Here is a 51,700-nt window from a genome sequence, read left to right as displayed (position 1 = left end):
AGAAGTTAGGTCTGGCCTAAGAGGAGGGGATTACACAATAGTATGAGTGTGGTCCCAGCTCATTAGGGGCCATCTTAGAGGTCACCTCCCACACTTGTGGTATTTTTGATCACTTGGTTAAGACAGTATCTGAACTATTTTCCCTTTTGTAATAAGTAAATACTTTTGGAAGAGATTCTTTTGAGTCTGTGCAAATATCCTTCTACTTAAACTTTCACCCCCAAATTTTAACATCTATTAGGACATCTTGCCTACACCAATTATTACTATGGTGATATAAGGATTAGTGATTTTTTTTTTAAAGCATTGGTGAGTTCTTATTTTCCTCTTTCCTTCTACAATTAATTGAAATCCTTTTGTAATGAAGGGTTGTCCCTTCTTCCCCACTCATTTACACTTTCAGCTATTTATTTCTATGAGCATGGGGTTGAGGATATTTATTTCATTCTTTGGGTCATAGTCCAATATTATTCTTTGGTTGTTTAAGTTTTTCTACATTTGGCCACTGAGAGCTTTTTCACAGGTTGGCCTCTGTGCTCTCTCAACATGCTTCTATCTTTTTTGAGTACTTTTTATCTCAAGATGCTCCACCCTGAGCTTGAATTTTCCCTGCTCTAGCTCAGGAATCAATCACTTCTCCCAGAAACCCTGGTTCCTTTTATTGGAGAATATTGTTTAGAAACTAAGATCTGGGGGTTCCTTGAAGGTCCAGTGGTAAAGAATCCACCTGCCAGTGCAGAAGACATGGGCTTGATCCCTGGCCCAGTAGCAACTAAGCCTGTGTACCTCACCTACTGAGCCTGTGTCTAGAGCCCAGGAGCTGCAACTACTGAAGCCTGTGTCCTGGAGCCTGTGCTCTGCAACAAGAGAAACCACTGCAGTGAGAAATGGGTGCACTGCAATGAAAAGTAGCCCCCCTCACCACAACTAGAGAAAAGCCTGAGCAGCAGTGAAGACCCAGCACAGCCAAAAATAAATGAAAAGTGAAATTATATATATAAAGAAACCAAGATCTGGAACTAGATACTGGGGTATCACTGCTTCTGGTCCCTCTAAATGGATAAACAAGGAAATGTATGTACATATGCACATATCTGTATTTCTATGTATGTCTGTAATGTTTTAAATGAAAATCATGAGTTCATACTGATGCTTCCAACTCTCATCAGTCCCATGGGGTTCTATTCACCCTCTTTCACAGTAACTTCTTTCTCCAGCAGCAAGACACCTGGCTATAATTATCTGCAATATATGTATCCAACTCTGTGTGTGTACACATGTATATTAGTAAGACTGGTTTGGAAATTGCAAAATCATTCTGCTATGAGGAACATATTTACCAACTATAGTACAATGTTTGTGTGTAATTCTTTTCGTCTTTGGCCTTATAGTATCAAATCAAAATACATTTTAGAAAATTATTTAGATCAGCTCCTTTCTTCCCCACCTCCTTCAGTGGGGTCTTGTAATTCACTTATACATATGGATCTGTTTGACTGGCTGCATTTGATCTTTCTATATCCTGGTTGACAAATGCAGAGTCCTGCATTCACCACCATAATTCCAGATATGGCAATTCCATCACCACAAAAATCCCTCCTGCATACTGCCCTTTTATGTAAAAAAAGGCCAAAAAAAAAAAAAAAATTCAATAAAAATACCAATTAAAAAGAATGAGACAAAAAAATCATTAATATAGAAAAATAAAAAGCATAAAAAAACTACTGAATGGAAAACAAATATTACAGAATGTATAATTTTTCCAATTGTATTTCAGAAAATTTCTGGATTCACTCAAATGTTAATTATTGCCACTGTCATTAGGGATGTTATAAAAGTAAGAAACTTAATTTTTTGCAAATGTGTGGATTTTTTTTACAAGCAGATTTTAGCATAGTAATTAAAAAAAATTAAATTGGGGACTTCCTGGGGGTCCAGTGGCTAAGACTCCATGCTCCCAATGCATGGGGACCTGGTTCAACCCCTGGTCAGGGAACCAGATCCCACATGCCACAACTAAGGATTTACATGACACGTGCTGCCAAGTAAACAACTAAAAATAAATATTAATTAAAACAATTTTTTAATGGAAGTTTACAGAAATACACTGAAAAAGGCTTCACCTCAGGACAGAGAATGAGGCCAGGAGGGTGGTCTTACTTTTAGCTTGTACTTTTCTATGCTGAATTTGAAAACAAGGACTCTAGCATGTCAAGGCTGTCATGAAATTTAAAAAAGAATTGGGGGGAGGGGGTTTATTTTCTAAGCAGACAGATAAGGAGGAGACTGAGCTAAAAGAGCAGGGGTACCAGAAGACAGATAGTTCTGATTTGTCAGGAGGAAGGGGAATCCTAGGGACAGTAGGGAAGTCAAGAGGGCAGGTAAAAAGGAGGCCAGCGGAGACCAAGGAGAGACCAGCTTTAGTGGACTATAGACCAGCATCCCAGGCAGTCTGCAAGACTGCGTCCCAAGAAGCTTGATGGCAAAAAGAAAGCATAGGGCTGGGGGGGGAGGGGAGGAGCAGTGGGCTAGACTTGAACATAGTTATGTCCTGAGGAAGGACCTACCAGGTCAATACACAGGGGAGAAGGGTTGGAGCAAGGTTCTAGGTGAAACTTTCAAAAGCAGCTCCAGAATGTGGCTCTGGGTGAGGACAAGGTCAAGGCTGACCTCAGGAGCTGTGGCCAAGGGAACAGAAATGGAGTATTTGATGTCCTGTCTACTCATACCTGAAGGAAGAAGGCCAGAGATGGATATAGCACCAGACATCCTGCTGTTTTAACTGCATTATCTCATTATTTCATGGAGATGTGGGTGTCATCATGGTGCCCCTTTTTAGAGGAAGAAACAGAGGATTGGCAAGGGCTGAATAGCCTAGGTCACACTGTTTTACTCTGTCCACTAGCATTTCACAGGTGCCAAGAACTGTGGCTGCTTAATCATGCTTATCTCATCTCTACTTCACAACATACCAATGAAGTAAACACAATCAGTTCCAGATTGGATAAGGAAATGAAGATTAAGGGAGATTAAGTAACTACCCAGGGTCACAGTTGGTGGTAGGGCTGGGGTTTCACCCCCAGTCCGTGTGAATCTAAACCTGTATTCCTAACTATTATTAATTCTACTAAGGTCCTTGCCCAGAGGATCCTTGGTCTATTGATGACAATAATCCCAGGATCTTTTGACCTTCAAAAAAGTGTTAGTCACTCAGTTGTGTCCAACTATTTGTGACCCCATGGACTGTGTAGCCTGGCTGGCTCCTCTGTTCATGGAATTCTCCAGGCAAGAATACAGGAGTGGATTGCCATTCTCTTCTCCAGGGGATCAAACCCAGGTCTCCGGCATTGCAGGCATATTCTTTACTGTCTGAGCCACCAGGGAGGCCCAGAGACACATGGCTAGCCCCAGAGCTCTCTTCCACTCAGGTTCCCAGTCTACTGGCTCCCTCCTTGATCCAATCCTGAAGTCTTATTGAGCAGCTGGGTGGGTACTTAGAACAGTGACAACCAGATACCAACCCTCCGCTCAAGATATAACTCTCACTCAAAGATGACAATGAAGCAGCCTCTAAGTTTTTATTAACATGAGTTTCCAAAAACAAGCATCCATATTAGTGTGGGGAGTGAGGGTGGGAAGAGGGGGAAGGGCAGGAAGAAGGAATTCTGCTCTATTGGTAATAAAGCTCCAGGTTCATCCCATCGTGGATTTCATCTGAAGTGAAGGTGTTAAGGAATCCTTACGGTGGGCCCCATCCCCATCCCCATCCCTCACGACTGCAACATCTGGGACTGGATCATTTTGATTTGGAAAGAAACCAAACTTTGTAAAAAGTTCATGTTCCTTCTGCACAACAGACATCCTGGAATCTCGCTCCACCCTGATCTCCTGTCCCCACTCAGGTGGAGCTTAGTAATAAATATTTTGACCAGAAAATGTCAAAGTCTTACAAGCCAAGTCAAAATATTTAGCCAACCACCCTCCTCCCCCAACAAAATAATTAGATGGCTCCCACTCTCTAAATACTTACCATGTGCCACATTCTAAGTTAAATAGCTTATGGGCATAACCTCATACAGACCTGAGTATTGAACATAGGGAACCAAGTCTGGGTATGTAGATCCTTCCTCAAAAAGTCAAAAAAGGATACAGTCCCCCAGAGACACATGGTCCTTAAAAATCGTGTACCTGTGGGATAAAAACTTTTTAGAAAAAAGTCTAAGGACGCTCTTCACCCCGGAGACCAGCTGAAAAAGTTCTGCCTAAAAAAAGGGCTGACTGCAGCCTTCCCTCAACCAAACCCTTCTGGCCTGCTCCTGTCCAGCCCCTAGTTCTACCCCTGTACTCACCACTTCTTCAATACGATCTTGTTCCAACGGGTGCCAGTTTGGGCTGCGATCAGCTTCTTAAGGTCCCCGATGGTGTCATCCGTACTGGACGCAGAGGAGTTAAGGAAAATGGGAAGAGGACTCTCCCCATTCCCGCCCCAACCCCCAGGTTTAACTTCAATCACCCTAAAACAAAGACTGAGTTGCCTGCCTCATGCCAAGCATCCCCCGGAAGCCACAGCCCCTCGGTCGCCAGTGGATACTTGCACTTAACGCGCACCTTCTTCCCCAGACGGTCGTTGCAAACAACCTCGATCATCCTGGCTGGAGCAACACAAAGCGGGGACTGGGAGGCAACTGAATCGAGACTTCAGGGGTCCCCTAGGTCCCAAGACCCCCGGTTATTGAGACTTAACGTTCACGTCCCCATCACTCCCCGTCCCCATCACTCCCTTATATCGGAGTCTCCCCAGGCCCCTAGTTCCGTGTCCCAGGACTTCGGACCCCAGGGCTACCGCGGACGCCGGGCAGCCGCGCTCCTCCCCTCCAGTAACCCGCCCAGGCCCCGACCAACTCCAGGTAGCCTGAAGACCGAGCCGAGCCTCTCGCAGGCCAGCGGATCCTCGAAGGCCGGGTTCCCTCACCTTTTCCCGACTCCGGACTCCTCTACCTGGCCGTCTCACCTCAAATCGCCTGGAAGCAGGAGACGCCACAACCTCCTCGCACGACTGCTAAACCCAGGCCAGAGTAGACACTAAGAACCTACGCTAAAACAGGAAGCGGAAGTGCGAAACCGGAAGCTCCACCCCTCCCCCAGTGCCTGTCAACACGCCACGGAGTGCTCATCCCAGGGTAGGCTGTGGGCTTGCAGTTCCCAGGAGCGGTTTTGGGCTTCCAAGCCTGGGCAGGGGGACACCTGTGGACGGAGCGTTGGGCCGAGTGAGGGTCCCGGCTGGGGAGAGGAGTGGAGTGTCAGCGGTCTTGGACCGGCGCCCAGCCTTTTGGAGGCCCTTGGTCGAAGGCCCTTCGTTGTGCCGAGACACCGTCTAGTGTGGCATCTGGTGGGGACGCCCAGGCACATCCCGAGGGAACAGGGTTGACCTCCTGTTCCTGAGCCCAACGAAGCCTCTAACAGAAGCTTCAGGGCTACGGGGAGCCTGGATCAAGTCCTGCAGTTGTACTCTCCGCCCCCCTGCCTTCATTCAGGGCTGGACCCCGGAAGCGTTTTGCTCATCCCTCCCCTCTGGCTGTCTCGCCTGTCCCCAGGGACATCTGGGTTTCTGACTACAATCAGTAAGTAAAGGACTCTTCTGATTCTGGCCTGGGTACCAGCACTTACCAGCACTCCAGAATGGAGTTCAGCACTTACCAGAATGCAGCACTGATGAGGAAGCTGGAAACCAGCACGCGTGCAAGAGCTCCCAGGTCTTTGACTTCAAGGAACGTCGCTCCTGCCCTACAGAGGGCACTGTGTACCAGATCCCAACCTTGCTTTTCAGCCCCAGAGCAGCCCCTGGACTGATATGGTTCCCCAGGGCTGGTGGAACAGGGAACACCCCTTCCCAAATCCAACCTGCTTGTAAACTCACTATTGAACTGTTTCTTCTCAGCAGACAGAATTCTAGTTTGACGAGCCTAAAAGGATTCACTCTGAAAAGGGGCCGGCAACCTCTGATTCACCCAATCCACCTTCTCAAAATACAATGCGAGATTCTCGGGCAGAAGACATGAGCTATCTTCCTGGGGAAAGGATGGATGCTCTGCGACCCTGTCGGGGCTGCCCTGACTTAAGGAACTGGCTCAAGAAGGGCCACCTCAAACACTAGACTCAGGGGCCTTCCTGCCTCAGGATTTTTTATTTTTTCTGCCTCAGGGCAGAAATCTGTTATTTCTCCAACCTCTGCAGAATCCCACTGAGTGGGCTTCAGAAGGCAGGGAATCTTAATGGAAAGTTTATTCAGATTGGAGACACAGATCCAGATGATGAATCAAAACCTCAGTCTCATTTCTTAATATTAAGCTGCATGGTCTCAACGGGCTTCCCAGATGGCGCTAGTGGTAAAGAACCCACCTGCCTGGGTCGGGAAGATCCCCTGGAGAAGGAAATAGCAACCCACTCCAGTATTCTTGCTTGGAGAATCCCACGGACAGAGGAGCCTGGTGGGCTACAGTCCATGGAGTTGCAAAGAGTCAGACACGACCGAAGCGACTTAGCACGCACACTTGCACACACATGATTCCAACATTTCCCTCTCTGATTCTCCTTTTCCTCATCCAGAGGAATAGATGGGGCAAGAAGGGAGATGGAATGTAAGGGGTAAGCTTGAAGGGACTGATGTGCCTGGGGAAGTTTAGAAAGAGCACATTTTTGCATTCACATAGAAACACTAGGTCACACCCGGGATTGAGGGTGTTGACCACTAGACAGCAGAATTGCTGAGTCCATATTCCTCTTTTTGGTGCTTTTGGTGTTTTCCCAGTTATCTACAATGGACATATGTTACTCTTGTAATAAGGGGGAAAATAAATTAAAAAAATTTATTGGTTGATTTGGCTGCATTGGGTCCTAGTTGCTGTATGTGGGATCTTTGTTCCCCGACCAGGGATTGAACCCGCATCCCCTGCATTGCAAGGCAGATTCTTAACCATTAGATGTCCAGGGAAGTCCCAGAAGAAATTTTGGTTTTTTTCGCCATACCAAATAGCGTATCCGATCTTAGCATCCTGACCAGGGGCTGAACCCATGCCTGATGCAGTGGAAGAATGAAGTCTTAACTATTGGACCACCAGGGAAGTAAGTGTTATTTAAAAAAAAAAAAAAGTTCTCACTCATTTTTTATGTTTCATTCAAAGGTAGCTAGGCAGTTCCCTGGTGGTCCAGTGGTTAGGACTCTACTCTCTCACTGCCTAGGGCCTGGGTTCTGTCCTTCACTGCAGAACTAAGATCCTGAAAGCCATGCAACACAGAAAAAAAAAAAAAAAAAAAAAAACCTTTCCTCAAAAGTAACCCCACAAATTAAAAAAAAAATTTAAACACAGGATTGTGTTGCTGAGCTTATGAGCTGGGGGAGATTGAAAAGGGGTGAAGAGTACTGCTGAAAGGGGAGGGAAATAAAGCCTGGGATTGTTGGGAGCTTGGGGATATACTGGGGGCCTGCCAGTCCCAGCTGGGCTAAGGCATCCTGAGGAAGTGGAGGGAATGGGCCATGGGAAGTCCCAGGACTAGGCTGCAACTGCTGCAAGGACTCCCTCCTCCAGAGCTGGGTGGGAGATGGAAAGGCCTCAGGAGACCGGACAATTCACATTAGAGCTGCTGCTGCTGCTAAGTCACTTCAGTTGTGTCCGACTCTGTGCGACCCCATAAATGGCAGCCCACCAGGCTCCCCTGTCCCTGGGATTCTCCAGGCAAGAACACTGGAGTGGGTTGCCATTTTCTTCTCCAATGCAGGAAAGTGAAAAGTGAAAGTGAAGTCACTCAGTCGTGTTCAACTCTTAGCGACCCCATGGACTGCAGCCTACCAGGCTTCTCCGTCCATGGGATTTTCCAGGCAAGAGTACTGGATTGGGTTGCCATTTCCTTCTCCAGACTCACATTAGAGACTTCTCTCTATTTCCTGATAAATGTCATTCAGAACTTCTCATGAAGAGACTCAGTACCTGCCCACTGGGGGCCAGGACAGCCCCACTCTCCCATCTGGGCCTCAAAAGGATCTGCTGTCATCTGCTACTGGGAGGAGCTAGGTGCTTCCCAGGAAGGAGAGTTCTGAGTCACAACTCAAGGTGCAAGCTGAGCAGGGCTCCTCTGCCCCTTATTACCTAAATTTCTGACCCAGAGGAAATTCTATGTGGGGGTGCCCATCCTTCCACTCCTGTTCGCTTGATGGGGAGGAGATGGTTCCTAGGAAACCTGTGTAACTGACAGAGGCATTGCCCCTTCATGATGCCATGGGCTTTCTAGAGAGAATCATAGCCAGAGAGCACTGAGATAGAGGCCCACACTCTGGTATCAGAAAAATCTGGGCTTGAGGCCCTCACAAGCAACATGATATTTGCATGATCCCTGGTGGGGGAATTAAGATCCCACATGCACTGTAGAGCTGGCCAAAAGAAAATTTAAAAAAGCAAACTCTTTTAGATGTATGTGTTAAATTTCTGCAACTATCTATCAACTATATCTGAATAAAGCTTAAAAAACCTATATTGCTTTCACTTATCCATAAATAAATACATAAAAAGTAAAACACTGTGGTAGTCACCTATTAAGATGAGGAAACCAGAAACCCCTGGACTACCAGAGTCCAGTGGACCACCATGTCAACCATTGGATGACCAGGGAAGTCCCAGTTTGGCATTTCATACACGATTTCTTCTGTGTGTGCGTGTATTAAAAACATATCTTGCCAGGGGATTCCATGGTGGTCCAGTGGTTAGGACTCAGCATTTTTGCTGCAGTGGTCTGGCTTCAGTCCCTGCTTAGGGAACTAAGATCCCATAAGCTGCACAGCATGGCAAAACAACAAAGCCCCCAACAAACAAACAAAAACCATGTATTACCACTATAGGCTCTTGGGAGTGTGATTTAGTAAAAGCTATTATATATATATATATACACACACACACACACACACACACACACATATATGTAATATATACTTTCTATGTTTCTATTATAAATACAATCTATTTCTATATGATAAATCAAACCAGGAATTGGGTTGATGTGTCAAAGGACATGCCTCATGTGAAGAGTTGTCTCATTGGAAAAGACCCTGATGCTGGGAGGGATTGGGGGCAGGAGGAGAAGGGGACAACAGAGGATGAGATGGCTGGATGGCATCACTGACTCGATGCACATGAGTTTGGGTGAACTCCAGGAGTTGGTTATAGACAGTGAGGCCTGGCGTGCTGCGATTCATGGGGTTGAAAAGAGTCGGACACGACTGAGCGACTGAACTGAACTGAATGTTTTTTAAATGAATTAATTTAGGAAAGTCATCAGCTAAACAGTTATTACAGTGCAGGTCTTATTCTCCAATTATGTAGTTCTTTCCTCAAATAGTATGACAAAATTCAATGAGAATGTAATTTTGAATAGCTTTTGCCAAATCACACTTACAAGAGCCTATAATGGCAATACATGGTTTTTTGTTTGTTTGTTGGGGATTTTGTTGTCTTGCCATGCTGTACAGCTTGTGGGATCTTAGTATATGTTACACATATATGTATATATACTTTGGCCACCTGATGCAAAGAACTGACTCATTGGAAAAGACCCTGATGCTAGGAAAGATTGAAGGCAGGAGGAGAAGGGGACGACAGAGGATGAGATGGTTAGATGGCATCACCAACTCGATGGACATGAGTTTGAGCGAACTCCGGGAGCTGGTGATGAACAGGAAAGCCTGGTGTGCTGCAGTCCATGGGTTCCCAAAGAATCAGACACGACTGAGTGACTGAACTGAACTGAACTAATATATGTATATAAGAGAATGTTTAGCTCCAGTATTGTTTAGCTTACCTGGAAGCAACCTGAATGCTCATCAATACAGGAGTGTTTCAATAAATTTCACTGCCCTTATGACTTGGCAACTTTAAAAATGAGTGTTATATATGTGGAGGAAGTGTCAATTCAGGCTCTGTGGAGAACAATTTGGCGCCATCAGTAAAAGTAAAAAATTCCGTGTCTTTTAACAAGCTATTTCACTTCTACAAATTTATTCTCATGCACAAAAAAGCATTATTAAGTAAAAAAATAGGGACTTCCCTCTCTGCCTAGAGCTCCGCTTTTGGTCCCGCCCTCAATTCCGCCCTTTAGGGCTCGGCATCAGCAGCCCACTCCAGTACTCTTACCTGGAAAATCCCATGGACTGAGAAGCCTGGTAGGCTACTGTCCATGGGGTCGCAAAAAGTCGGACACGACTTCCCTGGTGGCTCAGACGATTAAGCGTCTGTCTACAATGTGGGAGACCCGGGTTCGATCCCTGGGTCGGGAAGATCCCCTGGACAAGGAAATGGCAATCCACTCCATTACTATTGCCTGGAAAATCCCATGGACTGAGAAGCCTGGTAGGCTACAGTCCATGGGGTCGCAAGGAGTCGGACACTACTGAGCAGCTTCACTTCACTTCACTTAATCGCCCAGTCACGCATTAGGAGCTCCGTCCTAATCTCCAGCCACGGCCCCAGTCTCGTTCCCGCCCTTAACCCCGCCTCAGGCCTCAATATCGCCCGAGCCACGCCTTTTGTGTTTGGCCCGCCTCTCCGGCCCCGCCCCCGAGTCTTGTTCCCACCTTAACCCCGCCCTGGACTTCGTTATCGCCTTAGCCACGCCTTCCGGGCTAGGTCCCAGTCCCTAGTCCCATCCTCTGTGCGGAGTTCTGATACCTTGCTGGTCTGGCTGCCAGGTCCAGCCACATCCCCTCAAGAGGAAAGCCGAAACTCCGCCAGCTACCGGAAACTGCGACCACCTCCCTGTCCGCACCCTCTCTTTCCCCCGCTTCTTAGGGCCCGCACAGGGCGAGTCCCCGGGTTCCTTTAGACGGAAGCGGAAGTGCGTGTCAACGGGATCATGGCGACTTTTGCCGACTTGCCCGACTCGGTCCTGCTGGAGATCTTCTCTTATCTCCCGGTCCGGGATCGGATCCGAATCTCCAGGTGCGGCCGCCCCCTGCGGGAGGGAAGGGCCAGGCGGGGGGCGCATCAGGAGATGCACATCTGATCCTCGCGGGGCCGGGGTCGTTCTAACGGCGGGTCCCCTCCTCCAGGGTCTGTCACCACTGGAAGAAGCTGGTGGACGACCGGTGGCTGTGGCGACACGTCGACCTGACGCTCTACACGGTATGCGGGTCTGGCCGGGCAGGCCTGGGCCGAGGTCGGGTTGGTCAGACTTCGAAGACCACGCCTCCAACCCTGTGTTTCGAGCGAGGCTCTCCCGGGTGCGTCCCGCCCGTGTCCCTTACTTGCTCTGCAGTGACCTCCAGGCCTCAGTTTCCCCATCTCCAGAATGGGTATAACCAAGGTCTTGCAGGAAAAGAGCTTATTGATGAGTTTTCATGGAGAAATTTTCTATAGTCGACTTAGTTCTAGAATTAATCTCCTGAGTAGTCAACCAAATCATTTCAACTTTCTCTCACTTGTGCTTTATTTATTTTTCTTTGTTGTTGTTCAGTCGCTAAGTTGCCCGACTCTTTGCAACCCTATGAACTACAGCACACCAAGCTCCCCTGTCCTTCACTGTTTTTCCGGAGTCCGCTCAAATTCATGTCCATTGAGTTAGTGATCCTCTCTAACCATCTCATCCTCTGCTGCCCCCTTCTCCTTTTGCCTTCAATCTTTCCCAGCATCGGGTCTTTTCCAATGAGTTGGCCCTTTGCATTTTTCTTTTTATTATGAACTATTTCAAATAGATATAGAAATGTATAGAGGATATAATATCTGAAACTATGTACTCACACCTAGATTTAATCTTTTTAAACCTTTGGCTTTATTCACTTCAGATCTTGTGAAATACACATACAAATGTTTCTATACGAACATATGCATACAACATTTGCACATATGTTTCTTGCACTTTTGAAACCCTCCTCAGAGATAACCGTGACTATAAAGTGGATTTGTATCCCTTCATGTTTTTATTTACTGCCTATGTATGTGCTTATAAGCAATATACAGTATTGTTAATGTGTTTCTAAAATGGAGATAAAACTACTCTTTAGATAATTAAATGCTATTTTACTTATATTAATATATCCACCCATTAGCAACTTTATTCACACATCACTTTTGAGATTTACTCTAATTAGTACTTGTAAATCTAATTCATTCCTTTTAATTGCTGTTAAATGAATATACCACAGTTTGTTTCTCTATTTTCCTGTTGACAGATGGTTAGATTATTTCCAACTTTCTACTATCACAAACAGCTTTATAAGACCGTGTCTCAAACTTTATTGTGCATATAAATCACCTGTTAGTGTTAGGTTGGTGTTGGTCACTCAGTCGTGTCCAACTTTTTGCAACCCACCAGGCTTCTCTGTCCATGGGATTTCCCAGGCGAGAATACTGGAGTGGGTTGCCATTTCCTCCTCTGGGGGATCTTCCCGACCCATTGCATTGACAGGCGGATTCTTTACCTCCAAGCCACCAGACTATTTTATTACGAAAACTTTCAAACATATATAATAGTTAAAAGAACAGTACAGAGAACACAGAGTTGCCCACCACTAATACTTAATACATTTGTTTTATCATCTCTTCATCCATCCATCCCTCTTTCCATCAAGCTTTTATTTTATTTTTCAAATGTTTATTTATTTTGTTTTCCCGTTTTATTTTTTAAGTATGCTTCAAAATCAGTTGCAGATGAGTCCACTTCTAAAACACTTTAGTACCCATAATAGAGATTAACTAGGACGTTTGTTCTACATTTCTCTTTTTGAGGTTTAACTTTTTAAAATCACACATCATGAATAATTCTTACAAAAATGTGGAAGTAGTATAACTATGTATGGTGATGGATATTAACTAGACTTATTGTAATGATCATGTCATAATACATATAAGTATTGAATCATTATGTTGTATGCCTGAAACTAAGAAGTGTTATATGTTAATTATATCTAAATTAAAACAAAACCAAAAAAAATTGAAATATTGTCACAAATGAAGCAAGAGCCTTTGACAGTCATCCCCTGGTATCTCTACCCTTCCCCAGAATAACCACTATTATGTGTGGAATTTCCTTCTGTAGCATTTTCTATGCTTTTGGACCCTTGGGACTTTATAGGGAAGGAAAGGGCAGTGGTTACAAGAGCAGGATTGGCCTTTGGGGTCAGGCTGTGTTGAATCATAGTTGTACTCTTGCAGCAAGATTCGGCCAATGCATTTTTACAGGTGGGGGGGTGGGGGTGGGGACGGAGACCTGCTTTGCAACCAGGTACTTTGTGAGCGTTCTAGTTCAATGCTTAGCGCTGTATCTGGCAAACAATAGTTACTCTATACAAGTTAACCATTATGGTTGAAATAATTGTACCCATATAAATTATAATATATATATAATAGTCTTCCCAGGTGGGGCTAGTGGTAAAGAATCTGCCTGCCATTGCAGGAGACATAAGAGACGCCAGTTCAATCACTGGGTCAGGAAGATCCCCTGGAGAAGGAAATGGCAACCCACTCCAGCATTCTTGCCTGGAGAATCCCTTGGACTGAGGAGCCTGTTGGGCTACAGTCCATGGGGTCACAAAAGAGTCAGACATGACTTAGCAGCTAAACAACAGAAGTACATAGTATTGTTTCTTTTTTCTTTAACCTTGAAGGTATCATTTTGCCACTCCTTCCTGCATGTCTTGAGGAGTTACCCACAGTTTGAATCTCTGAATCCTCTTTGTTCTTAGTTGCTATCTACATGGCTGTTATCACTGGACATTTTTGCTGTTAAAACCACGATGTCAGAAACCAACGTTTCTGTAAGGTAAATTCCACAAAACAGGTATTACTAGGTTAGGCAGTGTGTTCATTTAAACCAACTAAAGAATTCGTTTAAAAAAACATAAGTGGGGGGGGAGGCGCAGAGATAAATGCACAGGATTGAAAATACACAAAATTATAAACATTGGAAAGTAAGGTCCCTCCCTGCTTCTGTCACCCAAGTCACCTTGTTCTTTCCCAGAAAGGCAGTAGATGTTCCTGTATTTTAAAAAACAAAACAGGTGCCAGTGGGTGTCCATATTTTAAATTTCAGTGAAAATCAGATTGCATTTCAAAGTAGCCAGACCAAGTCCCACCAGCAGGACCCAAGAACTGCTTCTCCACATCCTGGCTAGTGTTTGATATCATGAAACTTAAAGGATTTTCTCATTTGTCTTTTTACAAGTAAAAATGATTCAACTTCTGGCTTTGTGGCCATTTGATATTTTTGCCAACAGTGGCTTCCACTCTTGTGAGTTACCTTTTAGTGGCCGGTGTTTCTAGTGAATCCCTTTCCTCAGCCCAAATTTACAGGTCTGAATTTGATCAGGAAGATTTGATTCCTCTATCAAGAGTAGTTAACAGGGGGGGAGGGATAAATTAGGAGTTTGAGATTAAAATATACATACTACTATATATAAAATAGGTAACCAACAAAGACCTACTGTATAGCACAGTTGGAGCAATACTCAATATCTTGTAATAACCTAAAATGGAATAGAATATAAAATATATATATAGATCCAGCCATATATATATATATTCATCCATATATATACACATATGGGCTTCTCTGGTGGCTCAGGTGGTAAAGAATCTGCCTGAAATTCAGAAGACCTGGGTTTGATCCCTGGGTCAGAAAGGTCTCCTGGAGAAGGGAACGACTACCCGCTTTAGTATTCTTGCCTAGAGAACTCCATGGACAGAGGAGCCTGTGGGTGACCATCCATGGAGTCACAAAGAGTCAGACATGACTGAGTGATTAACTCTTTTACATATATATATATATATATATATATATATATATATATAGCTGTACACCAAAATAGCAATCACTGAATCACTTTGCTCTGCACCAAAACTAATACATTGTAACACACTGTAAATCAACTATATTTCAATGAAAGTGTGAAAAACATGAATTTAGGAATAAAAGGATTAGGGATACCAAGAACCCAACAGAAAAGCAATAGCTGAGAGACAGCAGAATATCGTCTTGCCTGGTCATGGATTTTGCTAATAAAAAAGTCATATTTACCAAAAAAAGTCAACAAATTCTATGGTATACAGTTTCTTTTTTCTGCTTTTTTTTTTTTTTAAGGGTAAACTGTACCTATAATAAAATACATGAAATACTAGTTATTTATAGTTTGTTTTCTACAAGTCTAACTTCCCAGGGTTAAATTTTGCAGCTTTCACTATTACTAAGCTATGATTTTTTGTTTGTTTGTTTGTTTAAATCTAGATCTAATTTACCCTGGGCAGTTTTAACCTTTTTCAGTTTTTATTTTGTGGTGTTCATTCCTATGAAGAGGTGGTCATTAAGAATGGGATAGGCACTTCCTTGGTGGTTCAGTGGTTAAGACTCCAGGCTTCCACTGCAGGAGGCAAGGGTTTGATCCCTGGTTGGTGAACTAAGATCCCACATACCACATGGGATGGCCAAAAAAAGAAAAAGAAAGAGATAAAAATATTGCTGGGTGGATTCACTTTTTAAAAAATCTTAAAAGGTATAAAGTTTTATTAAACCTGGAATCAATAGTATTATTTCATAAATTAGCAGTAAAATTTTCCTAGGGTATATACACAGATTACAGTGATTTTCATTGTGCAAGGAATTGAAAGGTTTAGAAACAGGCTTTTTGTTGTTGTTGTTTCACTTTCTTACTTATTCCAGAAGGTAATGAGACCCACTGTCCTGGTAGAGACAGATATGTTATGATGGTCTCTTATCCACCATTGCTTTTGTTCAAACTTAGAGGTCAAAATGATGGGGTTAAACCATCCTGTTACTCCTAGAAAGGTATCTGGTTGAGTAAGGCTGGTGAGGGAAGGACAGAATTCCCAGGAAGCCTCAGAACCCTAGCTGGGGCTTGTCTGTCTCCAGGCGGGTGGGGTCCCTGGAAGATGCCCCGTATCTCTGGTCCAGACACCCTCCCACCTCTGGCTCTTACAGATGCGGCCCAAAGTCATGTGGCACCTCCTCCGCCGGTACATGGCATCCAGGCTCCATTCCCTACGGATGGGCGGCTACCTGTTCTCAGGCTCCCAGGCTCCCCAGCTGTCCCCTGCCCTGATGAGGGCCCTGGGTCAGAAGTGCCCCAACCTCAAGCGCCTCTGCCTGCATGTGGCCAACCTGAGCATGGTGCCCATCACCAGCCTGCCCTGCACCCTGAGGACCCTGGAGCTGCACAGCTGTGAGATCTCCATGGCCTGGCTCCATAAAGAGCAGGACCCCACGGTGCTGCCCCTGCTCGAATGCATTGTGCTGGACCGCGTTCCTGCCTTCCGCGATGAGCACCTGCAGGGCCTCACACGTTTCCGCGCCCTGCGCTCACTGGTGCTGGGTGGCACCTACCGGGTGACTGAGACCGGGCTGGATATGGGCCTGCAGGAGCTGAACTACCTGCAGAGGCTGGAGGTGCTGGGCTGTACCCTCTCGGCCGACAGCACCCTCCTGGCCATCAGCCGCCACCTCCGAGATGTGCGGAAGATCCGGCTGACCGTTCGGGGCCTCTCAGCCCCTGGCCTGTCTGTCCTGGAGGGCATGCCAGCCCTGGAGAGTCTGTGCCTGCTGGGGCCACTTGTCACCCCGGAAATGCCTTCCCCACAGGAGATCCTCGCCTCCTGCCTCACCATGCCCAAACTCAGGGTCCTTGAGCTGCAGGGGCTGGGCTGGGAGGGTCAGGAAGCAGAGAGGATCCTGTCTAAGGGTCTACCGCACTGTATGGTCATTGTCAGGGCCTTGCCCAAAGAGTCCATGGACTGGTGGATGTGACTGCACCCCCACCCCTGACCCAGGGATCCCCCTCTTAGCTTTCATTAATGAGATCTGGACCCTCTGAGCAGCACCTTGCCAGTAGGCAGGTAATCAGGTTGGAGAGGCCTGAAGGCCACAGGTAGAGAGAACCCAGACCTTGGGGTCTTCAGGTCCTTGGAACCGTAGTTTACCAGCTGTATGGCCTCTGTGACATGAGCCAGCCCCTCGGAGGCCCTATCCTCACATCTGGAGATGAAGAAGACCGCAGCTACCTCATGGTTACGTTACAGAGCCTTAATGTTTACCACCCCGGGGCCCACCAGTGGTCCTCCATGAAGAGCTGTTCTCAGGAACAGGACGATGCGGAAGGGCAGATTAGGACTTAGGGAGACCTGAGGGGCCGAGACCCCTTAGGAAGCCTAGAAAGGCTATCTATGCACGCACACCTGCACACTAACATGTCATTGAAACGCAGACACACCACTGATAACACTGACAGACCTACATGCACACGGGAGATGTGGAAAGGAGGGCAGATACAATTCATGCTTTGATGATCAAAATGTTAATAAAGATCTGAAGCTGTCCTTTCTGTATTTTGTATTCTGAACTTTCCCAACTTTCCATAGTGTAATTTTGCTATTAAAGACAATCTTTTTTTTTTTTTTTTTTTAAAGCGTTTGGTTTATTTATTCAACAAATGTGTCTCAAGCTATTTTACAGGGACTGTTCTAGGCACTGGGACCACAGCAATGAATGAAACACACACAAGGAAGAAGGCAGGGTGATCAACAGGTGAACATACGCATGGAATAGTTTTAGAGACTCTGAGCCAATAAACTAGGGCCATGTGATGGACGCACGTGTGTTTGGTTGGCTGGGCAGGTGGGCTTCTCGGAGGGGAGACCTGGGAGGCAATGAGGAACCAGCCCTGGGGAGCACTAGGAAAGACAGAAAAAGCAAAGACCTAAGATGGAAATAATGAACTTGGCATTTTCTGAGGATGGGAAGAAGGTCCCAGGGGCCAAGGGAACAAGGGGTGAACAATAGTGAAATCAGACAGGATGGAGACGTTGGAAGGGCCTCACAGGTGGCTTTGGTTTCAGGGGTTCCGTAAGGAGAAACTCGTTTTCCTGTTTTTGAGTCTGAACCACTTGAAAGATGCAGGTGGCAGACAGCGATCCTAAGTGCCTACCCTTGAAATGAGGTGTGTGTGTGTTTTTGAAGTAGAGTTGATTTACGATGTTGTGTTCATTCTGCCACACAGCAAAGTGACTCATGACTCACTTATACATATATGTATGCATATCCTTTTTTTTTTTTTTTTTTGCAACACAGCGTGTGTGATCTTAGTTTCCCAACCAGGGATCAAACCTGTGCCCCCTGCAGTGGAAGTGAAAGAAGCTTACAGTGAATAGTGTTGCCAGGTTTGTGGTCCCCAAAGGAGAAGATTTAACTCCAGACCAAAGACAGTCTCAGTTACTCAGAGCTTTGTGTAGATTTTTATTTGAAGTGAAAGTGACAGAGAAAGCTTCTGACATAGACATCAGAAGGGGGCAGAAGAATACCTGGCTTGCTAGTTTCGGCAGGGCATTATATACTCTTCTGCTAGCTAGTTAAATAAAAATAATACCTCAAGGTTTGTAAAAGTTCCACCACCCTTTCCCAAGGCATACATCATGTGATAACTTTGGCACAAGATTAGCCAGGGGGAATGATCCTGGTCAATGTCTCTGGCGGAGATATACTGTTGCTGTGTCATCAGGGCTACAAGTCTTGAGAAACAGTTTCCCAGGCAAGATTTGTTACAATTATAATTATTCATAGCCTCTAAGAAAAGCATATCCATGAGTAAGACACTGTGCAGCCATTAGTTCCAGACCTAAAGAAAGGCCAGTTCTCAGGCAAGATACATTGTTGCACAAGGCTTAAGGAAAGCATGAGCAAGACTATTGGATTCCTCTTTAAAGGGCCCTAAGCTTTAACTCAGAAGCAGGGTGTCTTAACCACTGGACCACCAGGGGAATCCCTATATATTCTTTTTTATATGTTTTTCCATGATGGTTTATCCCAGAATATTGAATATAGTGGACTTCCCAGGCAGCTCAGTGGTAAAGAATCTACCTGCCAATGAAGGAGACATAAGAGACACGGGTTTGATCCCTGGGTCGGGAAGATCCTGTGGAGGAGGGCATGGCAACTCACTCCAGTATTCTTGCCTGGAGAATCCCATGGACAGAGGACGCTGGTGGGTGACAGTCCATAGGGTCACAGAATCGGATATAACTGAAGCAGCTTAGTACACACTGAATATAGTTCCCTGTGCTATCCAGTAGGACCTTGTTGGGTTTTTTGTTTTGTCTTTTCTGGCCACACCTCACAGCTTGTGAGATCATAGTTCTCCGACCAGGGATCAAACCTGTGCCCCCAGCAGTGGAAGGATGGAGTCCTAACCACTGGACCAAGTGAAGTCCTTAGGACTGTGTTGTTTATCCATGAGTGTTACTCCTGATCGGAGCTGGGTAGGAGGGAATGTGTGGCTTTGAAGGCTCACCACCTGCCTGCCAGTTCAGTGTGTCTGCTCTGTGGTGGGCAGAGCCAGGAGAGAGGAAAGGGGGCTGAGCTGGGTACCCTTGGTTCTTTTTTCCAAGTTCACCTATCAGAGAGGACCCAGATGTTTCATTCTTTTCCCACTGGGGCAGCCAATGGAAATTCCTTCCCATCTGATCACATGAAGACCAGGGTGTGACTGCTCCCCTGATGTGGCCATAGTTAGGGTCTACTTGTCCCACACTGGGGACCAAATCTAGCAGCTCCTGCCCAAGGCATCTAGGGGACCAGGTTGATCCAGGCTGGGGCATGGGCCCTGGGGGCATCTCAGGAAGGGAAATGACCAAGGGCTCTGTCACCTTGGTAGAGGGTGTTTGGAGATCTGGTATATACTGTTGGGAGAGGGGGTGTGATGGAGAGATTGACAGAAGCCCTGTCCTGGCCTCTGCTGGTCTCCCTGGAGATGGAGTGTTGTTGTTTAATCACTAAGTTGTGTCTGACTCTGCAACCACATGAACTGGAGCCTGCCAGGCTCCTCTGTTCGAGAGATTTCCCAGGCAAGAATACTGGAGTGTGTTGCCATTTCCTACTGATATTCAACCTGGAACAGCTCCTTTCCTGCCTTTCCAGTGGGAACGGAGCAACAGATATGGAGTTAGAGGCAGTGGTGTACACAGAAATGTTTAATGGCTGGTGTTAGCAGATGGTGGTGGGGGGAGTCCTCATTCATAATGCTTGTAGCATGTGCAGATTTTTGTGGTGTAAAACTCTCTACCATGGCTGGTTTCAAGCTACCAACAGTTTAACAACTTGGCTCAAGAAATTCATGAAAATTTAGCATTCAGCTCCCCTACACTGGCATGAACTGGCTGCAACACACCACTAGTTAGAGGTGTTTTTTCCCCAGACTCACCTGGTGGAGGACTCATTCTATCTTAGTGGTGCCTTCCTCGAGTTTAGCTCTGAAGGTTGGTGGAGTTGTGGGACATCAGACAGAGCTCCTCCCCACTTGGGATCTCTCCATCCTTAACCAGTGCCTTTTCCTAGATAAGGAGCTGGGGGCTTAAGGCTGTCCTCTGTTTTAAAATGTATCTGGGACTTCCTGGGTGGCACAGTGGATAAGAATCCACCTGCCAATGCAGGGGACACAGGTTTGATCCCTGGTCCGGGAGGATTCCTCTTGCCATGGAACAACTACACCTGGGCACCACCACTACTGAGCCTGCGTCCTGCAACTACTGAGGCCTGCATGCCTACAGCCTGTGCTCCAGAGCAAGAGAAGCCATGACAATGAGAAGCCCATGCATCGCAACAAAGAGTAGCCCCCAGTCATCACAGCTAGAGAAAGCCCGAGTGCAGCAACAAAGACCCAGCACAACCAAAAATATATAAATAAAATGTACCTGGACCATGGTGAAGCCTTGGGGCAGGAGTCCTGGTTCTCCCCTCAAGCAATAACATTATCTTTGAGCTGTTTTTTAGATACTGTAAGTCCCTACATATGAATGAGTTTGGTTCTAAGAGCGTGTTCATAAGTCCAATTTGTTAGCCTGCGTATTCAAGTAACACAATCATTGTATAGTACTATACTGTAACAGGTTGATAATAATTTTCACACAAATAATGCATAAAAACAAACACAAAAATATGGAAAACGTTTTAAATCTTATAGTACAGTACCTTGAAGATCCAGTTCAGTTCAGTTCAGTCACTCAATCATGTCCAACTCTTTGCAACCCCATGGACTGTAGCACACCAGGCTTCACTGTCCTTCACCATCTCCTGGAACTTGCTCAAACTCTTGTCCTTTGAGTTGGTGATGCCATCCAACCATCTCATTCTCTGTTGTCCCCTTCTCCTCCTGCCTTCAATCTTTCCCAGCCTCAGGGTCTTTTCCAATGAGTCAGTTCTTCCTATCAGGTGGCCAAAGTATTAGAGCTTCAGCTGCAGCATCAGTTCTTCCAATGAATATTCAGGACTGATTTCCTTTAGGATGGACTGGTTGGATCTCCTTGCAGTCCAAGGAACTCTCAAGAGTCTTCTTCAACACCACAGTTCAAAAGCATCAATTCTTTGGAGCTAAGTTTTCTTTACAGTCCAACTCTCACATCCATACATGATGACTGAAAAAACCATAGCCTTGACTAGATGGACCTTTGTTGGCAAAGTAATGTCTCTGCTATTTATATGCTGTCTAGGTTGGTATAGCTTTTCTTTCAAGGAACAAGCGTCTTTTAATTTCATGACTGCAGTCAACTTCTGCAGTGATTTTGGAGCCCAAGCAAATAAAGTCTGCCACTGTTTCATTGTTTCACCATCTATTTGCCATGAAGTGATGGGACTAGATGCCATGATCTTAGCTTTACGAATGTTGAGTTTTAAACCAGCTTTTTCAGTCTCCTCTTTCACTTTCATCAAGAGCTCTTCAGTTTCTCTTCACTTTCTGCCATAAGAGTGGTGTCATCTGCATATCTGAGGTTATTGATATTTCTCCCTGCAATCTTGATTCCAGCTTGTGCTTCATCCAGCCTGGCATTTTGCATAATGTACTCTGCATGTAAGTTAAATAAGCAGGGTGACAATATACAGCCTTGACACACTCCTTTCCCAATTTGGAACCAGTCCATTGTTTCATGTCTGGTTCTAACTGTTGCCTCTTGAACTGCATACAGATTTCTCAGGAGGCAGGTGAGGCGGTCTGGTATTCCCATCTCTTGAAGAATTTTCTGCAGTTTGCTGTGATCTACACAATCAAAGGCTTTGGTGTAATAAATAAAGCATAAGTAGGTGTTTTTCTGGAATTCTTTTGCTTTTTATATGATCCAATAGATGTCGGCAATTTGATCTCTGGTTCCTCTGCCTTTTCTAAATCCAGCTTGAACATCTGGAAGTTCATGGTTCACGTACTATTTAAACCTCGCTTGGAGAATTTTAAGCATTACTTTGCTAGCATGTGAGATGACTGCAATTGTACTGTAGTTTGAACATTCCTTGGCATTGCCCTTCTTTGGGATTGGAATGAAAACTGACCTTTTCCAGTTCTGTGGCCACTGCTGAGTTTTCCAAATTTCTTGGCATATTGAGTGCAGCACTTTCAAAGCATCATCTTTTAGGATTTGGAATAGCTCAACTGGAATTCCATCACCTCCACTAGCTTTGTTTGTAGTGATGCTTCCTAAGGCCCACTTGACTTCACTTTCCAGGATGTCTGGCTCTAGGTGAGTGGTCACACCATCATGGTTATCTGGGTCATGAAGATCTTTTTTTTTCATAGTTCTTCTGTGTATTCTTGCCACCTCTTCTTAATATCTTCTGCTTCTGTTAGGTCCCTACCATTCTGTCCTTTATTGTGCCCATCTTTGCGTGATATGTTCCCTTGGTATCCCTTATTTTCTTGAAGAGACCTCTAGTCTTTCCCATTCGATTATTTTCCTCTATTTCTTTGCATTGTTCACTGAGGAAGGCTTAGCTCTCCTTGCTATTCTTTGGACCTCTGCATTCAAATGGGTATGTCTTTTCTTTTCTCCTTGGCCTTCTGCTTCTCTTCTTTCCTCGGCTATTTGTAAGGCCTCCTCAGGCAACCATTTTGCCTTTTTGCATTTCTTTTTCTTGGGGATGGTCTTGATCACGGTCTTCTGTACAATGTCACAAACCTCCATCCATAGTTCTTCAGGCACTCAGATCTAATATCTTGAATCTATTTCTCACTTACACTATATAATTGTAAGGGATTTTATTGAGGTTATACCTGAATGGTTTAGTAGTTTTCCCTACTCTCTTAAATTTAAGAAAATTTATTGAAAATTCAGGAGTACAGTACAATGGCTGGCAAACAGGGGCTGGCATCTAGTGAACAGGCAAGAAGAGTTACTGACTGGAGGAGGGGGAGGAGGTAGAAAATGGTTAGAGCTGAAGGATCATCAGCAATAGGAGATGGAGGAAAAGCTGCAGTTCATTAATGCTTGATATTGATGGCATAGGTTCTGATTTTTGGCCAGAACCAGATGTATGTTTGAATCTTCAAAAGTTCTCAACTTGAAGGTTCCTCTGTAGGGGACTTACTGTAATGAACCCCCACCAGATGGGAGAAAGTAACTGTATGCTCTACATAAGGACAGAGAACCCAGAATGGTTGGAACCAGAAAGTTGATGATGTTGACTCCCAGTTACCTCACCACCAACCAATCAGAAGAATGTCCACGAGCTGATCATGCCTTCCTCTTTGAAGCATTACTATAAAAATGCCTCACTACCCCTTCCACATCAGGACACAGAGTTTTAAGGGCATTAGCCTTCTGTGGCCCCCTTTGCCTGGCAAAGCAATAAAGCTACTCTTTTCTACTTCACACCTCCACTAAAAAATACAAATAAAATAAAACAAAATGTACTTGGAGCTTATTGAATCATGTATAGTAAGGTGACAGATGTGGAGACATTGGTAGTATGGCTGTTAGCATAACTGATGCCATCTCGGGCCCTTATAGTTCCTCCTGTCCTGCTGACCCCATGCAGAAATGCACTGTACAGCAAACCACCTGTCTGTCATCAGGGGCTTTGTAGTTAAGAGATACTGTTTAACAGTCATTAGGATTGGTTGGCCTCTATGCTCTGATAGTCCCCAAACAGTGATGAAAACTTTCACTGCTGATGTATTCCCAGTGCCCATGAGACTAGCTACTCATTTATCAATCTTGACTTAGTAATGTACATTCTGTTTCCCAGCACCTTCCCCCAGACCCTGGGTTAACTATAAATTGTCCAAAGGTCCCTCAGGGGTGAGGAGTGAGGCCATGAATGCTTCTCAGTTGTCATACACCTGATCCTACCCTGTAAGCATGTTGTGAGTGTGTTAAGTTGCTTCAGTCGTGTCTGACTCTTTGAGACCCTATGAACCAGAACCTGCCAGGCTCCTCTGTCCATGGGATTTTTCCAGGCATAAATACTGGAGTGGGTTGCCCTGCCCTCTTCCAGGGGATCTTCCTGACCTAGGGATTGAACCTGCATCTCTTACGTCTCTTGCACTGGCAGACAGGTTCTTTACTGCTAGCACCACCTGGGAAACCCATGAGCAAGTTACCCTCTAATAAATCGATCCATTGACTATATGAAGCTGCTTGCCTTGTTTTTCAGTCTCAAGATGGCTTCTCATTTCAATGGTCACTTTTCATTCCCTCCATCCTCCAACAACTGTCTTTTATTTATTTATTTAAAAAATGTTATTTATTCATTTGTTTATTTTTGGCTGTGCTGGGTCTTGGTTGCTGCATGCAGGCATTCTTTAGTTGTGGCTAGCAGAAGGTAGGAGAAGGCAATGGGAAACCACTCCAGTACTCTTGCCTGGAAAATCCCATGGACGGAGGAGCCTGGTACGCTGCAGTCCATGAGGTTGCTAAGAGTCGGACACGACTGAACGACTTCACTTTCACTTTTCACTTTCATGCATTGGAGGAGGAAATGGCAACCCACTCCAGTGTTCTTGCCTGGAGAATCCCAGGGACAGCGGGGCCTGGTGGCCTGCCGTCTATGGGGTCACACAGAGTCAGACACGACCGAAGCGACTTAGCAGCAGCAGCAGCAGAAGGTACTTTCTAGTTGTGGTGCCTGGGCTTCTCACTGGGCTGGCTTCTCTTGTTGCAGAGCACAGGCTCTAGGCAACCACTGATCTCCTTTCTCTCACTAGAAATTATTTTGCTTTTCCAAGAATTTTGTGGAAATAGAATCATATGGTGTGTTTGTGTGTGTGTGTGTGTGTGTGTGTGTGTGTAATCCCAAAAGATCTTGTTCCTTTTACCCAGCATAAAAATTTTGAGATTTATCAGGATCCTTTTGTTTCAAGGATCAAAAATTTGTTTAAAGTACTTCCCGGGTGATCAGGTGATTAGGAATCCTCGCTTCCACCGCAGGGGGCCCAGCTTTGATCCCTGGTGGGAGAAATAAGATCCAGGAAGCAGTGCAGTGTGGCAAAAACAAACAAAAAAAAAAACCCCACCAAAACCCCAGACATGAACAAACAAATTGCCCCCTAAAAAATAAACAAACAGAAAAAAAAAAGTAAAAAACATTTCTTCCTGAGTAGTATTCCATCATATGACTAGAGACAGTAATTTGTTATCCATTCACCTATGGATGGTTATTTGTGTTTAAACATAGACTTTTTGAGTGGGAATTAACACAACACTGTAAATCAACTATATGTCAATTAAAAGAGTATAAAATAAGCCTTGTGGGACTTCCCTGATTGTCTAGTGGCTAAGACTTCATGTTTCCAAATGCAGGGGACCTGGGTTCGAGACCTGGTCAGAGAGCTAGATTTCACAGGCCGCAACTACATATCCTGCATGCCAAAACTAAGACCAAGAGCAGCCAAGTACATAAGTAAATATTTAAAAAAATAAAAGCCTTGAAGACAGGGTTTCCCAGTTGGCACAGGGAACTGTCAATGCAGGAGACATAAGAGACTCGGGTTCAATCCCCGGGTCCGGAAGCTCCGCTATAATAGGAAATGGTAACCTGTTCCAGTATTCTTGCCTGGAAAATTCCATGGACAGAGGAGCCTGGCAGGCTATAGTCCATAGGATTGCAAAGAGTTGTAGACACCTGAGAGACTGAGCACATACATACACATACAAGCCTTGAAAACATATAATTTTTGGTTAAAAATAAATTGTCCTGATGTTGTAAATAATTTTTTTTTGCCACCCCACAGGATGTGGGATCTTAGCTCCCAGACCAGGGATTGAACATGTGGACCCTGCAGGGAAGTCTTAACCATTGCAGTCTTAACCACTGGACTGCCAGGGAAGTCCCTTGTAAATAATATTAACATTACAGAAAGTGAATCTGTTTCTAATCCTAGACCCCACGGGGAATCATTGGAAGAGGTTTGGCTTATCATCTTCTAAAATGTTGTCTTGTTGACTAAGAAAAGAAAAGCACAATGTAAAGGTTGTGATTTAATTTTTATTTGGGACCAGATGAGGACTATCGCTCAGGAGACAGTCTCTCAGACAGCTCTGAGGAATTGCTCTCAAATATGATAGGAGGTGAGTAGCTTTATGACTTTAGTGAAGGGGCATAGGTGCAGTCAAGCACACATTTTGGTAGAAGGTTTCTGTTAGTCTCAAGGAGCAAATGTCTCTCTTAGTAATTTTAGTGCTTTTCTAAATATGAGAAGATGCAAGAAATTAGACTTGGAGAATCTCCTGAAAAATCTAACCCTTGGAAGACCTGTTCTGCCAGTTTTTCTCTGTGCACAGAGTGCCTCGTTCCTGATCGCTATCCTGAACTCCTTCCAGGGTGTGTTGAAGTCACTGCAGTGGCTGCTGCTGCTGCTGCTAAGTCGCTTCAGTCGTGTCCGACTCTGTGCGACCCCAGAGACGGCAGCCCACCAGGCTCCCCCGTCCCTGGGATTCTCCAGGCAAGAACACTGGAGTGGGTTGCCATTTCCTTCTCCAATGCAGGAAAGTGAAAAGTGAAAGTGAAGTCGCTCAGTCGTGTCTGACTCCTAGCGACCCCATGGACTGCAGCCCACCAGGCTCCTCCGTCCATGGGATTTTCCAGGCAAGAGTACTGGAGTGGGGTGCCATTGCCTTCTCCACTGCAGTGGCAGTTGACTTTATTCTTTTTTTTTTTTTGGCGATACAATGCAGCTTGTGGGATCTTCCTCAACCAGGGAACAAACCAGGGCTCCCGCACTAAAAGTACCAAGTCCTAACCACTAGACCACCAGGGAATTCCCGTTAGTGACTTCATTCTTATAGAATCAGAGGGCAAGCAACAATTTTCAGTTGGCATTCTATTATTGTGACTTTGGACAAAAACCAATCATTGGCATCTCTTTGTTTCGCTTCTGAGGTCAAGACCAGTCACAGGAACTAGCAATGAAAACATCAGCTTCATGGCCCATAAAGGCAGGACTGGAACACGTGGCTTCATTATGCAACTCGGTGGGTTTTCTGATATTTCACCCCTTAATGTGTCCAATCTACTCAGGCATGGCACAGCTAGTTAACCACAAGGCTCCTCTGGATATCAGCTACATGGTCCCAACCTGACCAAAATACCCTCTTGAAGTGGAAATTTCTAATAATGTACTTTCATAGCCTTGAGAAATTTCATAGAAATAGCACCTGGAAAAACAGCATATATTGAGAAACTGTGTTGATATATCAACAATGATAAAAAATATTTTTTTCATCATGTTTTTCTTAGAATAATAGCCTTGTTACAGACCCCAAGGCCAGACCCACAAGGGAGTATGACTGGGATCATGAAAGCATGGACCTTGGAACACCAGGTCGGCATTAGGTATGAACACTGCCTACACACTTGCTGATTGTTCCCCAGACTATTCCAGAAGGGAACGGCCTGGGGTAAAAACAAGGAGATCTGGACTATGTCAATGTAGTGTCTTGGGAAAGATAGAGCAAAGCAAGTTTTGTAGTCTGCAATCAGGAATAAAAGCTGGACTCAGAGTGGACTCTGCACCTCAGTCCAATAGAGGCTGCAGGCCCCCTGATCCATTGCACCAGATTTCGTGTTGTTTTCATTCCGTCACTCATTCCCGGACCTTTAGGGCAACACCCTCTTTCTGGGGTCCAGCTGACTCCAAAACCAGAGAGAAAGGGCATGAACCATTCAAACTCAGCTCCTTCTTCCAAATCCACTAGTCAGATAAAGTTTGTCTTTCATGTGCAGAAAAGAATCATGACTGTCACTTCAGCTGAAATTTCCCCTACTTGGACCTAGGAAGCCAGAGAAATGGAGTCTCTTCCCTAACTCAGACTAACTTAGAGGCATACCTGTTTTGATGTGAAAGTTGGACCATAAAGAAGGCTGAGTGATGAAGAACTGATGCTTTTGAATTGTGGTTCTGGAGAAGACTCTTGAGAGTCCCATGAACAGCAAAGAGGTCATACCAGTCAACCCTAAAGGAAATCAACCCTGGATATTCATTGGAAGGACTGATGCTGAAACTGAAGCTCCCATACTTTGGCCATCTGATTCGAAGAGCTGACTCATTGGAAAAGACCCTGATGCTGGGAAAGACTGAAGGCAGGAGGAGAAGGAGGCCACAAAGGATGAGATGGTTGGATAGCATCACTGACTCAATGGACAAGAGTTTAAGAAAATCCTGGAGATGGTGAACAGGGGAGCCTGGTGCCTGGTATGCTGCAGTCCATGGGGTTGCAGAGAGTCTGACATGACTTAGCCACTGAACAACAGCATACTGATAGAGTTGCTCTCACCTAGGGGTGCCTGGGACACTCACCTGGTCCCAGACTCATTGGGATGAGCCCCCATGGACATTCCCCCAACGTGAGCCAACACTATGTGGCTGGACTGGCCTTTATGGTTTCTTATTATGATTGTGATGAAATAAACTTATTTTAAGGCAGGATGAGAAAAAATGTAAACATAGGATTCTCTCTTTGCCCATTTGGGCCACTACCTCCTCCCCTTTGTGTGCAACGTGCATCTGTATTAAACATAAATCAGACGTCCTTAGAAGACACAGCCAGCAAGGCAACTCCTTGAGAGAAAATATTCCTTTCACAACCCTGTTAAAACCACAGTGACCCATTACTTGCCCTATATATGCAATCTGTACTTTGTAAACTCTCAGCAGTTCACTTTTTTTTTTCTGGAAAAAAAAGTATATAACTGTGCTTTGATTTCTAACCAATGGAAAAGTCCTCAGGGCTTTCCAAAAGACTGTCTCCCAGGTTATACGGATAACCCTCAGGTTGGCTAGAATAAAATTCTATATTTCGTTCTTGGATTGACCACTAATTAATTTTTTTGTTGACAATTCCAAGAAGCACTTTATCAACGATCATCAAGGAACTTGAAAAAACAGGTTCATTAGTCACAGGTCCTAAAGGGTCCAGGGGCATGCTTGAGGTCTCAGATAGGAGATAGAGTGCTGGCTTAAAAAAAAAAAAAAAAAAAGCACAGAGTGAGACTTGTGAGTTAAATTTTATTTGGAGCAAAATGAGGACTACAGCCTGGGAGACAGCTCCTCAGATAGCTCTGAGAAACTGCTCCAAAGAGGCGGGCGAAATGTCAGTATAGATGTGATATTGGTGAAGGGGGAGTACATGCAATCAAGCACATACTTTTTGCAAATGGTGTCCCACTCCTTCTATTCTCCCCTGACATGCTTGTTCAGACATTTCCATCTGTCATCAGGATTATTGACTTAACTTTCTTTTTTAAAAAACAATTTATCTATTTGGCTGCTCCAGTTCTTAGTTACAGCATTCAGGATCTTTGATTTTCATTGCAGCATGTGGGATCTAGTTTCCCTGACCAGGGATCAAACTTGGGCTCCCTACATTGGGAGTGGGAGTCTTAGCCATGGGACCACCAGGGAAGTTCCTGCCTTAAGTTTTAAAATTGTCCTCCCCAATTCTATCTTTGCATCCTAGGAATCACACAAAAGACGTGTGTGCTCAGTCGCTTCAGTTGTGTCCAGTTCTTTGTGACCCGTGGACTGTAGACCTCCAGGCTCCTCTCTCCACGGGATTCTCCAGGCAAGAATACTGGAGTGGGTTGCCATGCCCTCCTCCAGGGGATGATCCCTACCCAGGGATCAAACTCTCGTCTGTTGTGTCTCCTGCATTGGCAGGTGGGTTCTTTACTATTCACACCACCTGGGAAGCCCCACACATCTTTTAAAAATATATATCAGATAATGCTCCTCTTGTAGCTCAAAGCCCTTCAGGGGTTCCCCACTACACTCAGAGTTAAACCTGATATTCTTATAGTTGCCCAGATAACCCCCTGTTATCTGACACTGTTACTTCTCTAATTTTATTTCCTGCTGGTTTCCATCCTCCCCAATTCACTTCCACCATCTTAGCTACTGAGCTTCTGCTGTTGGTTAAAGAGGCCAAACATTTCATGCCTCAGGATCTTTGCACTTGCTGTTCATTCTTCCTCCAGAAATTCTAAGACAGTCCCTAAAATCCTTCAGCCTGATTGCTGGGGGTGGTGGGGGGTGGGTAATGTGGAAATACTGTGTCTAGATAACTCTGAATTTTAGTTTTCTCATTTGCCAAACTGTCACTCCTTCCCTGCCAAACCCCAAGCAGTAAGCATTGTTAGAACCCAAAGTTATCCTGGGAAGGGAAAATTTACTTATGGAGGAGAAGAAAAGAGTGGCTTTATTCCTTTTCCGGGCAAAGAGGGAATACAGCAGGCTAGTACCTCATGAACTGTGCCCCACTCCTTAAAAAATAGGGAGAGGTCTTATAGATAGGGCTAATGCTCAGGGGTAGGTGATAAGGATCAATGGAGTGATGGGCTTGAGTTCTTCTGGATCTGGAGCATTGGTGGTGTGGTAAGTAGGAATCAACATCATCAACCCTCAGGTCCAAATGGTCTGGGGTCTACATGCTTGTGGGCAGCCTACCATCATTAATCATTAACTTTTTCTACCTGGATTGGGTGTCAGTATCTTGTGTCTGGACTTCCTGAGACTCAGGTGTTTTTATGTCTCAGTGCAGAAGGAATCCAGGATACCTGTGAGAGATGCAAGTGGGCAGGCAAGGGGGCTTTGCCAGGAAAATGCTTTTTTTTTTTTTAGATAAGAACTATCCAATACAGAAAGGATTATTTTGTGGTTGGTTTCAAGAGCAGCTGCTTGAGACAGCACATGATACCCTTGATCCCCAGCAGATGGCAACACATCATATCTGCCATGTAAATTATTCAGTTCAGTCGCTCAGTTGTGTCCGACTCTTTGCAGCCCCATGAATTGCAGCACGCCAGGCCTCCCTGTCCATCACCAACTCCCGGAGTTCACTCAGACTCACGTCCATCGAGTCAGTGATGCCATCCAGCCATCTCATCCTCTGTCGTCCCCTTCTCCTCCTGCCCCCAATCCCTCCCAGCATCAGAGTCTTTTCCAATGAGTCAACTCTTCACATGAAGTGGCCAAAGTCCAGGAGTTCCAGCTTTAGCATCATTCCTTCCAAAGAAATCCCAGGGCTGATCTCCTTCAGAATGGACTGGTTAGATCTCCTTACAGTCCAAGGGACTCTCAAGAGTCTTCTCCAACTTTATAACATAGGAATTAAGAAAGCTTTAACATTTGTATTTCTCTTCATCCCTCATAAGGGGAAAAATAAAGGAATGCATATTTGTTGGGCATCTACTTTATCAGGTGAATATCAATATACATCTTTGATTTAAATCAGACCATGTCCCTCAACTCTCAGAACTCCCCCAAGCAATCAAATGGGAAATTAAACTAAAACTTAGATGTATATAACTATAGTGTCTACAATTTGGAAAACTCAGCAGGGGCCACAGGACTGGAAAAGGTCAGTTTTCATTCCAAACCTAAAAAAAGGCCATGCCAAATGATACTCAAACTACTGTACTGCTGCTGCTGCTAAGTCGCTTCAGTTGTGTCCGACTCTGTGCGACCCTATAGACGGCAGCCCACCAGGCTCTCTTGTCCCTGGGATTCTCCAGGCAAAGACACTGGAGTGGGTTGCCATTTCCTTTTCCAATGCATGAAAGTGAAAAGTGAAAGTGAAGTCGCTCAGTCGTGTCAGACTCTTAGCGACCCCATGGACTGCAGCCTATCAGGCTCCTCTGTCCACGGGGTTTTCCAGGCAAGAGTACTGGAGTGGGGTGCCGTTGCCTTCTCCAACTACTGTACCGTTGTGCTCATTTCACATGCTAGCCAGGTAATGCTCAAAATCCTTCAAGCTAGGCTCCAGCAGTACGTGAACTGGGAACTTCCAGACGTAGAAGCTGGATTCAGAAAGGGCAGAGGGACCAGAGATCAAACTGCCAACATCTGTTGGATCATATAAAGAGCAATGGAATTCCAGAAAAACATCTACTGCTTCATTGACTAAAGCCTTTGATTGCATAGATCACAACAAACTGGGGAAATTCTTAAAGAGATGGGAATACCAGACCACCTTACCTGCCTCCTGAGAAACCTGTATGCAGGTCAAGAAGCAACAGTTGGAATTGAACATAGAACAATGCCCTGGTTCAAAATCAGAAAAGGAGTATGACAAGGCTGTATATTGTCACCCTACTTTTTAAACTTATATGCAGAGTACATTATGCAAAATGCTGGGCTGGATGAATTACAAGCTAGGATCAAGACTGCTGGGAGAAATATCAATAACCTCAGATATGCAGATGACACCACTCTAATAGCAGAAAGTGAAGAGAAACTTAAGAGCCTCTTGATGATGGTGCAAGAGGACAGTGAAAATGCTGGTTTGAAACTCAATATTCAAAAAACTAAGATCATGGTAACCAGTTCCATCACTTCATGGCAAATAAGATGGGGAAAAGTGGAAACAGTGGTAGATTTTATTTTCTTTGACTCCAAAATCACTGTGGGCAGTGACTGCAGCTATAAGACACTTGCTCCTTGAGAGAAAAGCTATGATGAACCTAGACAGTGTAAAAAGCAGAGATGTCACTTGGCCTACAAAGGTATCATCAAAGCTATGGTACAGATGTGACAGGTGGACCATAAAGAAGGCTGAGCACTGAAGAATTGATGCTTTTGAACTGTGGTTCTGGAGAAGATTCTTGAGAGTCCCTTGGACAGCAAGGCGATTAAACCAGTCAATCCTAAAGGAAATCAACCCTGAATATTCATGGGAAGGACTGATTGCTGAAGTTCCAATATTTTGGCCACCTGATGCAAAGAGCTAACTCATTGGAAAAGACCCTGATACTGGGAAAGATTGAGGGCAGGAGGAGAAGGGGGCAACAGAGGATGAGAGGGATGGGTGGCATCACCAATTCAATGGACAAACTCCAGTGAGATAGTGAAGGAAAGGGAAGCCTGGCGTGCTGCCAGTCCATGGGGTTGCAAAGAGTCAGATGCGACTAGCGACTGAACAAGTCTCAAGATTAATATACAAATGTAAGACAAATTCTTCCCAGGTGCCGCTAGTAGTAAAGAAACCAGCTGCCAACGCAGGAGATTTAAGAGTTGCGGGTTCGATCCCTGAGTGGGGAAGATCCCCTGGCTGAGGGTATGGCAATCCACTCCAGTCTTCTTGCTTGGAGAATCTCATGGAGAGAGGAGCCTGACGGGCTACAGTCCATAGGGTCGTAACGAATAGGACACTACTGAAGTTACTTAACACGCAGGTTCAAAGATAATAATAGAAATAAAAAACTGAAGAGGGTTGTATTAGTTATCCACTGCTGCATAACAAACCACCGGCAAACTTAGTATCCCTTTGTGAAAGGAGGTACCAAGGAGTTGCTAGAGCTGGGAGAAAAGCATTCTCAGAGACTCCCACAGCCTGGCGGCTCCCAGGTGTGCACGAGGACGGGTCCAACCGACTTCAGGGGCCCCTGGTTTCCCCGCTCCGCCCGAGCCTCCCGCCTGGCCCCGCCCCCAAGATCCCTATTGGAGCCTGCCTCGCGGGGCCCAACGGCTCCAGTGAGAGGATACTGGGACCCCCGGCTCCGAGGCTAGAAGATGCTGTGGTCGCCGCTCTCGCCGCCCCAGGTGCTTCTAGGTCGCCCCATGAGTCTTCCCCCTTCTAAGGAAATGGAGTGGGCGTCCCTAGAGCGGCCATCCTTATCGAAACCGCGCCACTGTTTTCCTAGCGATCTGCCTCCAGCAACGAGGAGCAGATCCGTGTGCGGCCCCACCTCTTGGGGGGCGGGGACTCGGCGAGGGCGAGGAGAAGGTGCTTGTAGGGTGCGGTCTTGGTAAGGGCCTGGAGATGGGGCTCGGAAGGCAGGTGACGGTGCTCACGGAGCGGGGTCTTGAGAAGGGCGGGAAGATGAGCCTGTGGGTACGAGGTCTAGGCGGGGGCAGGGGCGTAGGATCCAAGGGACCGGGTCTGGGCGCGGAGACCGGGCTCAGGGGGGCAGGGTCTCGGCGTGGATGTGGAATTCTGGGAGGCGGGGCATGGGGGGGCGGGGCGTGGAACTCCAAAGGGCGGGGTCTGAAAGAGGGTGTGGCCTTATGCCTCAGGAGGCGGGGATTCGAGCGACTGGGAATCCAGCTGGCGTTGACGTTCCGCCCTCGTGTCCTTCGGTTCTCGTGATCTGGCCGTTTCGTCCGTTTTTCCGGCGAGAGGCGCCGGTGAAAACATTTTTCTTGTGTGCCGGTGAAATTTAATCAAGGAGTCCCTTTCTGCCTGCCTTGTACAAGAGAATTTTACTTATACAAGAGACTTTTGCTTTCGTGAGCGGCATTGAGGTGAGGTTAAGATAAACTCTTTTTCAACTTTTATTTGTTTGACAAATTCGTTTGGGAAAATAATTTCAGGATTCTAGGGTGAGTGTAAATAAGCAAGTGTAATAAAGAAAACGAAGGAGGAAAAGTGAAAACGTAAATACAGGTCTTAAAGATTATTCAGCTCTTTACATCCAGTCAGCTCCAACTTTCCTCCAGCGGCTATGATTGCTGCTGAGTTTAAAAATATAGGGATCTCTTAATATTGATATTATTAAAAGGGATTTTGGTGTCGTATATTTGTAGTGAAAGCGTGACAAGAACCCAAAGTGAAATACATGAAATTGTATTTCATAAAAACAAAAGGGTTCTTCAGTAAATGGGAGGAAGCAGCTTTCCTAATATTAGTAGAAGAAAATTGAATTTAGTAGCCTTAAACGAGATGTGTTTTGACCAAGTGAGTTTTTTATTTTTTCAGTAACGTTAAAAACTCATGGGTGAGAAATTGGAGGAAGAATGATTCTGGAGGAAATTCAGCAACACGGGTTCCTTGTTTCTGAAAATACTTCTCACACCTTATTGTTCAGTCACTAAGTTGTGTCTGACTCTGCGACCCCATTGCCTGCCTTACCTTTTCTTAAATAACATGAGTGGTTTATGTTGTGGGCAGGCATTTAAATTAATTCCAGTGTTAATATTTGTACTGTATCTATTATTGGATGTGTGCACCTTCTTAGCCTAGCTGTAACTGAACATTGTCCAGGGCACTCAACAAAACTTGCTGAGTGTGAGCCAAACCTAAGTCAATGCATGGGCACCAGAAAAATAAAAAATGCACAGTGCTGTCTCCACCAAGTAGGCTATTTAGAGGAGAAACAGATGTGAAACTGATATGATGGCCTATAATGGACAGATGAGCTTAATTGTATGGACAAGCAGGGAAGGAGGCTTGACATTAGGAGGCACTGATATTTAAGAACTGAAAGATAAGTAGGACAGAGCTGGGCAGAGGCTGTGGAAGAAGGGGGTCTGAGAGGTGGAAGAAAGTTCAGAATCCCAGAAGCAGGACAGAGCCTGGTGTATTGCTTGAATGAAGGAAAGAGAGACCTGACCTGGAAGAGTAGAGAGTGATGAGAAAAGGAGGCGGTGTTGCCTGAAATGTGGGTTCACCTCTTGGTGGGCGTCTAGCCAAATGACATAACCAAGCCAAAGAGCAGGAGAGGTAAGGATTTATTACTTGCGGCAAGTAAAGAGGACACTGGGATTTTTCCCAAAGCAATGAATGACTCCTTGAACAGCAAAATTGGGGTAGTTTTAAGCTAAGGGTACATTCATACTCATGAAGGGGGTTGAGCAGAAGAGAACTCAGCATGGAATTGGGGTAGAGGTTGCCATTTGTCCTTATGCAATTTTTAACACTTTAGTTGTCTTCCATCTGTACTTGTTTGTGGCTGCAATCTCATGCCTGCTACTTTCTGGATAAGAGTTCTAACTGTAGAGAGAGACGAGAAGGAATCATTTTTGGTGTACATAGAAAGGGGAAGTGAATATTTCTAAAAGAAACAGTGCTGTGCTTTTCAAAGTAAATATTGCAGTTTAAAACAGAAACAAACTGAAAATGTTACATGCCCTGTATCTTTTGTCCTATGCCAAGTTGAAACGTCATTTTGCATGGTACTGTTATTTTTTAAATTTTTAAAAAATAAAGATGAAAATCTATTTGTTTATTTTTAATAGTTTATTTATGTATTATTTGGCTGCACCAGGTCTTAATTGAAGCATACGGGATGTAGTTCCCCTGACCAGGAGCGGAATTCAGACTTCTCTGGTGGCTCAGACGGTAAAGCATCTGCCTATGATCGAACCCAGGGAGACCTGGGTTCGATCCCTGGGTGGGGAAAATCCTCTGGAGAAGGAGATGGCAACCCACTCCAGTATTCATTCTTGCCTAGAAAATCCCGTGGGAGGAGCCTGGTAGGCTACAGTCTATGGGGTCGCAGAGTTGGACATGACTGAGCCACTTCACTTCATTGATAACACCGAATCTTAGCCACTGGACCACCACGAAAGTCCCTAGTGTTGTTTTCTTTAAACAATTAGTCAAAACACATTTTATTTCAGCTAAGCTTGCCTGGTGGCTCAGACAGTAAAGAATCTGCCAGCAATGCAGGACATGTGGGTTTGATCCCTGGATTGGGAAGATCCCCTGGAGGAGGGAATGGCAACCCATTCCAGTATTCCTGCCTGGAGAATTCCATGGACAGAGGAGCCTGGCGGGCTACAGTCCATGGGGTCGCAAAGAGTTGGACACAACCGAGGGACTAACACTTTCACTTTTCACAACTTCCATAAAGTAGGAGTAGTGGAGGGAATATTTATATTATTGAAATAAACTGAATATGAAAAAATTTAATTAATTCAGGAAACTGTAGAGTAAAAATATCAACATTTCCCTTCATATTTCCCCTGCCAAATGCCCATGAAACAGTGCTCTTCTCCAGAGGGTCCCAGTGTTACCTATCTCAGTAGGCCTTTGCAGTTTGTTTTACAAATTGTAGTAAATGATATATAACATAAAATTTTCCTTTTAACTTTTTTTAAGTTTTTTTTTTATACGTAAACAATTTTTTTTTAAGTCTTTATTGAATTTGTTACAGTACTGCTTCTGTCTTTTGGCCCCAAGTCATATGGGATCTTCTTAGCTCCCACCCAGGGACCCAGCTCACCCCCTGTATTGGAAGGTGAAGTCTTAACCACTGGACGAGCAGGGAAATCCCAGTTTTAACCTTTTCTGAGGGTCCTTTTCAGTGGCATGAAGTATATTCACATTGTTGTGCAGTCAGCACCACCATCCATCTCCAGAATGTTTTCATTTTCCCAAATGGAAACTGTACCCATTAAACAGTAACTCCCCAGAACCCTAACTTCCAGACCCTGGCACCCTCTGTTCTTCTTTCTTTCTCTGTGGAGTTGACCCTTACCTACATACCTCAGATAAGTGGGATCATATGCTATCCATCCTTTTGTGTCTAGCTTATTTCACTTAATATTTGCAAAATTCTTCCATGTTGTAGCATGTGTCAGAATTTCATTCCTTTATAAGGCTGAATGGCTTCCCTGATAGCTCAGTTGGTAAAGAATCCACCTGCAATGCAGGAGACCCCAGTTCAATTCCTGGGTAGGGAAGATCCACTGGAGAAGGGATAGGCTACCCACTTCAGTATTGTTGGGCTTCCCTTGTGGCTCAGCTGGTAAAGAATCTGCCTGTAATATGGGAGACCTGGGTTCATTCCCTGGGTTGGGAAGATCCCCTGGAGAAGGGAAGAAGTTTCTACTCCAGTATTCTGGCCTAGAGAATTCCATGGGGTTGCAAAGAGTTGGACACGACTGAGCGACTTTTACTTTTCATATTCCACGGACAGAGAAGCCTGGCGGGCTACAGTCCATGGGGTCACAAAGAATTGGACACGACTGAGCGACTAATACACAAGGCTGAATAATATTCAGTTGTAAGTATACACATGTTGCTTATCCATCCATCTGTTGATGGACATGGGGGCTTTTTCTACCTTTCCTCTATTGTGAATGATGCAGCTATGAATATTCATGTGCACATATTTGTGTGAGTCTCTGTTTTCAGTTCTTTTGGATGTGTATACTATTGCTGGGTATACAGATCCAAAAGAATGGAAAAACTCGAATTGCTGGGTCTGTGTTAAGGTAGTTCTGTAATTCGGTTTTTGAGGAACCATTACACTTTTCAACAGTAGCTGCACATTTCACATTCCTACCAGCAATGCATAAGTGTTCCAGTTTCTCCACATCCTCTTCAACAATTGTTAGTTTTTTTTCTTTTGATAAGAGCCATCCTACTGTGTATGAAGTGATGTCTCGTTATTTATTTATTTTTTTGCCCCACCAGCCTGTGGGATCTTAGTTCCCTGACCTGGAATCCAACCCACGCCTCCTGGAAGCGTGGAGTCTTAACCACCGGATTGCCAGGAAAGTCCCTCAATATGGTTCATGTTTGCATTTCCCTAATGATTAGTGATGTCAAGCATCTTTTTGTGTGCTTACTGGCCATTTATGTATTTTCTTTGGAGAAGGATTCATTGAAGGCTTTTTCCTCACAGTCATTTTTAACACATACATGTATTTTATAAGCTTCCCAGATGGCGCAGTGGTAAAGAATATACCTGCAGTGCAGGAGTTGCAGGTTTGCAATGCAGGAGACTTGGGTTTGATCCCTGGATTGGGAAGGTCCCCTGGAGGAGGGAATGGCAACCCACTCCAGTATTCCTGCCTGGAGAAATCCATGGACAGAGGAGCCTGGCGGGCTACAGTCCTTGGGGGTCCAAGGAATTGGACGTGGCTGAGCCACTGAGCATACACATATATTATAGATTATGTAAACGTATTGAATACTTCAAGATCTGTCAGTTTTTGGTTTTAAAAGCCATAATCATATCCCACACAAATATCTGGTCATTCTTTAGCCCCTTGCTATACTCTAATGGATATTCTGGTTAGTTCCAGTTTTTACCCATTATAAACAGTTTGTACAATAGTAAACAAGCTTGAATACACACACACATCTATTTATCTGTCTGTATCTGCACAGTTGCCAAGGTTTCTCTTAGCTACAGCCCTGCAAGTTGCTAGTTGAAGGCATGGGGATATTTAAAAATTTTATACACATAAATTCAAATTATCCCCAGCACAGTCCCAACTACCATGGGCCCCTGGTCATCTTTGTCATCTGTGGCAAAGAATTGTTTCTACTGGGTACTGAGGGCAGGTGGCTGCCTGAACCTGGAGCCCAGATAAGACATCCCTGGGGCACTTCCCTGGTGGTCCAGTGGCTAAGACTCCATGCTTCCAACCCCGGGGGTCCGGGTTTGATCCCTGGTCAGGGAACTAGACCCCACATGCTGCAACTTAGAGCTAGCGTAGGCCCTCCCCCACTTCCCTCAAAACGAGACATCCCCTGAAGCCCTCTCTCAGCCTGCTGGTCCACCACATTTTGAAATTATTCTCTCCAACCCCTGTCACTCCCACAAGCCTGAGAACAGGCCTTGATATCCCTCTTGCAAAAACAAAAAACAACAACAAAAAAAATCCCCTCTGCTGTATCAAGCCTCTCTCTGAGGGAGTCTGCCTTGTAGGGGTGGGCCCTGCCCCAAGAGGAAATTTCCTTTACCTTCCTGAAACTTCCAGCTGACAACAGCCCCCTCCTCTTTTGCCAAGGAGTGGGGAGAGCATAGTCAGAATGAATAAACGCCCCTCACCCTCTGTCCTCCCAAGTTCACTAGTACCTGAGCTTTCTGGGGTGTATGTGTGGTGTGTGTGCTCAGTTGTGTCTGACTCTGCGACCCCATGGACTGTAGCCTGCCAGGCTCCCCTGTCCATGGGATTCTTCAGGCAAGAACCTTGGAGTAGGTTGCCATTACCTTCTCCAGGGGATCTTCCCAACCCAGAGATTGAACCCAAGTCTCTTGCATCTCTGGATTCTTTACCACTGCGCCACCTGGGATAACCCTTTTAAATTTGATGGGAAAATATGCTATTTGTTAAATCTGTAAAATACACTGTGCATATGTGTGTGTAAAGTATATATGATATATACATATTAATTTTCACATGTTATACAAAATACATATATTTTTGCCTCTGCCAAACCTCACCTTGAACAAACTTGCTTCTCCTCCATCTTTCCCTCTCAAGTAGTGGTCATTTCTTAGCCAGTGTGCTAATATTGTAAGGAGAGGCTTGCTGTAGTCTGAAACCTCCCATCCTAGGGTCAGGCTTTTTTTTTCTTTTTGGCTGCACAATGCAGCATATGGGATTTTTGTTCCCAAACAGGGATTGAACTTGTGCCCCCTGCATTGGAAGTTTGGAGTCTTAACCACAGGGCTGCCAGGGAAATCCCAGGTCAGGCTTTCTTTGATAGGAAAGAATAAACAAGGCTGAGAAGTGGGATGACTGGTGGGATGGTAGGGTAGTTTGTTAGGGCGGACAGCTGGTTTCCAGGTTCATGGGTGGATCAAAGTTCAATGACCCAGAAGACTTGGGGGTTGGGGGGTGGGGAGAAGCCTGACTGAAGCTTGGTGAAGTTTTGTCCAGTCTGTTCGAGGGGGACAGACAGTTCAGCTACTCATTTACAAGACAGATATTGGGAATTCGGATAGCCTCTGCCTGGCCTTGTCCTAGGTAAACAGAGGGGTCATCCTTGGGTCTTACCTGAGTTGTATGGGGAAGGGTGTTTCATTTCAGGGCACAAAGGGCAGTTCTTACCCATCACTGTTTTCTAGGACCACAGGGCTCAGGTATAAAGTTCAGTTTTTGGGAATTCTCTGGTTGTTCAGTGGTTAGGACTCAGCACTTTTCACTGCTGGGGCCCAGGTTCAATCCCTGGTTGGGGAACTAAGATCCTGCAAGCTGTGCCTTCCTCCCTTCTCCACCTCCAAAAGTTCAACATTGTGAATATAAAGGATCCAGTGGTCCTTCCTTGGTTTCTTTACCTTCTCCCATTGGCCGAAGATCTCTCCCAGCTCCACTTCCACCCCAGTTGAATTCCCTAGCAAATCCTTTGGTGTTTCCTCTGATACATATACCATTCTAATGACTTAGAATAGTCTGCTGCTCCTGGCCTCTTCCAAGGCATTCTGGGCCCTGCCACTGCTGCTTACCAGCCCACTGCTTCTATTTCTGCCCTCCCCAGTTCTCTCCTGTGAACAGCAGTAAATATGATCTTAAAAAAATAAAAATAGGAACAGAACACTCTTGGTGCCAAATTCTTCTGCTAAGCTAGTCATGGGGTATAAATCCACATGTCCCTTTGCCCTGGTCTTTTATTATTATTTATTTACTTTTGGCTGCACTGGGTCTCTGTGCTGTGGGTGCTTTTCTCTAGTTGGGGGTGAGTGGCGGGGCGGGGGCGCGGGGTGGCTACTCTGTTATGTTGCATGGGCATCTCATTGCCATGGCTTCTCTTGTTGTGGAGCATGGGCTTAGTTTCCCTGCAGCATGTGGAATCTTCCTGGCCCAGGGATCAAACCTGTGTCCCCTGTGTTGGCAGGAGGACTCTTAACCACTGGACTACCAAGGAAGTCCATCCTTTGCCCTGTCTTGACTCAGCTCCTGGTCCCTCTGCTCCTTCAGTTTTCCTTCCCAGACACTCCAGTCACCAAGCTCCAGCCACTCCCTCATGGGCTTTCTTCCCCCTTGAGCCCCCTCCCAGAGCTAGTTCGTGCCCTGGCCAGTATTTTGAGACCCTCTTCCTCCAGGGCTTCCAAAGGCCAGGACGAGGTGAGGTGGAGCCCCAGGAGCCCCTGGGTTCTAGGATCAATGCTTTTTAGGGTTTTGGATATTTGGGGGATAATATTGTATTATTCCTTGCTTCCTTCCTTCCCCCCTCCCTCCCATCTTTTTTTTTTTTTTTTTTGGCTGTGCCTTACAAGGATAGAACCCTGGCCCCCTGCACTGGGAGTACAGGGTCTTAACCCTTGGACTACCAGGGACGTCCTGTTCCTTTTTCTTTCTTTTTTTTCCCCCTTGCCAAGTGGCTTGTGGGATCTTAGTTCCCCCACCAGGGATTCAACCTGGGCCCTTGGCAGTAAAAGCCTGGAGTCCTAGCCACTGGATTGCCAGGGCATTCCCCTCCTTGTTTTCGCTTTATAAACTTGGACAATCGACTTGCAAAACTGTTCTGAAACTTGATTATCCACAATAGTCACGGGAGATTACTAAGCTTCCCCTGGGTGGCAAGGTCCACAGGCCTCTTTTCTAATTGTGAGAGAGACAGGGCCTCCCCGGCCTTTTAGGAAACCTGCCTGAAGGCAGGTGGGCGGGCTTGCCTTTGCTTCATTCAGGGTCGTGTGAAGCAGTGTCCAGGCTTGGGTGGAGTGGAATCTAGGCTTGGCCTGTTTCTCACAGCATCTCCCTTGTCCTCTAGCTGTGCCTGCTCAGGATCCCACCTGTCACCAGGAGGGGAACGTGGAGGAGGAAGCAATGGCTGCAGAGCTGCCAACAGCCTGGTCAGAGGTAACTGGAAATCCCCTTCCATCCAACATGGCATCTCCCTTCCTTGAGGGTGGGTGGCCTGGAGCCTCAAACCCCACCAGGACTTGTCCCTACTCTTCCTCTAAGGGTGGTGAAGGAGCTTCCCAGAGAATGCTGGCATTGCCTCAGTATTTATGAACTTTTCTCAGTATAGTCACTTCTGGGCTGTGACAGAAAACCAAGAAAATCTATGAGACCACTTTGTCTCAGGAACTCTTGGGAACATCACTCATCATTTATCTAAATTAAAAAAAAATTAAAATTTGTCACCATTTGTTTATTTAAAAATAATTTATATTGGAGTATAGTTGCTTTAACGCATTCATTTACCAAGTATTCTTCCAGGACCTTGGGGAGCTCAGGGCTGGGTGTTACCTGACTGAGGGGACCCAGGCAGGATGGGTTCACAGACTAGCTGGAGAGGAGTTCAAGTGTGTGTTGAAGAATTAACATATCGATGGGGCTACATGGGGCTGCTGAGGTCAAGTTCACCTTTCTGTCTGAACTTCCCAAGCCTCAGTCATCTGGCTCCATCTTCCTGATGCCCTGGCCTCATGGGACACTGATGGAGATGAGCCTGTGATGTTTCAGGACCCAGTAACCTTCGAGGAAGTGTCAGTGGACTTCTCCCAGGAGGAGTGGGCCCAGCTGGCCCCCGCTCAAAAAATCCTGTACCAAGACGTGATGCTGGAGAACTACAGGAACCTGACTTCTGTGGGTGAGTGTGGTTGGCCACCTCTCTTCGTTAGTAGATTTTGTTTGTTTTTGTTTTTTAGAGCCATCAGTGGTAGCCCTCACGTCTGGGAGTTCACACGTATGAAGCAAGGTCCTGGAGCAGCACCCCACCATATGTACACAATGGGCAGGATGTTATAGTTTTTTTTTTTTAAGCAGATTTATTATTTTTAAAAATTATTTATTTTATTTTTTTGGCTGCACTGGGTCTTTGTTGCTACGTGTGGGTTTTCTCTAGTTTCAGCGAGCGGGGGCTACTCTTCATTGCAGTTCACAGGCTTCTCATTGTGGTGGCGTCTCTTGTTGCAGAGCACAGGCTCCAGGGTGCAAGGACTCAGTAGTTGTAGCGCACAGGCTTAGTTGCCCCTCAGCATGTAGAATCTTCCTGGAGCAGGGATCAAACCCATGTCCCATGTGTTGGCAGGTGGCTTCTTATCCACTGTACCACCAGGGAAGTGCCATTCATAGGTTTTTGCTGCAAACCTTTCTCAAGAACCTGCTGTGTTGCAGGAACTATTCTTGCTCTTGGGAGGAGCATGTGGTCCATCCTTAAGAAGTGATATTGTAGGGACTTCACTGGCAGTCCAGTGATTAGGGCTCCACACTTCCCCTCTGGAAGGGGAAAAGGTTTGATCCTTGGTTGGGGAACTAAGCTCCTGCAAGCTTTGCAGCATAGCCAAAAAAAAAAAAAAAAAAAAAAAAAAATTTTGATTGTGTAGAATGGGGGTGAGCACTCTTTTTGTTAAGCGGCCAGGGAGTAAATATTTTCAGCTCAGTGGACCCTGGGTCTCTGTTGCAACTGCTGAATGCTGTCACTATGGTGCCGACGCCACCGCAGATAGCATATAAACAAATAGTCAGGGCTGTGTTCCAATACAACTTGACTTACAGAAGCAGGTGGCTAGTGCCTGGGCTGCAGTCACTAGCCCCCAGTCTCCTGTCTTCCTTTTGAGAGTGAAGATTTATTCATTATATCAACCTGATTTTCTTCATGATCGGAAGCTTTCATGCCCCTTATGTGTGTCTCCGAGCCTGGGTCTGAGGATCCCTGATCCCTGGAGGGCATGATGTGAGACAGAGTTTTGGGTCTTGGGTTATTATGTTGGGCTTCCCAGGTGCCTCAGTGGTGAAGAATCTGCCTGCCAGTGCAGGAGATGCAGGTTTGATCCTGGTCTGGGAAGATCCCCGGAGAAGGAAATGGCAACCCACTCCACTATTCCTGCCTGGGAAATCCCATGGACAGAGAAGCCTGATGGGCAACAGTCCATGGGGTCACAAGGAGTGGGACATGATTGAGTGACTGAACAACAACCATCATTATGTTACTGCTCATGGGGCCACACGTGCTGAAACTGTTGGGCCTACTCTGGGCGGAGTTTCCGTGCTGACCCTGCACACCCCCCACCTCATGTGTCTTTCCCCACGTGCCAGGGTATCATCTCCGCAAGCCCCGCCTGCTCACCCAGGAGGAGCTGAGAACACGGAAGAGGAGACTTCTCCAAGACAGCTGTGCAGGTGAGCCCTGGGGAAAAGGAGCCCCTTTACAGAGTTTCTCAAAGGTCATTTTTGTCTGAGAAATTGTGTCCAGCCACTTGGGGTGAATTTCCTCTAGAAACTTCTGCTTTCCTTCCTCTCCTTCCCTTCTCTCTCCCACTTTTTTTTTTTAAATTGAAGTATAGCTGATTTACAATGTTGGATATATTTCAGATATACAGCAGAATGATTCGGTCATACATACATGTTGTTTTAGTTGCTAAATAATGGCCACCTCTTTGTGACCCATGGACTTAGCCTACCAGCCATATGTGTATTAATATATATGTATACAGGGTGTCCCTGGGGGCTCAGTGGTAGAGTTCTATCCCTGGGTTGGGAAGATCCCCTGGAGAAGGAAATGACAACCCACTCCAGTATTCTTGCCTGGGAAATCCCATGGACAGAGGAGCCTGCTGGGCTACATAGTCCATGGGGTTGCAAAGAGTTGGATATGACTTAGCGACTAAACAACAACAACATTTATGTATATATCTATATTCTTTTTTTTTGTTTGATTCTTTTCCATTGTAGGTTATTATAAGATTTGAACATAATCCTTGCTGTTTCTACCACTTTTGCTCTAAGAATAAGCTCTGTCCTGCTTTCTCTTTTTTTTTGTTTAAATTCATTTTTATTGGAGTATAGTTGATTTACAATGCTGTTAGTTTTAGGTATTCAGCAATACCTAACTAGTTATGCACTAGTTATGCATACACATATATCCATTCTTTCTTAAGTCCTTTTCCCATATAGGCCATTACAGAGTACTGAGTACTGCTTCCTCTTTCCAGAACATTCCCAGGTGTGCTATTTTCCCATTTTCCCACTGTCCTCAAAGTTTACTTGCCCTCTTTTAGACTATTAGCAGTTGTCTCATCCTTACCAGAACTGTTCCCTGGCCCGTCACTTGCCATTTTCACCCTGTTTGCATCCTTGTCAAATTCTATACCTGGCTGAAATCCTAAGTCTGTCTTTAACTGCTGGTGTATTCTTCCCTGTCACATTGACTGAGAAGAGTCAGTATATGAAAGAAAAGCTCCATGGGCCTCTGTTTGTTGTCTTATGTTATCTAACCATTTATTTCTCCATGAACTTAAACCTTTTTTATTCTGATCATTTCAGACCAGAATTCTCAGCTTAAAACCAAAGAGACCACGGCTGAGAGGAATAAAGTTTGGGAAAAACCATTTACTGGCAGGAAAGGGGTAAGGCTCATGAGGGCTCATTGCTGGTTCTCTGCAGGAGGAAATTGCCATGAGACAGACAAACAGCACAACCTGGGGAGACACGAGGGGCCAGTAGCCTTCACCTAAGATAAGTCATGTCTCAGGAGAGAGTCTTGGGGTGCCATGAATTTGGGTAATATCCTAAACTGATTTCAATAGTGATTCATAGAGAGATAGATCCCACAAGTAAGCAGGTCCGTATATATGACTTAGAATTGAATTTTTGTTTTACAAAACTATCAGAAAAAAAAAGTCTGTACATAAGAAGTCTTAGGAATGCAGCCATGATGGAACCTTATGGTAGAGCATTCCCTGTGTTTCCCTGGTGGCTCAGATGGTAAAGAATCTGCCTGCAATGCAGGTGACCCAGGTTCAATCCCTGGGTTGGGAACATCCCCTGGAGAAGGGAATGGCTCCCACTTCAGTATTCGTGCCTGGAGAATTCCATGGACAGAGGAGCCTGGCAGGGCTACAGTCCATGGGGTCACAAAGAGCTGGACCCGACCGTGCGACTAAACACTTTCACTTCATTATGTCTACTCAATTTGAACTCAGACAGGGCAGAAGCAGCGCACGTGCTCTGAAAATGGTAGCAATTTCTAAGGTAGGAATTTGCTTTCTTTACACCACACACTTCCTATGGGGGAGAATTCCCATGAGTGCAATGAAAGTGAGAAAGCCTTTAGTTACTGCTTATCTCTTCATTGACAGGTACCAACTCAACCTAGAAAGAAGTCCCATGAACATAGTCTGTGTGGAAAAGCCATCAGAAGGAATCCTGACCTGACTACTAAGAGGAATTACACAGGTGTGAAACGTGATGAACGTAAATAATGTGGGGAAGCGTTTAGTTATCCTTCCTTCCTTGGGGTCCATGTGCGATCACATGCTGGTGAGAAAACCTACAAATGTTCTCAGTATGGGAAGGCTTTCAGTTGGAACTCCTTTCTCGGGCCACACGCGTGAACTCATCCTGGAGAGGAACTGTGTCTAAGTGTGGCTAGTGTGGACAGATCTTCAGCTCTACCTCGAGCCTTGCAGTACCCAAGAGGATGCACGCTTGGGAGAAGCTGTGTGAATGCAGTGACTGTGGGAAGGCCTCCGTCAGGAGCAGTGACCCGACAGCGCGTAAGAGAGTACACACGGGAGAGGAACGCCGCCAGTGCAGCGGCTGCCGCAAAACCTCTAGCAGAAAGTTCTTTCTGACGGCGCACAGGAGAACCCGTGCTGGGGAGAAGCCCTACCCATTCAGTGACTGCAGAAAAGCCTTCCGTAAGAGCTCTAAGGCAACTGCCCACAAGAGGCTACATGCAAGAGGGAAGATGTAGCAGTGTCGGAAGCTTTCCAGTCATTCATCTCGTAGGAAACACGTGAGGATGCACACTGAAGACAAGTCTGGGAGTGGAAGCAGAGAAAGGCTCATCGATCCCACAATGGAGAGCAACTGTGAATAGCTTTGGTATGGGGGGAATCCTGCTGGGGCTTAAACTACTGCACAAGGAAATTCAGAGTGGCAGAGAAAACATAGAAACGTGAAGAATGTGGGCTTGCTTTTATTAGGTCCTATCTTGAAGCTGGAAATCTAGCTCATTAATTTTCAGTCTGTGTTTTTGAATTTAAGCAGTTAAGGCCATAGATATCCTGCTAAATACCCCATTTGGCTACATTACACGTGTGCGTGCTCAGTCCTGAAGCTGTGTCTGACTCTTTGCCACCCTAGGACTGTAGCCCTCCAGGCTCCTCTGTTCATGGGGTTTTCCAGGCAAAAACACTGGAGTGGGTTGCTATTTCCTCCTCCAGGGGATCTTCCTGACTCAGGGATCAAACCTGCGTCTCTTGCATTGGCAGGTGGAGTCTTCACCACTGAGCCACCAGTTGAACTTGCACATGGGTTTTGAGCTAAGGTTTTTAAAACTTTGGTTTAGTTCTAAGTGTCATCTGATATATGTTAGACCTGTTTTAACTCACAGTGTCACTTTACTTTTTAAGCCTATCAAAATACTACTTCACCTGAATTTCATCCAAACTCTCCTTCCCCCCAATCTTCTAATATCCCTGTGTCTTCCGTGGTTTGGTGGGACACCTGGTGGTTCCTCAGGTATATTGTTTCCTTTGTAACAAGTTGGTAAATCCAACTTTGTTAGACTATAGGTTTTGTCCCTGGTGGTCTTTGGCTGATTTGTGTTGGGACAATAATGTGTAGTCACGAATACACTCTACTAGTAATGAGAATATATTTAGATTCTCGTCTTCTAAAATGTTCCTAAAATACCTTTCTAAAATGTCTTCTAAGATGTTTTGCTATCCATTGTTGATTTTTATTTATGGTGTCAGGTTTTGTTGTTCAGTCGCTAGATCAGATCAGATCAGATCAGATCAGTTGCTCAGTCGTGTCCGACTCTTTGCGACCCCATGAATCGCAGCACGCCAGGCCTCCCTGTCCATCACCAACTCCCGGAGTTCACTCAGACTCAACGTCCGTCGAGTCAGTGATGCCATCCAGCCATCTCATCCTCTGTTGTCCTCTTCTCCTCCTGCCCCCAATCCCTCCCAGCATCAGAGTCTTTTCCAATGAGTCAACTCTTCGCATGAGGTGGCCAAAGTACTGGAGTTTCAGCTTTAGCATCATTCAGTCGCTAAGTTGAACATAATTTCTGTTCAAACTTGGGAGATGAACTCCAGGAAATGGAATTTTGTGCTGATAGTTGAATGACAGTTTTTTAAACATCTCTGTTCCCCTATTTCCAAGACCAAGAAAAGAAATCTTTAAATGTATTTTTCATGCAGACAGCTGTTTCTTTGAATCTCTCTCTGGAGAATGATGTTTAATTTTATAATTCTGTCTGAAAACTTACCTTGCATGTAAAATGTACAGGTTGATGAAATTTGACCAGTGTGTAAACCCCTATAATCACCACCTGAATTAGGATATAAAACATTACCATCTTCCCAGAAAGAATAACATTGATTTTGCCCATCATTAACAAAGCTGTAAGCTGTGGAAATGAAAATGCTTTTGTGTTCCATAATAAAAGCAATTTGACAGGGAAAAAAAAATTCCCTGGTGGAAATTTCCAGTGGGTAGGACTCCATGCTTTACTGCAGGAGGTGCATGTTCTATCCCTATTTGGGGAACTTAAAATCCCGCAAGCTGCCTAGCGGCAAAAAACAACAAAAACCCTCAAAAAACAACATGACTTTAAGCCTGGCAGTGTAACCTGAGCAGACAGCCTAGAAGCATGTATGATGTGCCTCATCACACATGCCCGCATCACATGACATGATAGGCCAGTGTCCTTCTCAGTGCCCTAATCAAGAGCTTTGCACACGGCTCTAAACACCTTAAAGCAGTTGCGTTGGGGGTTAATTTGCAGGGCAGATTTACTGTTCTAGCTTAGGCCAGTCTGATGTATTTCTTTCTCAGCCCTTCAAAACAGTAGGGTTTTAAAAAATTGTATATTTAAATTTATTTATTTGGCTGTGCCAAGTCTTCGTTGTGATACGTGTGATCAAGTTCCCCAACCAGGGATCAAACCCAGGCTGCCTGCATAGGGAGCACAGAGTCTTAATCCCTGGACCATCAGGGTAAGTTCCCCTGCACACACACTAGTTTATCTCTTTGTATTTTGTGCATATTTCTAAACCTACACTGTAAGACAGAGGTCTGCAAACTTTTTTGGTAAATGGGGAGCTATTAAATATTTTTGATTTGGTGGGCCAGATGATCTCTGTTACAACTACTCAGCTCTACCATGTGGCACAAAAGTGGTCACAGAAAATACATAAATAAACAGGAGTGGCTGTGCACCATCAAAACTATACAAAAACAGAAGCCAGGCTGGCTTATCCTGATTTTAAGGCAGAGGTTGCATTAAGAAAGAGGAAAAGGAGACTCATGCTTTCAAAAAGCACTGCACCTTATTGACTTATTTATTATAAAAAAAAACACACACACATGCAGAACTTTGAAGTGTGGACACTGGATCCTCAATATGTAAGAAATTGGGAATTTCCTGACGGTCCAGTCGTTAGGAATTGGCGCTTTCACTGCAGTGATTCCGCGTTCAGTCCCTGGTTGGGGAACTAAGATCCCACAAGCTGAGAGGCCTGGCCAAAAGTTAAAAATATTAAAAAAAATTAACTTCGATGGGCAAATGTAATCTTGAGGGAAAAGGGGAACTAGGAAATGCTGCTTCCAAAGTTCAGAGAACACACATTGTTGGTGGGACCCTAAAGTGGTGTTGGTCATAACAGAAAACTACTTGACCCCCAAGAGAAATCAAAAGCTGTCCAAAGACTTGTGCACAAGTGTTCATAACATGTGTCATGATAGCCAGAAAGAGAAAACCCCAAATTACCCTTTGGGTAACTGGAGAATGGATAAATAAAATATAGTTAACCATACAATGAAATATTATTTGGCCATACAAATAAATGAAGTTTTTTTTTTCTTTCAATTTTTTAACTGTGCCATGCAGCACGTGGGATCTTAGTTCCCCAGCTGGGGATAGAACTTGTGCAGTGGAAGCTTGGTGTCTTAACCACTTGACCACCAGGGAAGTCACAGAAAGGAATGAACCTCGCAAAACATGCTCAGTGAATGAAACCAGTCACAAAGGACCACAGACTGTACTATCCTATTTATGTGACATATCCAGATTAGGCAGAGAAGCCATAGAAACATAGAGTAGGTCCATTTTTGCCTGGGCTGGTGGGGAGAACCCAATGAACTGTGCAGGCATGAGGGATCTTACTGGGGTAATGGAAATGTTCTAAAACTGGTTCATGCTGATAGCTGCACAATGTGATGAATGTGAATGTGAAGTCGCTCAGTCATGTCTGACTCTTTGCGACCCCATGGACTGTAGCCTACCAGGCTCCTCTGTCCATGGGATTTTCCAGGCAATTGTACTGGAGTGGATTGCCATTTCCTTCTCCAAGGGATCTTCCCAACCCAGGGATCGAACCCGGGTCTCTCGCATTGTAGACAGACCACTAAAAATCATTTGAGCTGTACATTTCAAATGTGTGAGTTTTATAGTATGTAGGTGATACCCCACTAAAGTTGTTTTAAAAGGTTCTTCCAATGTGCATTCATTTTGGTAAACATAGCTACCGTCTTCATCATGGCAGGATAGACCCATAATACTGTTTTGAAGTCATCTTGTAATTGTGGCATTCCTTGGAGAGGACAGTCACCGTCTGTTTTCTCAAATGCTGGCATTCAATTGTTAATGAATCTTTTTTAGACTGAATGAATGATCTAAAGAGTGCAACACTCTTTAACTCATTTATTGGGGTTCAGTTGGGGGTATTTATCTTGGCAGTGTCATCTTTTCTTTCAGGGTCTTCTTCCTTTTAACCCATAGTTTCCATGCTACACTTTTAATTTTATTCTTTTCCTTGTGTTATTTAGAAGTCTTTTTGGACTTTTTGTGAGAAATGGCATGGTTTTCTTTCCTAGAATACTTCACAGTGTATTTCTGGAGAAGACCTAGAGGTGTATGTATCTTGCTGGTCCTCAGAGTTCTCTTTTGTTGAGTCTATTCATAGCAAATTTGATATACTCCTTCCTGTCTAATAACTGATGGGTAGATCGTTGGGGGGATTTCTACAGATAATCATATCT

General features: G+C 45.1%; 3 protein-coding genes across 11 annotated transcripts; 2 read left to right on the top strand and 1 right to left on the bottom strand.

Moving 5' to 3' along the window:
- Positions 1-3,563: 3,563 nt before the first annotated feature.
- On the bottom strand, positions 3,564-5,106 carry UBL5 (ubiquitin like 5). Of its 4 annotated transcripts, none has more exons than XM_055544136.1 (5): positions 4,973-5,106; positions 4,592-4,709; positions 4,350-4,433; positions 4,151-4,188; positions 3,564-3,714 (listed from the first exon to the last, which is right to left on the bottom strand). In XM_055544136.1, the coding sequence occupies exons 2-5, from the start codon at positions 4,645-4,647 to the stop codon at positions 3,671-3,673; spliced, it is 222 nt and encodes a 73-aa protein (XP_055400111.1). In that variant the 5' UTR covers positions 4,648-4,709; positions 4,973-5,106; the 3' UTR covers positions 3,564-3,670. The 4 variants fall into 4 exon arrangements, with proteins under 4 accessions (XP_055400111.1, XP_055400118.1, XP_055400127.1 ...); XM_055544143.1 differs by having other exon boundaries at positions 5,012-5,102; XM_055544152.1 differs by having other exon boundaries at positions 4,592-4,652; positions 4,973-5,068.
- A 5,518-nt stretch (positions 5,107-10,624) lies between these two features.
- FBXL12 (F-box and leucine rich repeat protein 12) lies at positions 10,625-17,363 on the top strand. Of its 2 annotated transcripts, XM_055544124.1 has the most exons (4): positions 10,938-10,982; positions 11,093-11,165; positions 13,724-13,800; positions 15,973-17,363. In XM_055544124.1, exon 4 carries the CDS (start codon positions 15,973-15,975, stop codon positions 16,792-16,794), a length of 822 nt encoding a protein of 273 aa, XP_055400099.1. In that variant the 5' UTR covers positions 10,938-10,982; positions 11,093-11,165; positions 13,724-13,800; the 3' UTR covers positions 16,795-17,363. The 2 variants fall into 2 exon arrangements, with proteins under 2 accessions (XP_055400090.1, XP_055400099.1); XM_055544115.1 differs by lacking the exon at positions 13,724-13,800 and having other exon boundaries at positions 10,625-10,982.
- A 15,576-nt stretch (positions 17,364-32,939) lies between these two features.
- Positions 32,940-51,479, top strand: LOC129625559 (zinc finger protein 177-like). Of its 5 annotated transcripts, XR_008701541.1 has the most exons (9): positions 32,940-33,835; positions 34,310-34,537; positions 36,280-36,353; positions 37,936-38,022; positions 42,468-42,556; positions 43,089-43,292; positions 44,741-44,824; positions 45,968-46,050; positions 46,783-51,479. XR_008701541.1 is itself a non-coding variant. In XM_055544079.1 (8 exons), exons 4-8 carry the CDS (start codon positions 42,524-42,526, stop codon positions 46,903-46,905), a joined length of 450 nt encoding a protein of 149 aa, XP_055400054.1. In that variant the 5' UTR covers positions 32,940-33,835; positions 34,310-34,537; positions 37,936-38,022; positions 42,468-42,523; the 3' UTR covers positions 46,906-51,479. The 5 variants fall into 5 exon arrangements, 3 of the variants coding, with proteins under 3 accessions (XP_055400054.1, XP_055400047.1, XP_055400062.1); XR_008701546.1 differs by lacking the exon at positions 37,936-38,022; XM_055544079.1 differs by lacking the exon at positions 36,280-36,353 and having other exon boundaries at positions 43,166-43,292.
- The last annotated feature ends 221 nt before the right edge of the window (positions 51,480-51,700 follow it).

The sequence above is a fragment of the Bubalus kerabau genome, chromosome 1 (genome assembly GCF_029407905.1).
Source record: "Bubalus kerabau isolate K-KA32 ecotype Philippines breed swamp buffalo chromosome 1, PCC_UOA_SB_1v2, whole genome shotgun sequence".
Lineage (NCBI taxonomy): Eukaryota > Metazoa > Chordata > Mammalia > Artiodactyla > Bovidae > Bubalus > Bubalus kerabau.
The sequence above is the reverse complement of the archived record's forward strand: the minus strand, read 5'-3'. Positions and strand labels throughout refer to the sequence as shown.

Excerpts from the sequence above, each read along its gene's own strand:
- LOC129625559 (XM_055544087.1), top strand. The coding sequence starts at position 42,524 with ATGGCTGCAGAGCTGCCAACAGCCTGGTCAGAG. Across the intron at positions 42,557-43,165 it reads TGCCAACAGCCTGGTCAGAG|GACCCAGTAACCTTCGAGGA; the intron begins GTAACTGGAAAT and ends GTGATGTTTCAG. Across the intron at positions 43,293-44,740 it reads CAGGAACCTGACTTCTGTGG|GGTATCATCTCCGCAAGCCC; the intron begins GTGAGTGTGGTT and ends CCCACGTGCCAG.
- FBXL12 (XM_055544115.1), top strand. The coding sequence starts at position 10,897 with ATGGCGACTTTTGCCGACTTGCCCGACTCGGTCCTGCTGGAGATCTTC. Across the intron at positions 10,983-11,092 it reads GATCGGATCCGAATCTCCAG|GGTCTGTCACCACTGGAAGA; the intron begins GTGCGGCCGCCC and ends CCCCTCCTCCAG. Across the intron at positions 11,166-15,972 it reads TCGACCTGACGCTCTACACG|ATGCGGCCCAAAGTCATGTG; the intron begins GTATGCGGGTCT and ends TGGCTCTTACAG.
- UBL5 (XM_055544136.1), bottom strand. The coding sequence starts at position 4,647 with ATGATCGAGGTTGTTTGCAACGACCGTCTGGGGAAGAAGGTGCGCGTT. Across the intron at positions 4,434-4,591 it reads AAGGTGCGCGTTAAGTGCAA|TACGGATGACACCATCGGGG; the intron begins GTATCCACTGGC and ends CTCTGCGTCCAG. Across the intron at positions 3,715-4,150 it reads CCATGTGTCTCTGGGGGACT|ATGAAATCCACGATGGGATG; the intron begins GTATCCTTTTTT and ends CCTTCACTTCAG.